The 60,948-nt window shown below is 38.6% G+C and overlaps 2 protein-coding genes and 1 pseudogene across 9 annotated transcripts in view; 2 read left to right on the top strand and 1 right to left on the bottom strand.

Moving 5' to 3' along the window:
* Positions 1-275: 275 nt before the first annotated feature.
* Positions 276-26,854, top strand: LOC111319682 (polycystin-1-like protein 2; annotated as a pseudogene). The gene is made up of 19 exons (XR_015995483.1): positions 276-402; positions 1,956-2,010; positions 3,724-6,710; positions 7,065-7,174; positions 7,661-7,716; positions 8,731-8,873; positions 11,522-12,251; positions 13,060-13,450; positions 14,109-14,306; positions 14,923-15,093; positions 15,580-15,705; positions 15,845-16,042; positions 16,338-16,589; positions 16,998-17,267; positions 17,828-18,277; positions 18,999-19,235; positions 20,009-21,427; positions 21,951-22,119; positions 23,452-26,854. The product of XR_015995483.1 is annotated as a polycystin-1-like protein 2 (transcript).
* A 22,834-nt stretch (positions 26,855-49,688) lies between these two features.
* On the bottom strand, positions 49,689-59,660 carry LOC148716747 (uncharacterized). 7 transcript variants are annotated; one of them, XM_088745287.1, is made up of 6 exons: positions 59,573-59,643; positions 54,928-54,969; positions 52,592-52,845; positions 51,955-52,099; positions 51,086-51,210; positions 49,689-50,643 (listed from the first exon to the last, which is right to left on the bottom strand). In XM_088745287.1, the coding sequence occupies exons 3-6, from the start codon at positions 52,841-52,843 to the stop codon at positions 50,422-50,424; spliced, it is 744 nt and encodes a 247-aa protein (XP_088601413.1). In that variant the 5' UTR covers positions 52,844-52,845; positions 54,928-54,969; positions 59,573-59,643; the 3' UTR covers positions 49,689-50,421. The 7 variants fall into 7 exon arrangements, with proteins under 7 accessions (XP_088601413.1, XP_088601415.1, XP_088601414.1 ...); XM_088745289.1 differs by lacking the exon at positions 59,573-59,643 and adding an exon at positions 58,549-58,571; XM_088745288.1 differs by lacking the exon at positions 59,573-59,643 and adding an exon at positions 55,850-55,966.
* A 732-nt stretch (positions 59,661-60,392) lies between these two features.
* The window catches only part of LOC148716746 (uncharacterized), a 1,737-nt gene continuing 1,181 nt past the window's right edge, over positions 60,393-60,948 (top strand). Inside the window, exons 1-3 of the mRNA XM_088745896.1 lie at positions 60,393-60,632; positions 60,708-60,838; positions 60,915-60,948. The exon at positions 60,915-60,948 is cut by the window's right edge and continues 1,181 nt beyond it. Coding sequence (XP_088602022.1) covers positions 60,430-60,632; positions 60,708-60,838; positions 60,915-60,948 — 368 coding nt within the window. The 5' untranslated portion in view covers positions 60,393-60,429. The remainder of the gene's footprint in view (positions 60,633-60,707; positions 60,839-60,914) is intronic.

Below are 60,948 nucleotides of genomic sequence, written 5' to 3'. Positions count from 1 at the left end.
TATGTTTGCCAGTGAGAAGACGAGGCTTTGGCCGAACCGGAATGATATTGCCAATATGCTTCTGAGCGCTTGCCATCCAAATATCGGTACTTGCCAATAAATATTGGCACTTGCCACTAAGAGGTGACACTTGCTATTAGAATACTAGAGCTAACCATTAAAATTTGGCCTTTAGATGCTTGCCATTCTTTGGATCCGCAGATATTTTCTCCATACCTAATTATTCTTTACTTTGGAATATTAATAAATGCATGTTTTGTATTTTCTCGTTGTTCTCGTTTCGTTCCAGATGTTTTACGAAGACGACGAAAGAAATTCTCGCTAAATATTAGCGTGTGTAAAGCCATGCGAAAGAGATATACTCTTTGAACTTTGAACATCCGAAGTCGACTCCACAGTGAAGTAAGTGAGAATAGGAATATTATTTTTACTGACTGGTGCCTCGTGTTGACTTGTGATATCATTTTCGAGTATCTAAAAATGAATATCGTTAAAGGTGCAAAGAAGGTAAAAGTCAGATGACGTGAAGGATATTTACACTTAGAAGTCGTATCTAAACGTTTTTTCAGCGGTTATTATTCAGCGGGGTTTGTAGATATTATTTTGCTTTTCTAGCTGTATCACCTCTGTATTAAGTGGGAAAAAAAACTGAGTAATTTTGGATCGTCTGATGGCCCAAATTTCAACATGCGTGGGTTTTGTATTTGCAATATTTAGCGTTTGCTAATTAGAACGTAACTAAGATGTTTAATTTCTTTGGGAGGAGACAAAATTTTGTGGGCAGTTATTCGTGTTACCGACACACTCGCAAACTAAACCAAGTACAGAAAATTCTGTCTGTTAGAACGGTTTAGGTTCACCATCGGTGTAAGCTGGTGACATATGTTGCTTTTACTATTGAGACTTTATGATTATATGCTGCTGCTTCCGGTAAAGGTGTTGAGCGGATCTTTTAAAAGTTATTTTTCAATATGCAAGTAGTAATCAATAGGAACGACAACAGATATGCTTCCAAACAAAATTGATATAAAAGTTGGCTAGTATTAATGTTGCAGAAAGAGATATCACCTTTGTTGCAACTTTCAGTCTCTAGGACATGTGCAATAACCCAGTAGACTACAACAAAACAAAACAAAACAAAAAAAAGCAAATGTTTTTTTAAATACTTGCTCTCAGGCGACTATATTGAAACCGAGAGCAACCTGAAGACTTATACGCCAACTTTCAGATCACATTCTTTTTTCTATTTCAGCTTCTGCGTGTGTATGTGTGTGTGTGTGTGTGTGTGTGTGTGTGTGTGTGTGAGAGAGAGTGAAGGAAAGTAATGTAAATCAGGTGGGCTACGTCGCCTACGAAAATCTGCTTGAACATTCCTGTTTTCGGTTGGCACTAGTTCAACTCCTCGGCTGCGCTCTGTAAATAGCCTACTGGTCTGCCTCCTGCCAGTGGAGATTTCTAAGCACTTAGTTAGGCTACATTGTGCCTGAAAAGCGCCTAAGGGGGGGCTTCAATTTACGTATTTATTTATTTATTTATTTATTTGAATAAAGGCTGATCGTTTCTAAAGAAACTGTTTGGGGCTGCGTCGGTGGGGGTAACGAAATTAACTTGGATATATCAACAAAGTTGAAATGGTAAATTGGCCACCGTAACGAATGCAAAAGCTGACGTTTCGAGCGTTAGCCCTTCGTTGGAGCGAATAGAGGAATTGTGGGTTGTGTGTGCTTTTAAAGGCAGAAAATTTAGCTACGTTATTGGTGGGAACATGTATACCACCAATAACGTAGCTCCATTTTCTGCCTTTAAAAGCACACACAACCCACAATTCCTCTATTCTCTCCGACGAAGGGCTAACGCTCGAGACGTCAGCTTTTGTATTCGTTAAGGTGGCCAATTTACTATTTCAACTTTGTTCATATATCCAAATTATTTATTTATTTATTTTTTGACTCAAGGCAGGAAATTCTCGGTCTAGTTTGTTGGTAGGATTCATTCGAGTGACGAGGAACGGTGAGTGTGACTTTGTTAACTCAGTACAGTGTCTGTCATAAAGTGATCTTTATTTGAGTTCATTTCGAGAAATCCCAATTACGTTTTGCAGATCTGATCATGAGTTCCTCTATGATAACCATTTGTGCAGTAATGTTTGTTTTTGGTTGGAAGAAGTAGAAATCGCCATTACATGATCAGAAGACAGAGTAAATTTTATATAGGAGCTTCTCTCTACACCGGCTTCCTTTTAAGTCCTACGAATTCAAAGAGGGACCACATAAAGAAACAGCAAGCAAAGTTGCGAGAAATAACTACCTCGCAAGCGAACGAAATTAATCATAAGTTACACTCATTAACGGCCATTTCAAAAATTGCTTTGTTATTCACGAACAAAACATATCTTTTATATTTAAATTTTCTGAGGAAGAGTTAAAGGTACGTAGGTAGATAAGCGCATATCAACAAGAATTTGGATACATCATGATAAGTTCGAGATCATGTGATAATTTTTTTGTGCGGCCACTCGATATTGTTTTAAATTTCATGGCTAATCCAGGCTCATAAACAGTTAATTTTAAATAACTGATCAGCATTTCCAGACGATTACCTATATACTGAAATCGATAATTGAGCAGTGTCCTTCCTTGCAATAGGGCCTTATCTTAACTTCAACTGTCAGTACGCTCGTATACATTTAGTGGTGCAGCTTAATAAGCATTTTTTTATGATTTACGTTACAACTAAGTCATTGAAGGTGACCGACAGTTCAAAAAATAGTCCTTTTAACTTTAATGGAGAAGTCAAAGCTGAGGGTTTAAATGCTTTTTCAACTTCCTTTCGTTTGTTGGCAATCATAACTTCGGCAGGAATAAAAATCAATTAACATTGCTGAGCATTAGACAAAGACCGTGGGACTTATGTCGTAAAACATAATTTCATAAACGATAAGCTTTCCACATCCAAGTTGAGAAGATTGACTGTGCTGCGTTTAGAATTGAAAGGAGTAGCATTTTTTTTAGTATCGTTTACATGGTAAAACAAGAGGAAATCCTAGTCTATCCTCATAAACGAGAAGTTTTCCACATCTAAGTTTAGAAGATTGGCTGTGCTGCGTTTAGAATTGAAAGGAGCAGAAATGTTTTTATTATCATTTACCTGGTGAAAGAAGATGAAATCCTAGTCTATCCTCACATTATTCTTTGGACTTCAGAGGACATTCTTTTGGTGACACATTAAAAACTTTTCTGACACGTGTTTAGACAAGTCAGGAAAGAATTACTTCCATAATTTCATTTAACCCCGGCAACTAGATTTCGAATGCAAGAACGCGTTGTAGGTCGCGCTAGCAATTGCTGACTGCTGACCAGACTTAAAAAAAAGTTGTGTGGGACCGAGTGGCTTACCTGCCCAATATCCGGAGACATTCTCCAGCACTACCGATACAGAGCCAGGGACAGTTGGCGAAAAGAAATATAAATACAACTTTAGCATCATCGCCAAATTTTATCCCTAAAAAGAAAACAGTGACTCCGAGCTTTTGCTAGAGCGATACCCTTTTATTTTAATTTCGCACACTTTTCCTTTATTTTCCCTTGATTACGTTTTACATTATCAATTTAATTCGCACATATTCTTTATTTAGCGAATTTGTGTATCGTTCTATCAAGATTTTATATTGAGAGCCCAAAATTCCTCCGAATTCTGACTATTACGTAACTTTTTTCGTAGCAGAATGGTCAACTGATGACAAGCGACTGATTTTTTGGGAGTGATGGCGTGCCTGATTCGCAGACTTTACGTTCTCACCACGATGTTCTTCTTTACAAGACCTCAGCTCATTTCAACAGAGATTACTGCGCAAGCAATGGTAAGTTTAAGGCCTCAATTAACTTCCACCGAGCATCCAACAGCTAATGTACATCAAGTGTATACAGCTCTGCTCTTTGACTCAACTGTATCAAAGGCACAGGACAAGGAGGAATCACTAACGGCGCAACCTCCAGAAGACTTAGCTTCACAGGTGGTAAAGCATCGGCAATATCAACCAACAACACTTTTGGACATTACAAATGATCCCACAAGCAACACAACGGAGGCTACGCACAATCAGATTTCATCACCAGAAAAGTTAAATGTTGCTTCTGAAAACAGTTCCATCGGAGAACAACAGCCAATAACAATACAGTCTCACAAGAGTTCTTCAGAGCAGCCTGTGCCTGTGATTTCTCAAACGAGTTTTTCTGGGTATACATCAGACGCTACGATTCAAGTAAACTTAGATCTTCACAAAAAGCAAGCAGTTCTGGCACCCTCGGATAGTCCCATTGGACAGTCAACAATAGAGCTCCCGCAGAGCCTCTCGCCAATCGTTATCCTTCGAATACCAGACCCAACAACAATAGTTGCTTTTGTTGTTAGCTCCCTTAAAGAACAGAAAGCTATACCTTCGAGCACTGCGGAAGTGAAGGCAACTTCTGTGCCTAACGTGTATTCAACTCCACAATATCAACCGACAAATTTAGTTTATCACAACAGTTATACTGAAAAACCATTAACATCAGCATTCAGATCGTTGACTCCTTCAAGTAGCACGTCAGCAGGTGATAAGGGAAATGAATTAGCTGCAATAATTACTACAACATCAAAAACCTTGACACCAATATACAGAACTAATGAGCAGCAGAAAACAACGGAAGCACCATCACAGATCCGAGTAGAGCTCTCACAGATCTTATGGTCCCAAATTATCCATCGAGTACCAGAAGCGTCAACAACTGTTGTTCCTATCGCTAGTTCAATCGCACAGTCGACAACGCCTTTACAGCAAAATAGTACTACAGAGAACCGGAAAATAACATCTGTTAGTTACCTTAATTCAGCCCCACAATCATTACCTTTATATCATCAAAACAGTTCGAGTGAACATTCATCAATATTTGAATTCCAACTGTATCCTACTTCACAGATTTCGTCTTTGATTACTCGAAACAGTTCCTCTAGTGAGTCATTATTGTCAGTGGACCAGGTAAAACTAACGCAGGAACAACAAAATACCTCATCTAATGAGCAGCCAATAACTAGTACAACTTATGAAGGTCCCTCCAACCAAATCTCATCTTTGAGGCTTCAAAATACGTTCATTGGTCAGGAAATAACATCATTGGATCAGCCAGCTACATCTCTAAGACATCAAAATAACATTTCTCCAGCAAAGTCCCCTGGACAATCAACTACCCTTACATCCTTCGAAGGTTCCCTTTCAGAGCTTCAAACTTCAATATCTCAAAACAGTTACCCTGATCGACCATTGTTATCAGTGGTTCAGCTACCTTCGACTCTTGGACAAAAAATTAGCACTTCTCCTGCTCAAAATAGTAACTCGTATAGTCAGCCAATAACTGGTACTCTACTTTTCGGTTCTTCTGTCAAACTTCCATTGTTCACACTTCAAAACAATTCGGTTAGTCAGCCATCATCTGCAGTTGATGAAATGTCTTCTGCACAGGATAGACACAATAACACTTTTATCTCCCAGAGTAACTACTTTGGGAAACCAGTGACAGTTAAATCCTACGCAAGTGCTCCTGCCGAGGTTCAATCTACGCTTTCTACAAACGGTTCCTCTATTCAACCATCTTTACCAGTGGATAAGCTACCTTTATCTTCACCAACACAAAATGTCACATTTCGGGCTCAAAATGGTTCCAATGGACAGCAAATAACTGTTTTATCTCAGTCTGGTTCCTTTACTCAACTTTATCAAAACAGCATTTTGGAACAGAAGGAAGCAGATAGACCTTCCTTGAAATCAACTCCAAAATTACAAGCACTGCCTTCACTGTCTCAAAATGGTTCTTCTGAAGAGTTAGCAACAACGTCAACTAAGCTGTATTCTACGACAAAGTTTACATCTTTGATTCCAAAATATAATTATACCGAGCAGCTACTATCCAATACTCACCAGAGCGAAGCAGCTTATCAGCAGCAACCTACAACGCTGACATATCATGGAAAACCAGCAACCGATTTACCTGATGCTGAGTCAAAGGTTCAAAATGCAAATTTGATACCTTACAAGAGCAACACTGGGCAGATTTCAACATCTGCTTCTCAGCAGCATCCTTCTCTTGAGCCTTCGTCTCTGAATTTTCGAAGCAATTCTACTGAACAACCATCATCACCTGTTGATCGAACAAAATCAGCTGTGAAACTGTTTTCTGAAGACAGTTCCTTTGGCCTAAAGACGACATCCACTGAATCTCAACCAAGCTCCTTCGTACAACCGACAACTTTTATTCCTCAAAACAGTTTCATACGCATTGACCAACTAGCATCAGTCCATCCTCAAGCAAATTCAACCGCAGAACAGAGATCCACAAGGATTCTAGGGCAGCAAAACAACAACTCTTCTGGACTTTTTGCAATACCTGTACCTATTGCAAATTCCACCATACAGAAAAACCTAACAGTGTTGTCGGAAAATAGACTCACGAAAGTACCGACTTACACAATTGAGGACGAAGCGACTCGGAACCCTTCTAATTTTCTGCCTGTAATCACTTCTTCTGAGCAGAAATTAAAAACGATAGAATTTCAAGTTCATTCGACTTTACAAGAAACAAGTTCAACCAGCTTTATCACCCAAAAAACAGCAGCTTCAAGTAAATTTCACTCGACTCAACAGTCAACAGCAATTACATCGCCACCGTTAGGAAACGGTAAGAAGTTCCTAAAACAGAGAGAGAAACAAGGTTTGATTATTGAACTAAGCAAGAAGACTTTTTAATGGCGTGAATGACGTTCGTTCCAGAAAAATTTAAAGGATTGTTAATGAAGGGTAGCGGAAGCGCTGGCCTGGGGAAAGAAAAAGTCTTGGCTGCCTCATGCCTCCGACACTCAAAGCTAACTACTGGCAAGAGTGATCCATTTAGTTTAGTCATGACCTTTTGCCCTTTTCCAAGCGTTTGAGTAGTTCTAAAAATGAATAAATTTCGTTAATAATTACTTAAATGCGCACGAGTACTTTAATGCTTTTCAGCATAGACATTTTAAAATGTTTTTATTTCTTTTAGTGACAACTTTGCGATTAGTCTTTTTGCTGAAAAAAGTCGGTTTTGACTTCGACCTTTTCAACAACAACTCCACAACATATAAACGCATCGAGGAAAGCGTTACATCTGAGGTAAGGCAAGATTAGTTTCTGGAAGAGCAGAAGACCAACTCAGTCAGGCTGCTCTATAAAGCTCACCAAATTAGCTCATCCGTATCCGACATTTAAAGTAAGAACATGGTTAACACTTGTTGTCGGGATACAGGGATCAGCTCTAAATAGCTGTAAATTTATAGTTTTAGTGGACCACGTATCATGTATTTAAGTGACTCTTGAAAGTATAAACTAGAATTGTACGGCCAGCCCCCTTGATTGAGATAATGTATTCTTTTGAATTTTGTACTGGAGAACGAGGCCAGAGGGGCTAATTTAAATTTAAAAAAAATAATATTAATCCGGCAGCCATTTATGACAGTGGTCTATGAAGTGTTAATTCTCATAATAAACGGAAAACGCCCTGAAAATATACGCGGTAAAAAAGGTAATCTTTCATCATGTACATACGATGGAGCCAAGACTTTACTTCTCTTATTATCTATGATCGTGATGTTTTGACAGATTTTATTCCATCTTGGGCCACGTGGTGTCACAAGTGTCAAGATCCTATCTATGAGGTAAGAATAGTTGTCTCTTTACATTTATACAGACCAGAAGGTTTTTTGGAATGGACGGTTTCGAATGTTTGACGTAATTATCATGTTTAGTGTTGGCTGATGGTCAACACCAAAATGAAAACAAAATAATAATAATAGGAAAATTGAAAATTGACTATCGATTATAGAAGTTTTGACTCAATTGTAGAATTATCAACTCAGTTAGCCCTTTACAAGTATTTTATAACTGCGAGAAAACACGGTGTAACTATTTCCTTTGCAATTGCAGTCTTTTTCGTTAAAAATATTATACAGTTTCAAAGGGAATAAGTGATGAAATCTGCTTTTTAGTGGACGGTTTGAGCTTCAGAGCAACAGCCGATGGTGTAGAGATTTAGCCTCGATGAAAGTAATCCTTAACTCTGAACACCTTAATATCAGTATGCATATTCTCCTAACTTTTAGCTATCAAAATTTTATCTGGCGCTGACATGGAAAATTTGTTTAACAATCAAGAGCATCTTCAGTTGGTGATCATTTCCTTTGTACTGGTGACGGCAATATTTGATTCAAGGGTTATGTTTTTAAGAGAAGTTAAAAACTTGGCACTCTTGGGGGTCTGTAATATTTCTAAACGTCCACGGAGGCCCGATCGCAAGCAACATAAAGTAGCTTTGCACTCTCAGTCTCGATCACCGCACACACTGGCTTTCTGAGTCACATAAACCAAGTTTCCGCTTTGCATAACTCCCTGAGATCCCGCAAACACAATAGGGTCAAAGGTTTAAAAGGACTGTTGCTGATGGATGACATTCAATTATGCTTCGAAAACTTGAGAAGGAGTTATCATTATCAGCTGAATGCCTTAGATCTTGTTCAAAGAAACTCATAAGTCAATTTGCCTTATCGTTGTTCGCCAAAAGCTCCAAGAAGCATTCACCAGTTTTGTTTGGTCAATTTCTATCTTTTTGTGAATCTAGAACGTCCTTTTTGTATCACACTATATGTTTTGATTCTGTTTTCTTGATCTAACAGACCTGGAAGCGTGGAAGTAACTACTGTTTTAACTCTTAACGAGGAATCTAACAGATCAAAGGTTAACGAGGAAATAAACAAGTTAAACAAGACCGGGAAATTGGGGAACAAAACTTGGACTGCTCTTTACTGGGGTGTGGAAGGTACGCTACTAACGCCTTCAAGTTAAACAATGTGTCAATGTCGATATGAATGTTGGTCAATGTTATGCTAGTGCAATTTGGCTTTATTTTCGTTGTCAAGGGGTTCCATTTTCGCTAGGAAGGTGAGGGGATTGTTAGGAATCTCTGGAAGGAATTCGATTCTCGGTTTTCTTAATTTCGAGTCTGTTTTGAACCAAAGCCATCCTCGGAGACCCACGGGCTGAGTCGATTTCAAGTTAGGGCGTGAAGAGCCCCTGGGGACATTGTCTTACAAGACTAGTTCCAAACGGTCGCAGTCGTTCTGCCATCTGATTGGTGCCAGAAAATCTTTGTGTTTTTCTGCCCAATCAGAGTGAAGTGTGCTTTAGAGTCCTTTCGTGTGTTTTAACACGGACATATACTAGTAGCTCAGTTGCTCGGTATGTTTGTTTCGACCGTGCGATCGAGATTTGCTTGAGGCGAAAAGTTTCAGTCTCGGCACACAATGTAAGAGAAATCGATCAGATTGTCAGCGAAAATCTTACCGGAAACTATACTGAATACTTTCGCAGGTATCACTAGAGAACGTGTTTTAAAGTTTGCGAGGTTTGAATACAACACGATGGTTGCAGTCATTGATATGTCGCTTTAAACGTCTAGATTTTTTGCATAATTTGCTGTGACTGAAACTTAGGGTCTGATCACATGAGCCGGGCTGGCCCTGTTAGCCGGGCTGATTTCTTTTGTTTTGGTGTTCGCCAACGAGTAAAAATAAAAGAAATCAGCCCGGCTAGCCGGGCCAGCTCGGCTCATTTAATCAGGCCCTTTGCCAATCCCGTGAAGTTATTTCGTCGCACGGGCCACGCAGGTATGTCGAGCAACTGGCGCTTTCGCCTACGTAGCTTTCTGCTTTCTGTGCGCGTCAAAATCTAATCTTAGTAGTAAAGTCGTTCACAATACGGCCAAGGTTGCAGAGAACGTTAAGTTCGTGGACGACATCCAGCAAGTGCTAAGAGAAAGCTTAGCTGTGTTTCCGGTTAGCTAATTAAAATCTGAACGAAAACTTATTAACGAGAACATCGTGGGAAGGGGAGATGTTTTCGGGCAGTTACCGAAGGGGTTTGGAAAGAGTTTAACCTTTCAACTGCTGTCTAGAGTGTTGAAATTCTTTAGCTAGGAAGGCCACGGATTCTCTTCTAGTCCCTTGGTCATTGTCATTTCACCTCTTCTGTCGATTGTTGAAGACCAAGTTAAATACTTTTGATCATTGAGAATCGATCCGATGCTGTTTTCAGTGGGAAAAACAAACCAAAGAGCAAGAAATATTGGGTGGAAGGGGCGGGTTTACTTTATTGCAAATGTCAGCTTAGTAGTACAGGGTCATCTACCCACATCTAATTAGCAAAAGTTTCCACGCCTAGCTTTTCTTTTTCTTCAAGCGAAGTTGAGATTAGATTTGGCACGCACAGAAAGTTGCGCGAGTACCAGTTGCTCGACATACCTGCGTGGCCCGTGCGACGAAATAACTTCACGGGATTGGCAAAGTTTTAGTCACAGCAAATTATGCAAAAAATCTAGAAAGATTTAATATTAAATCTCGTTTAACGTTTAAAGCGACATATCGATGACTGCAACCATCGTGTTGTATACAAACCTCGCAAACTTAAAAACACGTTCTCTTGTGATACCTGCGAAAGTATTCAGTATAATTTCCGGTAAGATTTTCGCTGACAATCTGATCGATTTCTCTTACACTGTGTGCCGAGACTGAGACTTTTCGCCTCAAGCAAATCTCCGTCGCACGGTCCAAACAAACATAGCGAGCAACTGAGCTTGTAGTAAATGTCCGTGTTAAAACACACGAAAGGACTGTAAAGTACACTTCACTCTGATTGGGCAGAAAAACACAAAGTTTTTCTGGCACCAATCAGATGGCAGAACGACTGCGACCGTTTAGAACTTGTCTTGTAAGACTATGTCCCCAGGGGCTCTTCACGCCCTAACATGAAATCGACCCACAGCCCCTGGGTCTTCGAGGATGAACCAAAGCATGCGATTTTACAAAACTCGCCTCTAAAACTCCATTCATTTTGGAGACCTGACACCAATTCCGAGTCAGATTTGGTGAAATTCACCCGTCAATTCAACACGCTCTTGTCTTTCCTTTAAGAACCAAACACAATTTCAGATCGAAGTAGTCATTATGGCCAAAATATTTGCACTATACCAGTTTTCAGTCAAAAAACGGCGCAAAATACCAGGGCTGGTTTGTTCTAAGATGGATTAAGATAACCCAGGGTTAGTGTGAAATTTGATTTTAGATCTGAAAGCTTCATAAGAAAATTCAGTGTAACTCCATTTGTCTAAAATTTGATGATCGATTCTTCTAAAAAGAATTGGGAAAATCATTCCAAAACTGCTTTTGAACAGAGAAATATAAAAACCGGGATTAAAATTTAACCCTGGGTTAGCACTAATCGGCCTTTGAACAATTGGGCCCAGACCCCTCTGAGTAGCTCATGTCAACATAGATTCTTCAGAGGAGTACTACCTTTTACCCGAAGATCTCGTTGTCAGGTGACTCTTGTTATTACAATATAAACCGACTGTAGCCTTGTAACGCGACATTAAATATTTAAGAAGTTTCGGCATGGTTTTTTCTTTCTCAGATAAATTTTGCAATCCTCCGGAGGTCAGTATAACAAATTTACCAGACAGAAGAATGCGAAAATCTGTTGTTTCCATCTTGCGTTCCAAAGACTTTATCATCCAGGCCACTGTCAGGAATTCTACTCAGGCACTACAGTTTGAGTGGTATCTATTCAAATTTAAGATAAAAGCTTCAGGAAACATCGAAATACAGAACAAAATTCCCTCGGTTTCAAGAACTACAGAATGGACCCTGCGAAAAAGAACACTTGATTACGGGGAGTACTACGTAGAGTTCAGAGCAGCCTATTCAAATCAACCATCTGTAAAAAGCAGTATTTTGGGATTTTTCAAAGTTAGCAAATCTAAACTTATAGCTGACATTGCAGGAGGGAACACAGTTACACGAGGAAAAGTTGCTCCCATTTTATTGGATGGTTCAGCCTCTAGAGACCCAGACGTCGAGCCTAGTAACCACACATCCATGAATTTTACGTGGTTGTGTAAGAAACGTCAAGAGCAGTTTCCCAATGTTTCGTTGGCTTCGCTACCAGTGATTAACAGTTCCCTGGTTCCTGGTCATGGTGGATGTTTTGGAACCGGTAATAAGACTGTGAGCCTGGAAACCAGTCATATGGATGTAGGTGAGTTGTATGACATCAAGCTTATCGTCACAAAGGATGACAGAGAGGACGACTTCACTCAAGAAATTAAGATTGTCAGTGGTAATCCACCACAAGTGACTATGCGGTAAGTAACAGCAAGAACCGATACCCGTATTTTCTCTTTTAAAATTTTTGGGCCGTTCGAAACGAATGTTTCCTATCTTTAAATGGAATGGTGCCGTTTAATGATGAGACCTCATTCCTCGAACCTATTGTCAAATTTTTAGCCACAGTCCTAAAAATAACTATAAGGAAATCAATCTCAGAGGAATTCATACAAGTAAACCACTCTCGGTTTTAGTGAACATAATAGCGGAGCTCGCAGCATGAGCAACGTGCGCACCGAAGCACTATCATAGTCAAAATTGGTAACCTATCAGACCGAAAAAAAATTGGTTTTCACGTGACCGTAGGACCTTCTGTCCGCACAAGATACTACTTTTAGCATGCGCGGAAATTTGAATTACAGGCACAAATCTTTGCATTAACTATGTAGAGGGGAGCCCCCTAGGGGAAAGGATAAGGTAATACGCATGTGAGCTTATGTGTGTGACTTAGAAATCGGGTGCAGCCTTTTGAAGTGCACATACTCAGTTAAATGTGGTATCCAGGTGCAATGTACTGCGGGCACAAAGTTAGACAAACACGAGGGCTTCACGTGAGCTAGCCAATGTAAGGCCCTCGTAAGCAGTGGTTTCGAAGGATTAATCATGCTGGTTGAGTTGACATTGAAAACATTATTTTTGAGCAGTTTGTTTATTGATATCATCCTACAAAGTAACGATATCAATAGAAAAGGCTGTGTTAACCGGAATAATACATCTTGACTAAAATTAACAAAAGGATCAACCGTGATACTACTTCCTTTCGCAACTCTCTCTATTTTATTACAGATGCCTAATTAACTGTCAAAAGAATGCAAGCGCCTCTACAAGAATCAGCATCGCAACGACATGCAAGGGACCAGCGTGTCAGACAGCAACCTACCACTGGCAGCTTGTCATTGTAGATTCCACTGGAAGTGAGCTGCAAGGAAATATCCTGACACGTAACATGACAGAGACTGACATGGATCTTTCTGGTATTATTATCAAAGCAAATCAACTGAAGGAATTCAACGTAAGTAAGTGGTTTTATCGTCTGAAAGTCTCAGTCTCGAAGGATGGAAATGCGTCCTATCAGTTTAGAGTGAACGCTCCGCCTAGACCAGGATATTGTAATGTGACCCCGACGAATGGACAGGCATTGAAGACGAAGTTTGCCTTTGTATGCACTGATTGGCTGGTAAGAGATATAATTTCTTGGTTCCTAGTAGACTTTTCTTGCACGACGACTAAAAGTGTAAAGAGCAAGACTTGCCAACTTTATCTAACAATCGTTTAACATGCGACTTCACATGTGTATTAAAGCCTAACTTCAACGAGAGTTTCTATCTGTATCTAATTGTTCTTTGTTGGTAAATATTTTCTTCCCGCAGTTTCCTTTATTTTCTTAAAAAGCAAATTGAAGAAGAATGATGGCATTAGCGAGACTTATGAAAGTTTTAGTGGAGAGAGTCTCTTTGTGAATAACCCATGTTGCGTAGTATTAAATGTAAGCATTACTTAAAAGCACTTTACCAATACTTCCACTTCTCTTTCAAATGGAGTGAGGAATTCTCAATCCTTATAAACGAAGAACTGAAATCAACACCCCAGGCTAAATGGGTATAAACTGAGAAGAAGTCCTGACACAGACGATCATTGGTCGTTGGATTAGGGTTAATATTATTATTATTATTATCATCGTTATTAACGTTATTAACGTTATTAACGTTATTAATGTTATTAATGTTGTTAATGTTATTGATGTTATTAATATTATTATTAATATTATTATTATTATTAAAATTACTAATAATAATACCTGAGTTAGGCTGGGTTACATGTCTTTTCTTTTTAAGGACCAACACAAACCTCTCACGTATCAGTTCTATTACAAAACGGACCGTGGATTGTACACTGTCGTGCAATATGGATCTACTGAGCGTGTTACTACAGAGCTTCCCTCTGGAAAGGAGAAAGATGGATATAATATTACATTTGAAATAATGATAACAGATAGTCTGTCGGCTTCCAGCAACTTTGATCTCCACATAAAGGTGATTCTTTGAATACTTGTAAGCTCTGTATGAAATTACAAAGTAGTGTTCCTATTTAGTAAATACAAAAATAGAAACCATACATTTTTCCCAAAAATGTCAGAGAGTCATTAGAAAAAGGTAACCATTGTCTGAGATCACGTACAAGGTAAAAAGAGTTAGAAGTAAGTTTTTTAGGAAAAGGAACTTTTTGTTCAATCGAATAAACCTTTTTTATTGAAAAACGTGGGAGTTTTAAAAATTCGAATTTATATCCACTCGAACGCTTTAAGGAGGGAAGGTGACAAGACATAATAAGGGTATTTCCCTTAAAAACGAAATAAGTAAGCGATGTAATTTTCCATTGAAAAAAAGTTATGAGGCAGCTTTTTTACAAGCCTTTTCAAACTGAATGAAATTTGAGAGTTTTGTATTTTGAGAATATTCTGTCCGATAACTTCTGATTTTTTTGCTCTGTTTTTGTCTGTTATTTTTTCTGCCAGCAAAACCTTACAGGTCAGTTTATGCGGCTCTATCGTGTACCATGTTTTATATTAGAACATCATGACATGACGTAATAATTTATCAAAGGGAGATTTAGTTGACAGGAAATCTACGTACATTATCATGCTCTTAGGTCGAACCGCCACCTGCTAATGAGAGTCTCAGTAGATTTGCAGTTGGAAATAGTAGTCAGTTTAACATTTGGGTCCAGTCAGGGAATGTTAGAGAAGCCACACAATTAGCAAATGCTGTGTTAGGAACAGTTGAGGAATCAAATTCTACGTCCCTTGAGGACAAGATAGAGGTATTTATGTCTGTTATCTTCTCAACCAAACTGTGACCGTGTATTCCTAACGTCTGGGTGAAGTAAGCCCTGAGAAGGACTGCTTTATGTAGCAATTACCGGAAGGTTCAAGTCATCGCTCGCTTGACTTTTATGATGAGGTCCGCTAAGAAAGGTTAAGCCTTATTTGAATTTTCGAAAATTTGGACATACTCAAACAAATAAAGGAGTATGATTAGATTAAATGAAAAGTTACAACTCTGCAGGTTTTGAAACATTTCTCTTCTCTTTTTCGAATTTTTTTCTTGCCAAAGAGGGACAGAGACTGTCGATTTGCTGGAGAAATGTCTTGACCTCACTTCATCTATAGCGCCATACTTTGTTTCCATGGAACTTTTCTCTCATTGGAAATGGAAATACTGAGGGGGGTGGGGGGTAGGCGTCTAAAGATCCTAGGGGAAGTTGGTATTATCTTTAGGCTAAAAGGTACGTCCGTATTTTCTACAGATCAAAAACTCCATAATGAAAGGTGTGTCAAGTATTCAAGTAAACAATTTACAATCCTTGACTCAAGTGACGTCTGTGATTGCACGAGTGACACTGGAACCGAGCGAAGTGACCTCTGATACGCAGGTATGTAAGTGCTCAAGGACCCAATTTCCAGTTAAATATTCAACTGACTTCACCAACAGGTGTCGCTATCTCTACCATATGACCTAAAAGAAGACGAGACTGCAAGACTTCTAAAAGCAATAATCGATCTATCTCTTAGGTTCTTGCTCTGCAAGCCTTGAGATCTATGACGTCACTGTTACGAGACAAGACCGAAGAGGATTACGATTCAGAGTCCGTCCTAATCGAACGAGGCGGGGAAAACTTGGTACTGAGTCTGGGTAACATTCTCAACTCTGCCTCTCGGAAGGCGCGTGTGATCGATAGAACAGCGCAGACATCGGAGATACAGTCCAAGGTGATACCTAGTGTCATTGTTTACTGACTGTTCTTTTATGAATTCATCCAATCGCTCATTGATTTGTTGTCTCCTTTCCTTATTTCGTTTGCGGCCTTTCTACTTTGTTCGTCCGTTCATGAATCATTTTAGTTATTTTGAAGGTCTCCATCCATTTGTCTATCCACGTATCCATCCATTTATCCATCTATCTTATCATTTCTTCTTTCATTTATTGCCTTTTTCATTCTCATTTCTTCTTTCTTTCCAATGTGCAATGTACTTTTTAATGTTTTTATTTCTTCGTTTTTAATAGAGTAAAAATGTTTCTAAAGACGCAGCGAAACTTATCGAGGATGTAAGCGTTGCCCTCCTATCAAAAATGTTCGCAGACCAGGAACCCAAACGCGTGCGGACACAGTCCTTGAGCATGGTGCTCAAAAGACTCAGTCCCAGATCACTAAAAACAGCAACAAATTTTACAGACGATGAACTGGGAGAGTTCAAATTTACCTTCAACGCCATAACCGATAAGAAAGCGAACGATACTGAGTACATTGACAGTGTGGTAAGCAAATTGAGTTATTCCCTGGGTTTTAAATGAAGTTAAGTTTGTATGGTTTATTTCTGAGGCTCTTAAAAAAAGTGGTACGTTTTCTCCTTCATTAAAGAAACTAACACACGAGAAAGTTCATCAGTCTTACCGAATATCGACTACCACTAGCAGTGCAGGAAGGTAAACATCGGAAGGTGGAAAGAGGGAGAGAAAAGGACAGGGGAGGGTTCAAGTGAGATATGGAGCGAATTAAAGGGCTAGAGGGTCAATGAAGCGAGTGAAGCAAAAAAATAGAAACCGCTACTTTTACAGAATATATCTTAAGGGTTCCTTAAATCACTTTTATGGCAGCATCCACGCAAAATGCTGTTATAAAACACAAAGTTTATTTATTTATTTTTTTTTTACTTTTTCTATCAGATGACTCGGAGTACATTCAATCCCTTTACTTGGGACAGCAGTGCTGCCCATGTTGATTCTCACGTCCTTAGCTTGACCATCAAAAACCACGAAGGACAAACTTTATCGGTGAAAGATAGTAATGAATATGTCGAGATGAAGATTCCACGTGAAGACAATTTTCCGCCTGAGGAAAGTGGCTTGTTCTTTGCTAAGCCCAGTAGTGAAGGAAAGATGCAATACCATGTATTAGGCTTGCCGCATATGAACGGTAGCGCTGTAAGACTTCGAGTAAGTATCATGACTTTACAGTCAACAGAAAACTGATTTTGGACGAGAGAATACGAGGACATGTTCCTCTGAAGGGAGGGTGCGATGAGATTTTGGCAGAAAGTCGAGGCGAACAATAAATAGTTTTTGGTTGGAATGAAATGATCGTGAAAGCTTTAATGTTTCTTTTAAGGTACTGTAAGGATAAGGATGAAAATTAGGATTTACTCGCTATAACATACATTCGATAAGTTTCATGAGCCCGAATCCATGTGATCACAACCGAAATCCGAAGAAAAAAGAATAGAGAAAGAGGCCAATTGGATGACAAGCAAAGTGCCAGAAGTTCAGGATAGTGCGGGCGAGCAAGAGGGTGTAGCTTTAGTTTTTTTACGTCATTTGTTAAGGGGACAATGTTACTCTTTTTTACCTCTTCAATCCATAGTGAAGCAAAACCGTTACATTGCAGCTGTGGACCTCTTTCGACGCTCAATTGAAAATCTCTTGAGACTAGACTGATTTCTCGTCTAGTCAGTTGAATGAATTGAAGTTCTTGAACATCAGTACTACTATTATTTCAGATCAAACCAACTACAGATAACGCCACCTTCAACGTGTTCGTACGATATGGCCAGCGACCAACTGTCAGAGAGCATGATGTGTCAGAGAAAATTCCGCAGTCCTCATGCTTGAAGACTTCTCAAGGTTCTTTCAGAAATTGCAGCAATAAAGCTTACGACATCCTTTTGTTACCTGAGAAGGTGAACAAACCAGGACAATACTATATTGGCATACAGTACGAGAAGGATGAAAGAGAACCCCAGAGTCGACGTAAGAAGCGTTCATGTTCTGGAAGAGGCCGCCAAAAGAGATCATGTGTGGAGGTTAAGGAACCACCCAGGCCCGAAAATATCACGGTGAAGCCTGTTTATGACCCAAAGACAGACGTCAATTATTCTATGAGTCTGCTGAATGAGACTTGTCTGTTTTGGAACAGTACAGAAGAGCGCTGGTTATCAAGAGGATGCAAAGTAAGTCTGTCTACTGTTGCTAAAACCTAAGTACTGATAAGTCATCATTTTTTCAACCCCTGGTTGTGTTTTCATTTTACTGATATAGTCTTCGCGCCTTTTTCAAATTGCAACCTTATTACAATAAATAGTACCAGAATCTTGTAAGCCATGATGCCGACAGCTCTTGATTAAAAACCCTCTCCTTTAACACCTCCAAACTGACTAAACCTCAAAATATTGCCTCACAAGCTGAATAGTAGAAAGGTAAATGGGGCAGGTGGAAAATTCTTTCGACGGCTTTTAAAAGAAAAGTTTTAAATGCTTATTTTAACGACTACTTTTAGATCACCCTGAATGATACTTACCCCCTAACATCCGTAAAAAAACCTAGAAGCTTCTTTGGGTAAATCGCTTCAAGACATTCCATACGAGGTCATTTTTTTGTTATCATTATAGTGCCAAATTTTCCCCGAACGGTAGATGCTGATATAAAAACTCCTGTTCAAAAATATAAACTGGGAAAAACCTGGGCTAAAATATGTCATTTCAAATTGTTTTTGCCTCACAAATTCTTTAAGGCGGGATTTCGTTTTAATTGAAGAGCTCCACTTATCCCTGTCTTTTGGATATGAAAATAATCCTTTATCCAATATTCGTTAATGCAGGATTTCGTTTTAATTAAGGAGCTCTAGTTACTCCTGTCTTTTTATTATGAAAATAATCCTTTGACCTTTTGCAGGTCGGACGAGGGTCAGATGTTTCATCCTTACACTGTTTGTGTAACCATCTGACGTCATTTGGTGGGGGTGTCATAGTAATGCCAAATAGGCTAGATTTTGATATCATCTTCTTTGAACTAACGCACCTCCACAAGACTGGAAATGTTGCCGTCCTTGCCACAATAATTTCAGTGCTGCTACTTTACGTCTTAGTGGTAGTATTTGCAAGGAAATATGATAGACAAGATAAGGCCAAGGTAAAGTTTGGACGGATCTTATATGCTCTTTGAAATTCAGGGACAGATTTTTCAGTAAAGAAAAAGATACAGCTAGTTGTCAAATCAACAAAAGCAATCCTGAAAATTCCAAGCGTAGCAGTAATCAAGAAAGAATAAGAGTAGTTTTGAAATATATTGAAAAAGGTAAGACTGAAGAATGAAAGATAAGACGCGTCTATTGTACGAAGCATTCATTTTCTTAGCTCGGATCAGTCAGTTTGTTACCATAATTAATTGCCAAAACTTTAAGAAGAACATGATCTCGAAGATTTGGTGCGCATGTGGGGATAACGCAAAGACATTTCCTATACTCGTTTCTAAGCACGTTGTTATTGGTGTTCGATCGCAGACAGATACTAAGCAGTATTGGAAAGTTAGGTCCAGAAGCGACACTATCATCAATAAAACGTGTAAAGGAACAAATATTAAAGGAAGTGAGTGATGGAACACTGCGACTTCATTATCTCAAACACTATTGCTGACAGTCCATAAGGCGTTTACGCCCTTTTAATGAGCAATCTCATTCGCAATTCGATTTCGTATTTTTATCCTCAATAAACCATCATCCCCATTGGGTGATTGTTTCTTTCTTTACGTCTTTATATCCCTATCAAACGACGATAGCCTTCTAATGTAAACTTTACAAAGCTTCTTCACTTTCTGCGGATAATTACGTTATTGACATGAGTTGAGTATATTGTTGATTCTAACCATTCTAAGTAACCCGGTCTTATCATTTGTTTGATTCTCAGAGTGGTCCAGTTCTCCATTTACCTTCGTCTGATGGAGCAAATGACTTTGAGTACCAACTGACGTTAGCGACTGGAGTGTGGAAGAATTCTGGGACTGATGCTCGAATCGTTATCACCATTCACGGAAACGAGGCGCAGAGTGAGCCTTTAACATTACACAAGAACATGAGAGACTCAAGAACCTTGCTGGCGCGTGGGAACGAAGATACATTTGGAATTCACCTACCAATGTCACTGGGTGATCTGGAATTTATCCGCATATGGCATGATAATTCAGGAAAATATCCTTCATGGTTTCTTAGCCATGCGATTGTCATGGATCGTCAGACAGGTAGAAAATGGACATTTTTTTGCAACGATTGGTTTGCATTGGAAAAAGGGGACGGTAAAATTGACAGGATTCTAACCCCTCTCGGTTCGCAGGAGATGCAAACGTTTAGTTATGCTTTGAGATCGCAAGGTTCCAGGGGTTTTTCCGATGAACACGTTTGGCTTTCGGTTGTTGCTAAGCCGCCAAGCAGTAGATTCACACGTGTCCAAAGAGCCACTAGCTGCCTTTGTATACTGTTGTCTGCGATGTTAGCAAATGCCCTGTTCTACAGAGCAGAGAAAGAGCCAGATTCTGCCCTGCAAATTGGTCCATTAAAATTTAGCTGGAGGCAAGTGATGGTGGGAATTGAGAGCGCTTTGATAGTAACTCCAATAAACTGGATGATCATGACATTTTTCAAGAGGAGTGCCAAGAAAACTCCAAACAAAGTCCACGTAGAAAAACCGAAGAACAGACCCGCTCCTTTTTGTAGCAAGTCGTCTACTAACAGTTTAGGCGATATTAATGACGTTGATGTCACCCTAAATGACAAAAGGTCTTACTTCGGAAATAATTTCCAAAGTAAAACTACTATCCAGGAGAAATTCACGCTCCCTCACTTCTTCATCTACATTGCTTGGGTTTTAGTCCTTGCTACTGTATCTGTGTCTTCCGTCTTTACATTCTTGTTCAGCTTGCAATGGGGAAAGGATATTTCGAACCAGTGGCTTTCTTCAATGTTTGTATCTTTTACCCAAGACCTTTTCGTCCTACAGCCCGTGAAGATATTGATTATCATAGTGTTAACTGCTTCTCTGTTTCGCAATAATGATGACACTAAAACCGTTAGCCACATCACTGAAGAAAAACTGCATTGCGAAACAATAAGCGTCGACAACAATGTTCAAGTGGAAATGCCGAAAGAGGATGAACTTATACGTGCAAGAGAGTACAGGACTAAAGAGATAGAAATGTTTTCCTTTTTGAGAGAGCTCCTGGGGTATCTTCTGTTCTTCTTTTTACTTATTATTGTGTGTTACGGTAGACGAAGTTACCACGGATATCTCATGACTATGGATCTGAAAAATACCCTTGGCGAATTTTCTTTGGTAAGTAACCCAGTCTACATTTTAGGGTAACCGAACAACTTTGTTAACTGTAAATTTCCTTGTTTGAGAGTAATAATGATCGGCAAGCGAGAATGACATAGTGGTGAGATCAATCGCATTGAATTGACTCTGGCCTGGTTTCGCTACCGATAGATGACACCCTATGTAGATTGATCTTTTTTTAAGTTTTTGTCATTGTTCCGAGGATTCCACCAAGCGCATTTGAATATAGTCTCGCTCGATATGATACAATCATATTTTATCTTAATGCGAGATCTAATTAATGAAAATCCTCTTTAAGAAAGTCAAGGTTTATTTTGGACTGACATAGATATTACTTGGCGTACAATCACACATACAACCACCCACAATCAATTTAAATTTATTGCGTTTATAATTATGCGAGATGATCCCTAACCCCAGTTATCTTGGCTCTTCCCACGAACCCCATCCTCTCCTTCCTTGTATGTTTTCCAATCGGTTCATTGCCACTGTACATTTGAGAAAGTCTCTTCCTGTCTAGGCTGAAGATCCACGGTATTTTTGGAAATGGCTCAAAGTCAACTTTGTGGAGGGCGTCTACGTCAGCGACTGGTACAACAACGACAAAATCAAACAGCAAGATTACAATGATAACAAGATGTCTATTCTCTTGGGAATGCCTCGCTTGAGACAACTACGAATACAGAAAGGTAAGTATAACACTAAAAATGAACAAGGTGTAGTCAGGAGATTTCATGAGTTCTTTGAAAATTGGTTGCCTCTGACTGTTGTTATTTCTGAAACAGACGTTTCGGCTAATGCTTAAGCCTTCATCAGTGATATGAAAAAACGAAAGATCGTTATCATGCGCTATTTGTATAGGTAATCGCATGGAGCCGAGTAAAATTAGGGATTAATATCACTTGTGTTTTCGGAAGTTGCTGAAATTGCCCGAGTCGCGCAGCGACGAGGGCAATTTCTGCAACTTCCGAAAACACAAGTGATATTAATCCTTAATTTTACGAGGAACCATGTGATTACTTGTTTATTATATAAGGGGTAAAATGCTTTCTTACTGATCTCGCGCAAAACGGGACGCCATTGTTACAAAACAAACAGAAATTTCTTTACCTTGGCAGCCGTTGCTAAGCGATTTTCAGCCAATATCTTTCAAGTAGATTTGCTCGGGGCAATTACAAAAATTAAGAAAAAATTCCCTATGTCTTGACCAATCACATTCAGTAATTTTTCCCGTTATATGATAAAAAGTTAAAATGTGACGCGAAGCTTGCGCGCGTAACTATGTATTTGATGCTCGCGCGAGGTCTTTATAGGCTTCTGGAAGTACGATGTGATCGTTCCCAGCATTCTCATCCAAAGTAGAATGCCAGGCTTCAAAGAGAAGTCGCTCGTGATAATTTGATTCGAAACTAACGACCCTGACGTTTGTAAAGTCCATGTTATGGCTGCACACAGTGTAATTTTAAGTACTATGGCCAAACAGAGAGGTCATTAAAGACCAGAATTGCGGAGCACAAAAAGGCAGTTGCAGGTTTTGACTTTAACTCCAAAGTCGCAAGCCATGTCCACCTTTACAACCATAACATGGACTTTACAAACGTCAGGGTCGTTAGTTTCGAATCAAATTATCACTAGCGACTTTTTCTTGAAGCCTGGCATTCTACTTTGGAACTGAATGCTGGGAACGGTCACATCGTACTTCCAGAAGCCTATAAAGACCTCGTGCGAACATCAAATACATAGTTACACGCGCAAGCTTCGTGTCACGTTTTAACTTTAAATAGCGTATGATAACGATCTTTCTTCTTTTCATATCACTGATGAAGGCTTAAGCATTAGCCGAAACGTCTGTTTCAGAATTAACAACAGTCAGAGGCAGCCAATTTTCAAAGGACTCAAGTTTAACACTATTTAAGAACTTTTAATCATATTAAAGCAGAATTTGTAAAAAATTTATGCGAAGTAATTGAAGTTGTGATGATTATTTTCAAAACAGTTACATTTACATTTTTTTCCATTAGATTCTTGCATTGTTCCAAGGATAGTACGAGGCATGATAAACAGGGGCTGCTACGATCTCTATAACTTCAATGAGGAAGAGAAAAATCCTGTAAACCTTCCAGGCTGGAGAACATTCAGCGGCTCTGTTGAATGGGCAAATTTTTCCGACCTATGCCCGGCACCATGGCGATATAAGCCAAGCGAGAAACTCCACAACTCACCTACCTGGGGTCACTTCGATGTTTACGACGGCGGTGGATATGTTGCAGATCTAGGCTACAATAGAAGCACAGCCCAAGCAGTCATCTCTGAACTGTTGGAATATGGTTGGATCGATCAGCAGACCCGTGCAGTCGTACTTGAGTTCACCATTTATAGTCCTTATACGGGTTACCTAATAAATTCGGCATACCATTATGAAATATTGCCTACCGGGTATGGTCATCCTTTTCCAAAGATAGACACTCTTCAGCTGACGAGTACTGAAACGGGCTTTTACGACTTTTACCTGATTTGCCATTTCTTGTTTATCATGATGGCGTTCGTCTTTTTACTAAAAGAAATATACAAGCTATATCGAACTAAGTGGACCTATTTTAGAGATGTGTGGAATTGGGTGGAAATTCTACAAATAATTAGTTCGGTTCTGGTCGTGGTATTCTACATATTAAAGTCCAACCTGATTCTTAAACTCGCTGCTATGGTGAAGAAAAACCCTTTCGCCTTCGTAAGTCTTGGAGAAGCCGTTATCTGGAGCCATGCAGAGACCACTGCTTTAGCCATTGCAGTTTTTCTAACAACCTTGAAACTTCTACACATAATTCGCTTTAATCCGCACGTCTCCATAATGATATCCTCATTTCGCGTTTCTAAAAGTTTCCTGTTGTCCTATTCTGTGATATTTTTCATTATTTTCGTATCATACGCTCAGATGGGGAAGCTGGCTTTCGGCGACCACATTCAAGGTTATTCATCTGTTTACAGTACACTGTTTTCAGAAGTCACCATGAGCCTCGGTGGCCAAATGAACTTTCATGAGTTAATGAGGGTACATCGCCTTTTGGGTCCTCTGTACGGTACATCCTTTCTTATATTGATGTCTTTCATTTTTATGAACTTTTTCGTAGCAATTTTGAACGATTCTTTCAAAGATGTGAAAAGTAACACTGATAAACAATCCAAAGAATTTGAGATGGCTGATTTTATAATTGAGAGAGTAAGCGAGCTTTTAGGAATTAATAAGCGAGGCCAAGACTCTTGTCAAAATGACTCAATGAAAGAAGATGACACAGCCTCTACCTATTCCCGGGACCACTCCAATTTTCCTCTACAACGAGGTCAAGACGCTGGTCAAAATGACACAATGAGAGAAGATGAAACCGCTTCTACCAATACCCAGGACCACTCAAATTTTCCTCTACAAAAAGCTTCGAAGGGAAGCGACTCAAAATCTGACGAAAGCTTGAGCACTAAAGCAAGGAAGACACTCATTCCAAAATATCCATCAGTACATTCGGCAGCAAAGTTGGAATTGGAGAAGACAGTTAGTCCAAAATCCTCAAAAAGAACGCTCGAAACACTCAAAAAGGATTCTTCAAGTGAGTTTGATTTGGATTCTCCATTAGAACAGCTGTTTAACAGGATTGATGTGTTGGTAAGTAATTTCGCAACGAAAGATGAACGACAAGATGAAAAACTGCTTCATATGATCAATCAACTGTCCCTCAGGAAGAATCAGGAAACTTCATGCCAAGGAACTTTGTCTATACCACATCAGATCGAAGAGCCTTCCCCGGTAACAATCACTTCACAAGTAAATATTGAAAAGAACAGGAGTTATTTGCCAAAAAATTTTTCGGAGGATGAAATTATGAAGTTTATTAGACGCAGACCAACTCGTGAGCTACCAATTCACTTAAAAGTTAGAAGTTTTTACCAGTAGATCCAAAATAATAAAATTGGTGGTAAATAGGAAAACTAAGTATGGCGACCAATTTTTCCGTGTTAATCCTGGATACATACTCAGCTTACGGCCATTACAAGAAAATCTCCATTAGCAATGTCCTTAGCCATATTAGATAAATGTTTTAAGATTCGACCACTAGTTTCTCAACATTGATTCCGTGTGCGCAAGTCCAGAGATCATTATAGTGCCATTGGTCGCCATTATCAACATCATTATCATCGTTATCAATGATGACTACTATCATTTTCATAATCGTCATCTCTACTATTATCATTTTTGTAATAGTACTATAATAATAATAATGATAATAATCGTATTAATGATATTAAAAAGTTTTTTTGGGCACATTTAGAAAACTCAATGCGCTTACATTACCATATAGAAATACAGCAACCAATCCGTTGATACCTATAAAATGTTTCTCAATACAATAATGAAAAAAACAACTGGTAATAATCAAAGATTAGTTAAGTGCGTTCGATAGTAACAACGATTGCAAATATGACGGCGTGTGCACGAAAGGGAAGCTTTTCGTGGCAACCGTTGCAAAGGGTTATACTCGATACTCGTTCCTCCCAGCGAGTGGGAATTGTTTAAAATTTGTTGAAGCGTTTCTTTTTTTTCGAAGATATTTCCACAGCTCACATATAGGTACGGAAAGAATTGCTCATCAGTCTCTTTTAAAGTACCTGGTAGGTATTTCAAGGTCAGTAGACTCATCCCATTTTGTTTGCGAAGCCTTTTGAGATGCAAATGTTCTCACACGAGCACCATCGCGAATCGGGAAAGAATTGCTCATCAATACTTTTTAAAATACTTGGGAGGCATTTCAAGGTCATTAGACTCAACCCATTTTGTTTGCAAAGCCTTTTGTTATGCAAATGTTTGTATACGGGCGCCATCGCGAATCGGGAAGTTTTATATTAGGAGTTCCGCGACTAGAATCGCTTAGAATCGCTAGCATGTTCTGTATATTCTGTATCTTCCAAGGATATGCTTGTAATATACTTAGGCGTAAAAGAAATACGGGTATAGCGACGATTCAAGACATAGTTATGTTATAAATGTTAGCTTTCCTGTCCCACGTGTAGGCCTACGAAAAGGAAATCGTCAATTGTAATGACTATCACATTGTCTAATAAACCTTTAAACTTCTGTAAACTGTGACTTATGCTGTTTCCTTTTTAGTGTTTTTATATTGAACAGCGTTTTACCAATTTCTTTTTCTTCGTAATCCCAGTGAAGTATGCCGCCTGATAATTGTTGTGTACCGATGTGTTGTAATTAAGACAGGATATCCTGTAGGTAGATTGTAGGAAGGTCACCTCCCACTGTCTTTCAATAAAGGATCCGTCAAAACTGAAAGTAACTTCTGCCACATGTACTGATGTGTTGTAATTAAGACAGGATATCCTGTAGGTAGATTGTCTTTCAATAAAGGATCCATCAAAACTGAAGGTGACTTCTGTTACATTCTAAAACTATTGTGGTTTTGGTAAAGAAACTCTGAGTTTTATACAGTTTGTAGCCAAATATATACAATATATTAAGTTTATAGACCTGGCTTATCGGAATTCGGAGAGATGTTTCGCAGGACTTTCAAATCACCGAGCGAACAAAAATATGCTCACTTCACTTTAAGAACGTGTCCACCTGAAAACCATGCAGACGAGTCTACACGAACCCCATCTGAATTCGCTCAGATTTGGCTCATTTGTTGCCCAAAATGAGCCCACAATCTAGACCAAACGATTTATCCAGATACTAATCTTTTTAGGGAGCTATACTAGTTTTAAGTTTTTCTCCAAAAATGCGCAAAAATCCGTGCCAAAAATGTAGTGAATTTATGATGCTGGTGTTTCTCCAAAATCTCAAGCCAACAAAAAATATTTCGTTAAGTGAAAGTAGAAACCTGGATCTTTATGTACACACATAAAAAAAATATATGATTGTCTGATTTTATATTTGTGAGCCATCAATCAAACTTGAAAGTTTTCACCATTTTGCGAAATAACGGAAAATACCCCTAAAATAGCGGGAAAAAGCAAACAAGCGTCCATGTTTTAATTCATTTCAATGGTTTTTCCAGCTTGGACAATTGATGATCTAAGCAATTACGAAATTAAAGTGTGTGATGTTTACAGTTTAGGTGAAGAATAGGGACTTTAAGCAAACCGAGAACGTGGAAAAACAATAGATATAACTGGCAGAACTATAGCCCAGCACGTGCATTTTAAAACTTTGTACATTTCTTAGCTGTCATTTCAAAACAACAACGTGAAATCACCCAAATTTGCGTTGTCTGCGGAGCGAAACTGCGGCGGCAAATTGTTTTAATTTACGTTTGGAACTCAACGCTACTTTTATGCGTTATGTTGAGTTTGAGGTCTGGCGCTCTATGAGACGGTAAACACATGCAGCCATTTTCGAAATTCTAACTAAAAGTATAAACTAATTTTTTAATCGAAGTCTTCCGTGGCGTTACCGTCCTGACTGCTTAAAGTCCCTATTCACAGCAGGGACTCACATAAAAACATAAAATGTTATCTGTCAGAGATCTCAACGCCCACTTCTACACTTTTTTCCCATTTAAGATCAAAACACCTTCAAGCAGATAATAAAAAAAAGTTGAAAACTCCAACAGTAATATACCACTAGACTAGCGGCAATGACAACAAACATTAAATAAAAGGAAACTGAATTCAAAACTTCAGATACTGGTAACGACTTTGATACTGGTAACGATACTTTGCCCGGCTCGGCAAAGGTTATTCGACTTCGAGAGTCTGTGTATGATTTATGGAGGGCAAGGAAAACAACACTGGGTTTCGGTAACACTACAGACAGCGCTTTTGCAGATACTGGTAACGACTTTGAAATGATCCGTTAAATTGCGAGAAGTCAACTTTTCCTCGCAATTGAATTACACATCGCATTAAATCGATTCAAATATTTTACCACACGAACATTTACGACCATGCATTTACGACATCATTTGAAAAGTTCATGCCGCCGAAGAAGCGGTCTAGAGGAAGGCCGGGTCTGCCCGGCTCGGCAAAGGTTATTCGACTTCGAGAGTCTGTGTATGATTTATGGAGGGCAAGGAAAACAACACTGGGTTTCGGTAACACTACAGACAGCGCTTAACCCAGATACTGGTAACGACTTTGAAATGATCCGTTAAATTGCGAGAAGTCAACTTTTCCTCGCAATTGAATTACACATCGCATTAAATCGATTCAAATATTTTACCACACGAACATTTACGACCATGCAAAAGTCACATTGAGAACCCTTCCACTGTAAAGAATAAAAAGCACAGGAAATAATTTCTACCTCACGCTAATGTTTATTCTTACATGTACAAACACATGCAACAGTTTGTCGTCTTTTCCATTTCTTACTGTGATTAAAAAAGCGCCCATTTCACAATTCTCAACGCCTGAAAATCTATCATCTTATTGTAAAATTTGACAGAGGTATTAACAACGGTACTTTGGTGAAGTTTTCGGCTGTGTACAAAATCAAAAATATTTTTTAATCGACGTCTTCCGTGGCGTTGCCGTCCTGATTGCTTAAAGGACCATTTTCAACCAAGATGCCTTGCGCGCCCAAATCATTTTTCATATATGAAAAATACGCTGTTTCCCTCGAAGTTGCGGAATCGCTTTGATATCTTCTTCCATCTTACTAATTAGGGCTTTCACAGTTCCATCTTGAATCATGTGCGAACAACAAACTATCGTAGTATCTATATCAGTAAATAGTTTTTACTTCTTACATGTATGACGGTGAAAAACATCATTTGAAAAGTTCATGCCGCCGAAGAAGCGGTCTAGAGGAAGGCCGGGTCTGCCCGGCTCGGCAAAGGTTATTCGACTTCGAGAGTCTGTGTATGATTTATGGAGGGCAAGGAAAACAACACTGGGTTTCGGTAACACTACAGACAGCGCTTTTGCAGAAATGTTATTGCATTGTTCCTACGATGGAACTAGAGACTCCGGGGAGATTTTTTCGAGGTGAGAATAATTATTTGACTGATTTTTACTTGAGATCCTGAGATATGTATGTAAGCGATCTCATTTGTACAAGTCATTATTCTAAAATTGAGATGCGTAAAGTAAATCAGTTTTGGCCAATATTGGTTATATGTTTATATTTTATCTAGTGTTGAAGCCGAACAACTTCCTTCAACATCCATTAAGCTTTGTTCAAGTTTTATACACAGACTCGATTTATGATTTTTCAGTCTCAAATATTTAGCTGCAAATTTGTTTACTGTGTTCTTCACCAAATCTTTGTTTTTCTTTTTAATAGTGTTTGTGAATGACTATCAGAGTTCGCCATTTAACAATAGCGCGATCCCAAAACAAAAACAAACGACTACAAAGGATCTCGGATGAAAATGGGCCTTTAAAGTCCCTAATTTGCCCTTGAAGTACGGCAATCCGGCATGCCTGGGAGGGTCCCGTGACACGTCCCGGAATGTCTTAATACAGATTCCACTTGTTCATAGGTCTCCATAGCGCGAGGAAAACTTCGAGAAGATCTTTAGGAGTATTTTGAAAAACCGTTTTCATATTTCATTCCAGTTTTATCTCATCTAAGAATCATATAGGAAGCCCGGGCGCTTTTTATTTAATTTATTTATTTTTTACTGCACTGCAACTTCTAGGCCCTTTTAAGTAAGAAAAGTACTTCTTTGTTTGCAGTAAAAGCAAAGTAATGATCAAGTAATTTGGATATATTAACAAAGTTGAAATGGTAAGTTGGCCACCTTAACGATTACAAAAGCTGACGTTTCGAGCGTTAGCCCTTCGTCGTTCCGAAAATATTTTGAATTTGCATTTTCGATATACTTGATCATTAAAGGCTGCTAGTTTCGAAAAAAACTGTTTGGGGCTGCGTCAGTGGGAGTAACGAAATAATTTGGATATATCAACAAAATTGAAATGGTAAATTGGCCACCGTAACGATTGTTTTCCGACGGCATTATTTTGGTAACGCGCTGAGAGGATTGCTAGACACGCTCAGATACCGAAATTTCCCACGCTTTCCATGCATAACCATACCAGCAGACATTTCGTAAAGATGGGCGATTTTAAATGTGTGTTCTTTTCAGCAATATTTTAAGAAAGAACGTAACCTTTCTGCTCGAAACAAGAGCGTCAGATCTATTTTATTGTGAAGAATTGTTCTTGCAGCACAAAAGAGTACTTGTATGGTTTGGATATATCAACAAAGCTGAAATGGCAAATTGGCCACCGTAACGATTACAAAAGCGGCTGACGTTTCGAGCGTTAGCCCTTCGTCGGAGCGATATATTGTTATTGTTGATACATCCAAATTACTTCGTTACCCCCACCGACGCAGCCCCAAACAGTTTCTTTAGAAACTATCAGCCTTTATTTACTTGTATGGTTGTTTAGCCTCCCGGGATGGAGTAGAGAAAGACGGTAAATTATGTTTCGCCCGCCGGCTTTGGATTATTTAACGAGTGCGGAGAAGATCTCACAATTTGTCCCCAGCACAAGAACGAATTTGGCTTGGGATGGGGGCCAAGTAAAGTTCGTAAATATCCTGAGCATCAGAGCAAACAGAAACCGTACAGAGGGATATTCAGGGAGATGTCGAGAAAAATATACTTACCCTTCGGTGTGCTTTGCAAGACTGGACAAGGTATGTCGAGATATCCTCCCACCCGCAGTAGGAGGATATGACGCCCCCCAGTGAGACTGGACTTGTGATGGGACCACCCTGCTAAGGACATTTTTGTTGCGTTAGTATTGTGAGATATAGGAACATGTGGTTTTCGCTTGAAGTTAGCAGTCTTTCTGTTGGATTTAAAGAGGTGATTTAAACCGTTGTCGAAAGTTGAAGTTATTTAGTAGTCTGAACAAAACAAGGCAACTCATTGTAATGCTGTGTCGGAATACCGGCTACTTTTTAAAATGAACACAGCATAAGATAAAATATAAGTTTTGTCATGCCTCCGAGTTAAATTAGTATTATTAGTTTAGTTTTCTAGGGATATGTAGGAAATAATTATCTGATTATCTAGTGAGACTGTGCACTGCTCCGAGGGGACAACTAGTGATACACAGGTAAAATACTTAGCTCTTATTAACCGAGCGGGAGGTCTGTATGGGAGAATCTTGACCGGGATCGCCAGTACAGACCGAACGCAGTGAGGTCTGTACCAGCGACCGAGGTCAAGATTCTCCCATACAGACCGACCTAGCACGGTTAATGAGATGTTTATTATATGACTAAACTGTACATATTTTGAAAGATCATCAACTCTAGTATTGTAGTTCGTAATCTCACGAAATTCTAAACAAAGGCACATACTCAAAATTATCGTTGTTTTTCGCCTACTGTTCCACACAACACGTGAGAGCCATAAGCTATTGACTTCTCTTGAATACTGGGATTGATCTAACCTTTATGAAATCACGGTGTTTGGACTATGACAAGTTGTACAACAACTTGGAACTATACAATGAATATATGAAGTTCATATATTTTGAGCTGCGGTTGTAGATACGTATGATGCACGATCCTCGCAGTAGAGAGCGCTATTTATGCAATAGCGAAAATCAGACCTGAATGAAATCAGGCCTGTACGGGATTCGAACCACTGACCTCTGCGATACTAGTGCAGCGCTCTACCAATTGAGCTAACAAGCCAACTGGGAGCAGGCCGTTAAGTTGATTCGTAATAAACCCGTAATGATAAATCGTAACTTGGAACTATGATAGCTTTTTCTAGCGCAGTTATTTTGATAGACGAGTCGAGTGAATCATGACCTATTTTCAACCTGTTCGGTATCGCCAAATCGATTCCAGGACTGAAAACGGAACGTTTTCGTTTTTTCGGAAACAAATTGTTTTTTTAGAGGAAAAACTACTCAACAATTGTATACTTTCTAAAGGCTACTGATTTGCAGAAGAACGGCGGATTTTAGTTTTTTTAACTTTGCTATGCAATGTTTGATTTTTTTACGGATTTGCTCTAAAATTGCTTATTTAAGCAATTCGCTGTAGTCCATGTATAAAGTAATTTTCGGTTGAGTGTGGCAAGTAACTGGATTGCTTTAGTTTTGCATTACTCCGCGCTGTGATTAATTACCAGCGTTGATTTTGGTTGTAAATCACCCAAACGAAAAGTGCTCTTATTTAACATAGAGTAATTGAGAAAGACAAGCTTCCCGTCATAGCACCCAGTTATTTTAGTGTTGGAGAATAAGACATTTCAGTTGGAAGAATAACTCAATTTAGAAGGAGCCTTGGGAAAAACATATGAATGAAACAAAAAGACAATTAAATTGTGTGGAATAAAAAAAGAAGGTTAAATGCGAATGAAATGGAATGATTCGATGTATAGTGATTATACTCGATATACTTACTAGTTTAGGAATTAACTAACAAAGGAAAGAGGTATTATCAGATGGAACATGTCAGAACTTACTTCGTCAGTGATGGCTTGTCCTATTCCATTCCCGGTCACTGCTACCGCATTTTTTCCACCATCTTTGAATACCAGGGCAAAGAATTTTGTCGAACTTATTGTTGCATCGATGGTCTCCACAAAAGCTAAATTTGAAACATGAGTTTGGGGAAGTATATGAACTTCAGAAAACAACAAAGGACAGAGAGTAGACGTAGTAATAGATGATCATTATTTCAGTTCCAGCGCTAAGGGTCCAGGAAACCACTGATTTTAAGAGTTCCTCAACCAACCAGCTAGAAAGTCAAACGAATTGCTACAATCGCAAAATTTTCACTGCTTTTTTTTATAATTTTATTAATGTTCCTTGGGCCCTAAGAGACCAGTGATATCTATGAACTTTAAAACAAATGATAGTAAACTATTAGCTCCAAAATAAAAAAATGGCTTGGGTCACAGAATTTTGGTAAAGTTTTGGGATGGAGAGCCTCCCCTTGGCAAGTATAAGGGAGAAATGAAAATACAATTCGCATTTTGATCACTGTTGACGTTTGGGAAGTAATATATTCTCGCCACTTTTCTTTGAAAAAAGCTTCTTGTTTTCACCCGCCACTAAATTGAAGGTCAGTTGTTGAAGGTTAAAGTGACAGAAGTGACATTTAAAACGCAATAGCTAATATCAAGCTTAACATTCCTACCTCTCTTGCCCCTTCAGTGTTTTTGCGTGAACGTGTAGCTCAAATATTTGAACAATAGTTCAAGGGAGTACCATCACATACAGGGATGTGGGGAGAATTCTCAAAGAGACATGTATTATATATAACATTGCTGAGATTTAAGTGTCCCGGGGACTTCTGGGCAGGCAATGAAACCCGCGTTATTCTTTAACATAACAGTATTATGTACGTATTGTCGGGATTGGTGGTAAAAGATCCATTGCAAGTCACATTGTTGTTGCTTGAATCCCTTCTCATAAGACCGTCATTCTTTTTGCTGACTGGGCTCCACAGTCGATAAATGGTATTTGGCTGGACTGGATGAAACTTGATAGGACACATAAACAAAAACCACACAGAAATTGATAAGTGAAATTTTATGTAAACGACAACTTCACTGATCAATCCTTTCATTTGATGCGTTTGGCATTTGCGATGTTTATTTCTGGGTATCTGTTCGCAATGGATTACATTCACTTGTGCATCGGAAACGAAAACTGTAACATTCCTTTCAGTTGACATTCCTGATCCGAAGATTGTCGAAACTCGAAACGCGGTATTATGTGTGTGACACGCGCTCTAAAGACTTATCACTACTCAAAAATAAGCCACCTTAATTGCCTTTTTAACCTGTCTTATAATAAGAGCTAGAAATCTCATGCCGTCTTTAAGAAATTTCGTGACTCGGGAGATCCACGTAGTCATGACATCTTTCATCGTATTTCTGAAACTTGACATCACTTAGCTCCACTTTGCCCGGTAACAGATCGGAGAAGGCTTCAAGGAAAAGAGGGAAGAATCCTTGAATATCTTTTCCTTTTTGACTGGAAATGATTTGCTCCGTTTCTTTGTAGGTCACAAGGATACTATTAATCAGATCGGCCATCTCTAGAACGTAAAGAAACAGAAGGATATATCAGTGCCTTCGTTTGTCATAGATCAGATCAAATATCATACTTTTATCAAGTGAAACTGAAAAGTTCCTATCGTGAGTACAATGCCGAAAATCATACTTCTTGTTCTAAAAAGTTGCTTTTATCAGAAAACACGCTGACAGTGTAAGTATAACATAAACGGACATTTCCTAGAAGACTTAGTGCAATAGACGAATGCCAAAACTAATTAGAAAATAATCCCCGGGGTCTTAGCTTGAATTGTTTTGTCCATGATGCCTGCAAGTCACATATCTTTTTCCACTTCGGTTTACAAGACCACGGCGAATTTAATGGAGTGTTGGAAGGCTAAAATAAGAAAAAAATCACCAAAACTGAGCGAGAATGTTCAAGATTTAGTGTCCTCTAGAGTAGCTCAAAATTCCTAATAACCTTTCCGTTTATCACATTTGATTTTATTCCTCTTTTTTAAGGCAACGCGGAATTACGTTTTTTAGGACACGATACAGTATATTACCTTAACGAAGCCATAAAATGCGGTCCACTTTTACAGTGTTTTCGCCGTGCGTCTAGTCGACAGTGTGAAGAGGCAAAACTTAGATAGAAGACTGTAAACTTAAGCCCCGGCCAAAAGAGAAATGTTGCGCCTCGCAACAAGACGCAACATTGTTGGGTCACCCAACATTTTCTCATTTTGCCACCCTGTTGCGAGTTGTTGCGAGTTGTTGGCACTTGTTAGATAAAGTTTGACGACGGTCAAACTTTCTTCGCAACAAGAGCCAATATTTCCTTTGTTCGTGTCCACAATGCGTGAAATTTTCTCGTTTGGCCAGGTCAACGCAATATGTTGCGCCAACGCATGCGTATCGCACACTCAAAAATCATATCCGCAATGCGGATTCACGAGAATGTTGCATGTTGTTGGATATCGTTTGGCCACCCTCTTCCATGATAAGATGTTGGGCGACCCAACAATGTTGCGTCTTGTTGCGTGGCGCATCAATTCTCGTTTGGCCGGGGCTTTAACTCTGAAACTCGGCTCATCTTTTGGATAGTTCTTATGCTCACTTATATATTTTGCGAAAGCCGAACTGAAGTTGCGCCTGATATGAAATTGTTGTTTATTTGCAGGTGGGTAATCCGTGGCAACTTAGTTTTGTTTTTAAAGAGCCTATGCACCGAGGCTACAAATGAGACGGGTTTTGAATGACTGAAGGGGTGATCTACGGACGCTGCTTTAACAGGTTGGTAAAGCTGAAAACAAAACATGGGCACTCCTGTAAGTAGCACGGCCATCCCATCCCCACTCTCTGTTACTGAATTTTGTATCAGGTTGGCCAAAACAGTTCTACCTATAAACCAGGGACACACTGCTGTAACGCGTGTAGGATTGAAGCCCCCAAAAGTACAAAAACTGGCCAAAATAGAGGAAGAATAGACCGAGGTATTTTTTAAGTACAAATTATCCATTTTAATTATATTAAATCTAGTTTTCACTTTTCATCCTTGTTATTGTTTTTCTGAGGACCAATTATTGTACTTTCCCAACGAGCATTTGTTTCCTATCACATTTATGAATAATGATTTGTAGCATGTCTTTTTTACGCTACTTTTCTCTCACCAACTATTTTATTTTCTTTCTTTCTTTTTGCTTTTTCTTTTCTATCTTTTCTAACTTTCTGCCACCTGCAACATAATACAATAGGTACTTGTGTTCCCTACGCAAACCGGTAACCGTCAATCTATAGAAACGACTTTTGGCTTGAAGGAGTTCACGAAACTTTTGGCAGTTTACGAAACATTGTCATTAGCTAACACCTCAGTAGAAGTGAAAACAAAAGTCAAGAATCCAGGTATCACCAGGGATAAAACCTTGTCTTTCACTGAAAATATTAATGAAATGTGCAAGAAAGCTGGTTATGCCATAAGATCAATTGGTTGTATTCGAAAGTATCTTCTTTCTGATGGATTGAAAATGTTGGCTAATTTCCTTTGAGATTTCCAGGCTCGACTATTGCAACATTCTCTAATATGATATCCCAAAATACCAGAGATAAGCTACAAAGAATTCAGAACACCGCAGCTCGAATGATAAAAGGAGCCCGCAGCTCTGATCACATCATACTATTATTAAAGAGGCTGCACTGGCTACCTGTGGAAGCAAGGATTCATTTCAAGATTCTTCTTATCACATATAAGATCTTAAACAGACAACCTGCAAACTGCTGGATATTGGAACCTCTGATCAAGGATTATCATCCACCGAGAACTCTACGATCGTCATCCCGTTCACTATTATGCACTCCAGCCATAAAATCCAAAACATATGAAGGACGCACGTTCTCCACAGCAGCACCTCAGCTATGGAACACCATCCCAGAACATATGGAAAATGCGGACAGTGTTGCTACATTTAAAACAAAACTTAAAACATTTCTTTTTAAGAAATATTTCAGTTAATTCATCATCCTTGACGTTTTAGGACTGCTAAAGCTTTATTACTGCTAAAGCTTTATTACTTAATTACAGTATTTCATGTATAATGTCATATAGGTTAGAATCTTGATGATGCAATGTAATGGCTATTTAATAGGATTTCATAATGTAAAGCGCACTGGGGTCAGAAATGCACTTAATGAGAATCTATTTTATTATTATTATTTTTTATTAAGGAAGAGAGGAGGTTGTTTACCTGACAAATACCTGGTTTCTTCTATGTCTCAGCTTGACTTGTAACTGTGGGAGCTTTGATAAGTTAGTAATTATAAGCGACAAGGTTAGTGCAATTTAGTAACACTGCATTGCATAAGAATGCTTAGTAGCTCTTGAACACGGAACATATATATATCTTATTAACCAAGCGCGAGGGCCGTACTGGGAGAATATCGGCCCGAGGTCTTGACAGTACGGACCAAGCGCAGCGAGGTCTGTACAAAATAGACCGAGGGCCGATATTCTTCAAGTACGGTCCCGAGCAAGCTTGGTTAAGAAGAGATTTATTATACGACTGAAGTTCAAAGGGTCACAAGTGCGTTATCATTCGGGACCATTCGGGACAGTGCCCGTTCCAATACTAAGAGAATATTCGACCGGCAATAGAGCATTTTGATTGGTTGATTTTAGTTATTGGCCCTCTGACTTCCCGCGTCGTGTAATAATGATAGTTACTTGCTTGGATAAAGTTTGTTTCCGTCCTTGCTTGACTGCTATAGAAGACTCTTACATGCGGTAGTAAATTTTTTCCACATGGACTGATGGCCTTATTTTGAAATAAATATAATTACATCTGAGACGACAAAGCGAGCCGCAATTTCACTTTAGCGCGTGACACGCAAAAGAAATGCAATATTCCGAACAGCCTTAGTGCTGTTGAAGTCCTAAATGTAATAAAATCCTAAGCGTAATAACATTTTATCCTAAATGCAATCAGCCTCCAGTGCAATAGTTTAACTACGCTTGTGCATCCACATTGAGATGTTTAAGTGACAACTGTTGCAGCAGAGAATCCTCTGACCAAAATTCATGGCGTATTGAGGGCTCGCTTGTTGATTTTAATCAGCGTCTTTTTTTGCAAGAGACGTAGGCCAAGAGGCATTGCCTACAAACCTTCATACTGATGTGCTTTCGGCATCAAATTGGCAGATCTCAAAACAATAGAACGCTGACCAATCCGACCACTTTGACCTAACAGGCTTGGACAAGAGATTTTATATTTTCGGCAAGGAATTTTTCACGGAAAAAACTGCGTTTTCTTTTCAGTTATCACGGATAACGAAAAATAGTTTCACGTACCACGACTGGCATATCGTTCACAGTTTACGGCTTTTAACGTTTTACAATCACGAGTCACGAAATTAAAAACAAACGATCACGTTTCACGGTAAACCCTCTTGTTGGGGCAAAATTTCCCTTTGTTTCCGTTTTTTTCTCACCTACTTATCATTGTGTGCTTGTTTTTGCTCTTCGGTATTTTGTTCATTACGCTTCTTTGCTACGTACCGCATGTATTTTTAGTCAGATAGTTTTGCAGTCTCGCCCCCTTCACGCTATCAGAGTTTTTTGTGCCTATCTGTAAACGCTGTTCCAATCCCGGCTATCCTCAGCATTTGGAATTTACCTTTTTTTCTGACATTTGTAAAACATTTCCTGAGGTATAATGTCGTTACTTCGAATTAGCTCTTGCCTGTTAACCCCTAACGGCCCCTGGATTCTCCATATCTATGCTGAGGGGCTCTTGAGTCTTACATTTAGAATAGAGTCGAGACACGCGAGACGAAATTGTTTGTCTGTCCATTTACCCATGCAGATTTAAAACACAAAAACCTGCGACTAGTTTTTGAAGAATCATAGCATGAAAACTAAAAATTCTTAGCTCAAGCTTGGGATCCTAAAAAAAAATTATGAAAAGAAAAATCCGAATTTGTGGAAGCATCGTAGCAGTTATAAACGGAGGATGTAGTTAATTTAATTTTACCTCCGGTGTTGTTTACCCGTTCCGCAGCCTGGAGACAATCATGATCAGAATTTACATAAACTTCAACATAATCAATATTCGGGGATAAAACTCGTTTATTGACGGCAGATAAAGGCACATCACTTGCATTTTCTTCTCAATATATGGGACATTTTATTTTAATTTCTCCTTAGCGTCTTCCAAAATATGCCACAGACTGTGGTGGACATTATGTTGGAAGAAATCGAAAGTGATAACGCAGGAATATTGGCAGCGGAAGGCTTTTGAAAATTCCCAGAGTATACTTTCCTTAGTCTTAAAACTCATTAAATGGTCTTCAACGCAACCCTATGCCTCTATTTTAAGTTAGACTTTAAAAAAAATAAATAAACCCCGTTCTGGCTTGCTGGTATGTCGGCTGATAATGTCCTTGACTGAGAGATTGTCCTCAAAATTTCATATTTTCCCTCGAAGCTTCGCTACTCGGCCAAATATTCATTTTTCGGACAATCTTTCAGTCGCGGACATTATCAGCCGGCATACCAGCCGCCCGAAGGGGTTTACTTACTAAATATCCAACGTGCGCTCGTGGAATAATTGCTACTTATCATTATCCTGATAGCCATTATCATCATCATAATTATCATCCCTATTATCATCGTTGTCACTGATGATTACTATCCACCGATGATTACTATCATCTTGATCATTGTCATCGCTACTATTAGCATTTTTATAGTAATTATGACTATATAAAGAGATTATGAAAGATTTATCGACGCATGTATTAATGAATAGAAATAAAATCATACTTCTATCGTTTTGAAAGGGACCTGCTTTGTCTATCTTTGCAAAGATTTGAAACCATTTTTTTATTATAATGACGAACATTCGATGAATAACTGTTCCAGACGAGAGAAGAGATGTAACTCATTAGTACTGAGTATCAGCGCTTGCAGATTTATTTACTCTTATGCCAAACAAGATCGACTTTGTATGAAACTTTTTGGTTCCTTAGCTGTCAAACGCCATTAATTTTGAATGGTATAGCAACTCCTTTCGAAACATTACCTTACAAGTTTCGATAAAGTGATGTCTATGGAAAAAACTCAGTTTCCCAGTATCTGTCTTTCCAATTTTCCAAGACCTTGTTGTTAATACCAGTTGGTTTTAGTGATCACTCTGCGATTTTTGCTGTCCGTAAACTACATCGTTTGAAACCGCCTCTCCCAAAAGAAGTTGATACCCGGAATTTCAAGCGTTCCAATCACGATGCTTTCATTGAAAATCTAAACAAAATTTCATGGTCATTAATAAATTCCTTTGTAGACGTTGAGGACTCATGGGACTCATTTAAACAGCTTTATGATGAATTCGCTGATTCTCATGCCCCAAGAATCCGCCTGCGAGTCAGGGAACAAAAGATAATTATTTCAATCAACAGCTCTAGGGGACAAGAGGAAATTCACGTGAGACTTGGAAAAACCTAAATCAACTAAGGACCCGTATCCGGGGATTTTTGTATCCGAAAATTTTTTTTATGCGGATACTAAAATACCTGCGTCCACACGTAGCGTATACGAATCGTATACGACCGTCCACACGTATCCGATTCGTATCCGGACATCTCAAAGGATTGGTCAACAGAGCATGCGCATAACAAAGAAAGCTGAGCACGCGATAATTTTGGCGCCAAATTCGCGGCTTTCTTGTTTGTTTACTTGAGGTTTCAACACGTGTGAGCTTGAAGAACGAAAAAAGTTCCTGTTAAAAAACACTATAAAAAATGTCTCAAGAAAAAAACAGAAAAAAACCAAAGACAGCTCATTTGTTTGGACGGACGATGAAGTATTGCTGCTTCTTAAAGTGACATTGGATTACAAAACAGCAAAGACTATGGAAAATATCGATCGGGAGTCGTGCCAAACCAAATATTCTGTCATTTTAGATCTCTTCAATGACCAATATCCTTCACAAGAAAATGCTTCTTCAATTGGGAAAGATTACCCACATAAGAAAGGGGAACTAACTAAGCCAATTTTGACTTCCAAGCTGAAACATATTCGTCAAAAGTTCCGTCAGGCTGTTGACAGTGGTAGAAGAAGTGGTCATGGCCGCGATGTTCTGTTATACTTCGATCAATGCGAGTTAGTCTGGGGTGGTTCTCCTGCCACAGAAACCATACCGTCAGGTGTAGAATCTACAGATATTGATGATACCAATACTACTCCTGAACATTGTACAATACTACTCCTGAACATTGTACAATTAGATACTGTTACCCCCTATTAGCTCCTAATAGTCTAACTCAGGACATGCGACAAACTAATCACAGGTAAACTCGGTGAGTGCACACTTCATTTCACACCCTGTAATCTGTAGTTTTTGGGAATAACTCCCCCGCATGATTTACAAAAGCCTTGTTCAAAGGACTCACACTTAAAAGAACAGTATGGACTGAATGTTTTTGGTATAATTTTGCCTTTTGGTAGCCTATTACACCCTAATAGTTGCTATTAAACAATGACTAGTGGTAATTGTTTCACAGACGGATGAAATCACTCTAGCAGTACACTGATGCAACTATTATTGGCTATTAACCCATTAAGGCTCTATATTATTGCTTATAGTTCTACTAATGAAATTGTTGAAATTTAATTTTTAACGGAGCTGATAATTTCCGGTAAAATATGAACATATTTACACTCCGCGAGATTTCTTTAGCTTTGATTGCAAAGAATAGAATAACAAAGGCTCAAGCCTATAAGCCTAGTGAAAAGGATTATCATGAAGTTCATAGAACACCCTAAAATTCTCTGATTGTCTTGCTTCAGAGCACTTGTTATAGATTATAATTCAAAATGTATCACATTCTGGAGTTTACGTCATCTCACTTGCATTTTGTTATTTCAAATGTTTATTTTTTTGAATAGAGAAGCCCACATTCCCAAATTAAATAAACCATCCTATTTCAAATTACTCATATGGGTGATTTTCAAAATAATTTGTTTCCCCTGATATACACTAAAATAATAAATGTTCAAATCCCTCATCTTCAAGAGTAAAAGTACTGTGTAAGAATGCGCCTTATCTTCTTCCCTCCAACTTCATTGCAGTCAGTTCAGTAATTGTTAGGGTTTACAGCTGGCTGGAAACTTCTATCGTAATCGATGGCTGAAGCAACCTTTTCTTCTCCAACCCTCTCATTATTTACCTCACAGAAATTATGAAGAAGAAAACAGGCATAGATGATATTTGGCAGCTCAGTTATGTTGATGTCCATGGCTCGTCTAAGTGCACCAAAATCGCGCTTTTAATCGGCCAAATTTACATTCAATCACTATACCTGACTGGCATAGTGTCATACCAAAGTACTGCTCTTGAACTGTGGAGCCACCATTTGAGTATTCCTTCATAGTATAAGGCATCAGGGGGTATGCAGGGTCTCCAAGCAGCAAAACTGGAATTGGTTCTTCATCAGGAAGCACCTGTCGTCTACATGGTGGGATGGTCTCATTTTTAAGAAACAAATTGAGCTTTGAATTGGAAAAGACTCTGGCATCATGGACACTTCCTGGTCACTTCATTACAACATCCATAAAACAATAGTTATAATCACATGCAGCTTAAACATTTAAAGTGCAATGGCTTTTTCTGTTGATATAATCTGTCGAGTTGGTTTTGGGCTGTTTAATTTGTATATGAGTCCCGTCTATGGCGCCTAAACACTGGGAAAAACTATGTGCTCTATGGAACTTCTTCACCAGGTTTGTCACTTCTTCTTCTGTGAAAGGAAGTTTTATATACTTCTTTCCAAGATGTACAGTGATGGCCTTACATACTTTACCTACAATCTTAGATACAACTTGTCTTGAAATACCAAAAGCATTGTTTGTCATTCGTAACCTTCCCTCATCACTCAAGTAATACAGCGTGACTGCAACTTGTTTTATGACATCCACTGGAGTCCTCATTATTGTTTGTTTTCCTTCGATATATGGCCTCAGTTCGTCGGCTAATTTGTAGAGAGAACCACGGCTGATTCGAAATTTCTCTCTCCACTCTTCCTCAATCATTATTCCACCCACGAAGTTGTCCCACCAAGCACTAGTTCTTCCTGGTCGGACCCAGAATCTTCGTGGCCGTGTTAGTTGTCTTCCCGCTCTTGTGAGAAGTCTTTGGCGTCTGATTCCTGAATCAGATATGGCTAGAAGCCGTATAATGCTTATACGTCTTCTCAAGTAGTTAAAGTTTAGATTGAACATTGCAACAGGTAGTTCGAGACACGCTATTAGGCTTGAAAGCAGTCCTAGTAGCATTGAACCCACAACGTTTCTGCTCGCCGCCATTTTGAAAAATCTCGCGCGGAAAAAGACTGGTTCTGATACTGTAACGTCAGCGTATACAAAAATATACGGATACGAGCGTCCACACGTATCCGGATACACAGCTTATACAGAAATTTCCACTCTGGAGAGCGTATACAGAAATCTGCGGATACGAGCGTATACGGCGGACACGTGTGGACACTAGGTGTATCCGCATAAAAAAATTTGCGGATACAAAAATCTCCGGATACGTGTGGACGGGGCCTAAGCGGCGTTACTGCTCGTACGGCTAATAAAGCGAAAGGCAGGTGTAACATTTTTAATCGCTTCTTTGTCTTTTGTGCGAAAGATTTAAGGTCGACCCGTCAAACATCCATGAAAATTTAAACTATGGAAGATCGTTGTATCGAAGGTTTCTAGGGCGCTTAAAGAATCAAGAAGTTTTACAAAAGCCAGTTCTGAATTATGTATGAGTTAAAAAGAACGGGGATAAACTCGCCTTGCAATGAGTCAGTAACAAACATGACAACCGGGCTGGTACATTTTTCTTTTTCTTTGCCATTAAGAGCATTGAAGCTAAGAGACATCGTTTTATTCAACCAGAGCTTTGTTTAGTTAACTTTTTGCTCTGCTTTCAGTATCCAGTTTGCTCTGTCCCCACTGAAGAAGAGTTTTAAGTACATCAGTGTTATTTTGCTTTTGTCTATGGCATTTCCTTTAGCTCCTGCTATACAAGTAACAAATCGCAAAAGCAAGCTACAAGATAAAGTATTCTAAGAAAACCTGACTTAAATTTGATTCATTTAATTCTGTTACCCAGTTCTAATCTGGCATGAAACCCTTAGAATTCTGAAACGAATTGTACTTCTATTTTATTGGTTCTGACCAATGGCTAACGGTCGAAACGTCAGCTTTAGGAACTTTTAGTGGTCGCTACTCAATTTACATTATCAACTCAGTTGATCAAACCAAATTATCTTCTAAAACCTCCCCACCAACGCAGTACCACAGTTTCTCCAGAAACTTACCCCCTCCCTTGTTCTATTATCGTTTTTCTTCTTTTTAAATGCATGCCATACATTACATATCATTATATTCAGATAAAGTTTGAAAATGGTTCTAGACTTGCGTAAACTACGAAAGGTTTAGATTCAGAAACTTTACCAAAAAGATATGACAGAGTCAAATACAAAGGCGAGTGGAAGAGCTGTGATAACTTTCATACCAAAGATGGCTATTGAACATGATGCAACTGTCCGTTTGTCGCTTGTACGGGATCACAGGAATAAACCACGCTGGGCGGTGTTATTTGTAGATTTTTGCACAATAGTGTGAACGTCAAAGATATGGACAGAGATGATTGTATTTGCAAATAGGGAGTTTAAGCAAATCACTACGGCTGGCGCTGCTACGGCTATCGTGGTTGACGAGGCTTGGGGAGAGTACGTCGCCGTAGCCCGCCAAAATTCAACTTTAAGCAACGCGAACTACAAACCTAGTACGGCTGAGAAGTTAAGCGTCTTCGCGGTAGTTTTTGCACGTCTAAAAACTCAAAATGACTTCGTTCAAAGGGACGAGGGATTCCAACGTTTGTAAAAAAAAATTGTAAGCGATCCTGTGCACAGTGAATGAGTGAATTCAAACATTTAAGCTTACGTGTTGTAAAATTGCCAGTTTGGAGCTTATAAACACCAAAGCAAAGTTTCTACACGGTCCCTCGTACCCCTCGTCATTCCTCGGCTTCAGCTATTTGAATTTCAAGTAGTCTTTGAGGTTTTAAAGGAAAAGTTAGACTTTCTACCAACGCATTTCTCCTTGCGTTCGCTGCGTTCTCCATGTGCACACTGCTTCGATCCTTCGACAAACCCGGCTGCAAAAATAAAGGCAGATTCACTCGGTAAGGGGCAGCAAGCTTGATAAATATTCCCGATAAGCTATTTTTAAAGATGTTAAGTGTATTTCAATAGTTAAAATTGCTCAGGAGAGTGAATACAGCGAAGAAAGAAGCGAGATAAGTTCACGTACCACAGACTACGCCGAAACCTTCCCACTCGCGAAGAAGGATTTCCCACTACGGCTGGATGGGTACCACTGACATGCGCATTGACTCGTTTCTGGACAACTTTACTTCCGGTAGCCGTAGCAGCGCCAGCCGTAGTGATTTGCTTAAACTCCCTAATATCTTGGATGAAGAGGACTAAGTTTAACTATCAGCGAATCCACTGTGAATTTCTTAACAGATAAAAATAAGATAATGTTGTCAGTCTTGAGAAATATCCTACGTCGATCTAAAACAACTACCCATAACACCACCCAAAATTATTAGAGTTGTTCTTCTTTTTCCCCATCATTTGATCTAAAATAAAGACTTCAAAAAAAGTCGGTCATTTCCTCATCGAAGAAAGAATTAAAAATGATTACAAATAAAAAGATAGTAAAGAAAAAATTACGCTTTTCTGTTGCGGTAAATCCATGGCTATCTAATTAAAGCAATAGAGCACAAGGTCACGTGGTCACTCTTGCCGTTCACGTTTCACGTGCTAAATCTCTATATTACACCAGTTCAATACAAAGTGCTTGGTAATCCACACATATTGCTGTGATCTCTATGGACTAGAGAAGAATCTCCTATGATTTGATAAAAAAAAGAAGAAGAAGAAGCGCTGTGCAACAGCTCTCCATTAAGGAAAACATCACCATTGTAAATGCTTAAGTTGGCATGTGAAAATGACAATATAAGCCTTTTGTCAAAGACCCAGCTTGGGAAACATGAAGTATAGAAACTCTTTTCTTTCATGTTAAACATTTTTTTTGCTGTTAAAAAGACTACGCTACAAAGATGTAACATTCAGTAGGACAAAAATTTATGCTATTTCAAAAATGAATAATAACTACGTACACAGCCAAGCAATTCAAAATTGTTTGCATGTACTTGACTGACACTTCACTAAAATGTTTAAGACAATTGGTATCTTATAGTTAAAAAATGATCAGTAATGCTACAGACACAACTCGCAGGTCCTCTGACTCACGGCGGCCCAATGTCCATTCCTGGTGAAAATTTAACATTTTTATTCGGGTAACAACTTTTAAAATGACTCGACTTACAATCGTTTCGAAGCAAATTCGTTTGGGTACAAATTCAAAATAATACAAACTGAGGTCGATTAGATACAGGTAGAAAGTCGTATGGAGCATCTTTAATCAGTGAGGGCAGTAACGTTACCCAAGGCAGCCCATCTCCTGGATTGAACCAAGAGAATATAGACTGCAGTTTATAATTAAACTTGGTCAAATTAACTTGCTGAGACTTAATCTAGCCCTTTCAAACAAAAATTGGACAAAAATAGTCGATCGCTGATATCACGCTTACATACACATCTTTATTTTGTCTTTCTTGAGTTATACGGCCGATATGTTCGCTCCTTTAATTTGAATTCCATCGGAGATGCAATCTCTTCTCGTAGCAACGGTATATCTCGAAACAATTGCCCCCGTGACTTCTTTTTAACTCCTTTTATCGAACACGGGTAGACCTCATTAGTTTGTATCGAACATGATTGAAGTTGTATCGAAAAGCCTTTATACCTTTAGCAAATCGACTTTGTTGATATATCAATTCGACCTCATTTAGTGTCGAATTGAATGTATAGAACAATTTTGAATCGAATTCGAAAGGTCACTGAATTGTGGGATCGACACGGTGCAAACATTGCAGCCCGCTATGGCTGCCTGCGATGAAGAAAGGCAGTTTCAACGTCCAAAAAAAAAAATTTCGGAGACAGATTATCGCTTTTCGCCGCTGTTTAATCAGAAATTGATTCGAATAATGTTGATTTAAATGTAGTGAAAGTTTTGTTTGAATAACTATGAAACCTGTGGCAAAATTGACCGATTAACTTTTCTCCATTCGTAAGGTTTATTGTGAAACTGACATCGCGTAAAGGTCATGAAAAATAGAAATATTGGCCATGAATCGCAAAGAAATAACTCATCGAAGCGTTTTCACTCCTAGCGCTGTCGTGGCTCAGTAATTTATAAAAAAGAGCGCTAAAACAGCTACCTCGAGACAGCACGAGATTGATGATAGTGTGTTAAAGCATCAAATATCGTGTGATTCATGAAAGTGTTTAAACACCTACGTTGGTTATTTGTTTTTTTTATAGTGTGGAGATGTTCTGTATCGACTGTCCGTTTGTTGTGAGCCCGCGTAGTATGCAGCGGTAATGTTACCATGTGCTCTTATCAATATAATCTTGCTGTTGACCCGCCATCTTGTGTGTGTGTATACTCTTCTGCAACCCCAAAAACATAACAGTTTTGTTCTATGAGAACGAACCAGCGTTGATAATCGGCTCCAAACTTGACCTTTTCTTCTGCGATGAAGAATAAGTACAAAAGGGTCGCTGAAGGAGCGATGCACAACTGAATACATGTCTACAGTTTCTGTCGGAGTTCACTTGATCTTGCTTTTCCTGACAAGATCCTCCAAGGAGCTCGTGGAGAAAAATAGCCGCCAAAAAACCTTTGGATTTTTTTTTTTTTTTTTTAACAAGCTATCACTTGACCCAGGGGTGTCCTCTTGTTTTTCATCGCTTATTCCATCGTTCCAAAGAGCAACAGCTCGGTTAAAAGCGTTTCCATCGCCGCTGACGACTTCTCTCTCCATCTGGTCGTCCACATACGTATCTAACTTAAATAAAATTTATTATTTGCAAAAGCGAGCTGTGCGGGCTATCACCAACTCAGACTATCGAGACCACTCTCCCCCTTTATTCTACAAACTAGGAATTTTAGATATTTTCCAAGTCAATACGTTTGAAATCGCTAAATTTATGTTTTATTTCAAAAATAACTTATTGCCCCCATTGCTTCTCGATCTTTTTGTGAGGAATAGCCAAATTCACAACTATGGTACCAGAACAGCCAGTAATTATCGAGCGCATTTGTGCCGTACAAAAGTAAAGCAGTTTACAATTCTATACCAAGGTCCTAAAATTTGGAACTCTCTCCCTATTTCAGTCACTCGTTCGTCAAACTTTCTCAACTTCAAAGCGAAATTGCAAGAGTTTTTACTTAAATAACCACTGAGTTGGCCAAGCCGCACATTCGCAGCACTTTTTCTTTACTTAATTTATTATTGTAAGTGAGGTGGCTCTCCCATAAGCCTTGTGGCTTCTTGGGTCTCCTCGCCTTGTAACTGTTATCGCTGTAATTAACTATTTTTTAATTGTTAAAATAAGGTAAATAAAGGTGATGATAACGATGAAAGGAGGTATATGTTTCATCGACTCGTTTCAGACGTCGTACTTTGTTTATCCAATACGTCAACAAGAATGAAAACAGGCTCTACATATCTAGATACGTCTGAAGAAACTAAAGAAGTTATTTCCTAGCGATTTAAGCTAAATTTTGTGATATGTCAAGACCATTACGAGATGACGATTGCATGTTTTCATAAGTTTATCGCTATATTTTACAACAAATTTGGTGGTTATTCCAAAAAAAACTAACACTTACCTTGTATCAACATAACATTAATCCATTTGTGATAAAACAGCGGCGAAAAAGCGTTGATGTCTCTCCAATATGGTCTTTTAGACGTCGCAACAACCCTTTGCCATAAATTTCCTTCGAGCAAATAGAATGTTTACCCCATGGTGATCCTAAAAATCTCTAATCAACCGCAAGGACCTGATTACTGGCAACTCACTCATTATTCAATTGAGTGATAAGAATTTTAAATCAAATGTATAGATCGATTTCTATAGCGCATTTCCATGTAAATGCTCTAATGCGCTTTACAACACTGTGCGGGGGACTTTTCCAGACTGCCGGAGGCAGTTTACAATTAATAAAGGAGAAATTTTACAGATGCCCCCTCCCTCCATTCCCAGTAAACAGGCCAGGCCACATCACAGTAATCTCGTGATGTGGGTTCTTTAACGTACCCTGCCGAAATTAACTAATTGATAGGTGTAGGAGACGGGACCTCCGGCTTTACGTCCTATCCGAGAAGACGAAGCAATGTGAGTGAAGCGTCTTGCTTAAGGACACAACATCAAGCCCCAGCCAGGACTTGAACCCGGGCCATCTGACCCAGGGTCCAGCGCACTGACCACTGGACTACTCACGCCTCAAGGTTGTATCTTAATTCTGTCAACGTGCGCTGGGCGATCTGCTTATTGTACTGCTGAAAGGTTAGGAGGGTGACCAATCAACAGCCCGAAATTGGTAAGAAACACAAAAGCGCTCATGTTCGTGTAGATCCCTCACTGAATTTTAGAACCTCTGCATTCAGGAAGAAAAGTGAAATTATCTCGACCTTGAACAGCCGAATTATCTTTTCCCTTTCACTCCTTGCATAGGATAGGAATTTTAGTTTTACGGAGAAAGTATTTGACTTAGTAATTTTAACCCATTAAATAGAAAAAGACCACACATAATCGTCTAAATTTTTGGAGGTTTATTATAATAGGTAGACTACAAAGGTCATTGCAGTTCAAGTCTAGATTTTAAAATCGGCTCAAATGCAGTAATATGAGTCTGTAAGCTGTTCGGTTCGGACGTGAGCCACCGACTCGAAGAATTCTAAGAGTTAAAAGTCATCTAGGGAAATTTTCCTCTTTCACAGGGGAAATCATTTTTATAATAAACAAATAGATAATAATATCACCTGGTCTTCCTTGCTGCAACAAGATGACGGGGTACAACATCAAAGAATCAACTACAAATTCCATTAATCTCAGGAATAAATTTGAAGACTCGCGTTATTGGGGTTTAAAGGAGATTACAGGTACTGATTACCGTTTAAAAAACTTACAAATAGTAAATATTTTTCCAATTCCTCTTTTTGTGTCTATGAAGATTAAAACATAGTCGTTTTTCTAAAGAGCAAGACATTACACCAGCCAGGTTTCACGGAAGCCTTAGCAACCAGGGGATACTGATACGATATTTTCTGATCTTAATTATGACGAACTACCACATCAAAAAAAAAAAAAAAAAAAACCATCAACAAATTATTTCTACACTGCAAAAAATTACTGGAAAAGCCTCCGACTATTAGAGGTTAATGCTCTGATTACTTTTAGAAGAACTTACGATAATTCAACATTTTCCCACGTAATTCTTTCTTTTTTGTATTCAAGTAGGTTGAAATGCTCAACAGATCTTTGGCTGTCTCAGACAGATTTATCTGGTTTATTAAGAATGAAAAGAGCTTGAGGATTCGGATACTCCGGGTTCCAATTTTCAACCAGAGTTAGATATCCACTAGCATCACATCCCAGATAGTAGTCGCTGTTACGTTGTTTGAACATCGTATAGCTCCAGAAGTAATCAGGCTCAAAGATGGAGTTGTCTGGAGTCTGCTCCGCCAGTGGTATTTCCTGAATTGAAAATTGCTGTGAATTTAAAGATTTAATCTCTATGGTTGAATTACGCTCTTTTCCCTTGCTGCTTTACATAGCTATAACCTTGGATACTAATGAAACTGTTTCGTCCATGTACTTAGCAATTTCTAATTGAGTGTCGAAAGTAACACGGGATTACTTTAGTTTTGCTTTACTCCGCGCTGTGCTTAACAGCATTGATTTTCGTTTTACGTCATCCGATCGAAAAGTGCTCTTATTTACCTTAGAGTAAAAAGGCAGGCTTTCCGTATAGTACCCAGTTATTTTGAGGAGAAGCCTTAGAAAAAATTTATGAATGATTAAAAAAAATGGAATAAATTGCTTAAATGGGAATAAATAAGAATGACTCGATATATACTGATTACTAGATAGAAAGGTTTGGGAATAGACAAGCAAAGGAGAGAGGAATCAGATAGATTTTATCATTACTTACTACGGCTGTGATGGGGTTTCCTTTTCCATTTCCAGTCAGTGCTAACGTTTTGTTTGCGTCATCTTTGAATAACAAGCCAAAGAATGTTGTCGTAACTCTTGTTTCATCGATGGTCTCCATAAGAGCTAAATTTGAAACATAAGTTTGAGGAACTATATGAATTTCAGGAAACAACAAAGGACGGAGAGTTGACGTAGTAATAGATAATCATCATTTTAGTTCCTACGCTGAGGGTCCATGAAACCGGTAATTTAAAAAGAGTTCCTCAATCAACCAGCTGAAAAGTCATACCAGTTGCTAAACCTGCAAAATTTTCAGTTCAATATCTTTATCAATGTTCTCTGGGCTCCTCGAGACCAGTTATGTCTATGAACTTTCAAAGAAATCATAGTAAACTATTAGCCCCAAAATAGAAATGGCCAAGGTCGCAAAATTTTGGTAGAGGTTTAGGATGGGGAGCCTCCCTTGACAAATATAAGGAAGAAATGAAAATACACTCCTCATTTTGATCACTTTTAGCGTTTGAGAAATAACATTCTCGCCACTTTACTTTGAAAAAATCCTTTGTTTCCACCTGCTACTAAATCGACGGTCATTTCTTGAAGGTTAAAGTGAGTAAAGTGACATTCGAAACGCAGCATCTAATATTAAGGCGGTTAATATTCACATCTCTCTTCCCTCCTTCAGTGTTTCTGCGTGAATATGTAGCTTAACGACTTGAACAGTTGTTCAAGGTGGCATCATCACACACAGGGATGTGGGGAGAGTTGTTAAAGAGACATGTACTAACAATGTTGCGATTGGAGTGTCTCAGGGACCTCTGGCAGACATTGGAGCCCGCGTTAAATAAGACAGAATTATGTACTTACTGTCACGGCCCGAGGAAAAACTCCCGCTGCAAGTCACAATGTCGTTGCGTGAGTTTCTCACCACAAGACCGTCATTTACTTTGCTGACTGGGCTCCACAGTCGATAAATGGTATTTGGCTGGACTGGATGAAACTTGGTAGGAGACTAAAGCATAAACAAAAACCACACAGAAATTGATGAGTAAAATTAAATTTTTATGCAAACAGCGTCAGCTACACTGATCAGGCATTTCATTTTATGCGTTTGGCGTTTACGATGTTTATTTCTGGGTATCTGCTCACTATAGCTTACATTCACTGGTGCGTGATCTCATCGGAAACGAAAAAGAAATGTGTGTGCACAAGTTTAACTCGCTAGAACAAAACGATAGGAATACGATCGTACTGTGAGAACATGAAATAAAAGTCGGTGATTCCTCGGATACTCAACACATACTGCTTCAACGCTACTACACTGCAACATTCCTTTCAGTTGACATTCCTAATCCGAAGATTGTCAAATTTGAATTTTTTCAGTCGTTGATTACTCGAAACGAGCTACTACGCGTATGACAAGCGCTCTAGAGACTTCTTACTAGTAAAAAATATGCCACTTTAAGCTCGCTACTTAATAGGAATTGCCTTTTTTAAGCGGTACCTGTCCTACAAGTTTAGCTCGAAGTTCCATGCCATTTTTAAGAATTTCATCACTCTGGAGATCGACATAGGTTTTGAGTCTTTCATCGTATTTCTGGAACCTGAAATCACTTAGCTCCACTTCGCGCGGTAACACATCGGAGAAGGCTTTAAGGAAAAGAGGGAAAAATCCTTGAATATCTTCTCCTTTTGGACTGGAAATGCCTCGCCTCGTTTTCTTGTAGGTCACAAAGATATTAATCAGGTCGGCCATCTCTAGAATGTGGAAAATTCAGAAGGATATATCAGTGTATTTTGACTGTATTTCGGGTACAGGGTGTGTTCATATGTTATAAATTAGATCAAATATCAGACACTTTTATTGGATGAAATTCGAAGTTTCCCTTGAAAGTCATTAAAAGTGCTGATGCTGTTGTTCTTTTATGCAAATGACTGAATTATTGAAACCGCTTAATGAGATTTTCCTCTACAACGATTCTTCTACCTCTTAACCCTCTTCTTATAAGGTTACATATTCTATTACAACGCCAAAGACATAAATTACAAAATAGCGGAACCAAAAAGATTATCGTATTTTTCTTATGAACTGACCTCGTAAAAATACGATACCTCTCACTTCTGAGTAAAACATTATAACTTATTGAATAGTTTAAAGTGCACCTACACCCAAAAAACTTTTTTCGCTTAACGAAGTAAGCTTATTTTTTTGAGTATTTCTGCGCAAAAATTTTTCTATTTGCTCAAATCTTCAATTTTCTATGCCCAGTCAAAATACGGAAAATCGGCCGCCATCTTGCCCCACGACCGAGTTTAAAGAGAAATGGCTCTAGTGGGTAATGTGACGTCAAATCGAGAACACGAAAGTCTGCTTTTCACACATTTTCACTTGTTTGGGAAGGTTGTAGTCGATAATTGTCCGAAAATATGCCGACTAAGTGTGTTGTAGAAGGATGTAGCAACGTGCGAAATTTGCAAGAGGGTATCGCGCTTCATACAATCTTCATACAACACATATAGTCGGCATATTTCGGACAATATCGACGACAATCTTCCCAAACAAGTGAAAATGTGTGAGATGCAGACTTTCGCGTTCTCGATTTGACGTCACATTACCCGCTAGAGCCATTCCTCTTTAAACTCGGTCGTGGGGCAAGATGGCGGCCGATTTTCCGTATTTTGACTGGGCATAGAAAGTTAAAGATTTGAGCAAATTAAAAACTTTTTGCGCAGAAATACTCCAAAAAATGAGCTTATTTCGTTAAGCGAAAAAAAAATTTTGGGTTTAGGTGCACTTTAAGCTGCTTGTTCAGATAAGTTTATTATCCAACTTTGCTTCGCATCGCGAAAGCGACGAATTGGATTGAAGTTACGAAAAATGGCGAACAATTTCAACTGCTTTCTGACGACGAAAAGTCGGAATGGCTGGCCAATATCGATTAGATAAATCGAACGAAGAAAAGTAGTTAGACGACAATGAAATTTAATATTTATGGAAGAAAGTAGAAACAGCAACACGACCAAAACAATGAGAACTGTCCTTTGCATACTTCTGTCACGCACTCCCCCCAAATAAATATCCGCGAAATTCACCCGCACGAAAAAATAACAAATTGGCGTGTTGGATAATAAATCTGTTACAAAATATTTTGTTTTATACTGTCACTGAGTATATTTGCTCGTTGCCTTTATTTTGAATGGCTCTACGGGCTCGTCAAAATACGGCACAACTCGTAAAAATACTCACTGATACTACGCAACAAAACGTCTAATAAGATACGTATAGACTGTTTCCGTGTCGCGTGACGCGGCCTTTAAATCTTGAACTGCTGAGAATTCAAAATCGCCCTTTATTTCAGTCAGTTAAAAACGTGAAATTATATCAAATGGTATTCCAGGTTTTTCGACTGATTTGTTCTCTATCTATAAATCAGTACACGCGTTGAACCTCACAATTTATCTGAATGACTATATCTTGAAAATTGTGAGAGGAAAGAAGTTTACAGCGAGGCCGACGGCTACAAAGAGGGTCGGATACCTGTTGCCCCGACGTTTGAACTGGAAAAAAAAAACAGCATTTTCGGGAAAAGGTAAACAAGTATATACGAGGGTGAAACGAGTACACATAATCATGATTTGTAGTAATTCAGTCTTTAGCACAATCTAACCCTCAAACTTTTGCCCCGGCTTTTGATGTTTGGTACCCTAGCTCTTACAGAAAAGCAAAGGTTTTCTAAGGTTTTATCTTCAAAAGCAATTCCCCGGAAAGTTTAAAAGGATTCTTAATGCTGTGGAAAAGCCCCTCAAAGGTTAAAGACCGTTTAGGCAATATCTGCTCACCTTTGCTATGCACAAAACTTCTAGGCTATGGCAAGTACACCTCTGCAGGAAGACAAAACTTGTTTATGGTAGGAAAAATTACACAAGGATTTATAACTGCAACTACTTAAACATGTCTTGACACAGCAGCGAAGCTGTCATCGTTTGCATCGCGCTCGTGAGAAGCATCATAATCGTGCCAATAACAGGAATAAAAGAGCCCGTGAAAACGCTGTCTAAAAGATGGAAAGTTCGATTAACTTTAAGGAATTTTGCGTGTGTATTGGATTGCTTTTACTATCGCCGAATGTAATTTTACTATCGCCGAATGTAATTATTTGTTTCAGTTGTTTGATGGAAAACCTGTAAACTAGCTTCTAGCTAAGTGTTTCTCCACGTTAAACTGTCTATTTATTTTATATCTTATTTTATTTTTTTTTAACACACGCAAACTTATTCTTGTTCAGGCGTGCGCGACACTAAATCCTTTGGGCAAATTTCCACCATTTGAATATCACAAATAGGATTTTCTTCCTTCACAAGTCATACTGGAAATTATACTTCTTGTTCTAACAAGTTGCCTTTTACGAAAACCACGCTGACAATGTAGATATAACATAAACTAACACTTCCTAAAAGACTTGGACGCAATGGACGAATGCCAAAACTAATCAGTAAAATAATCCCCGGGGTATCAGCTTGAATTGTTTTGTGCATGATGCGTGCATGTCCAGTTATTTGGGTGTATTCTTTTTTCACTTCGGTTTACAAAACCGGCGCTTTAATCAATTGAGCTAACGGGGAGGTGGGGGGGGGGGGGGGGGGTTTCAAATAAATAAATAATTAAATAATAAGGATATCTAATATTATATATAAAAGATTGTAAAGTATAACAAAGGTATATGCGAAATAGAAAAGTATAATGCTGAGAACAAATCTTAACAATTGATTTCCTAGAGGCGATGAAGTTATCAGCATTTCTGGTATCCAAGTCGATGGTGTTCCAGTCCTTTCCACAGCGTGAGACAGTTTTGTTCAATAAGTTGTGTGAAATAAGGCGATTTCGCTTAACCAAAGACCAACCTATTGACATGATAATGAAGCTATCAACACCTGCTCCAAGATATCAACCCAAAACACTCAACAAGAACATTAAATTCGCTCCATCATTCAAGAATATCAAACAGATGGTTCAAGCTTAAGAAGATAACATTATTAATCCACCTCCAGAGTTTCGAGATGATTATAAGCCTGTTCCTCTTCCAAGAACAAAAACGCCTATCAAAATGCCTGTTCCACCACCAAGAACAAGAATCAATGAGACAAACTAGGCTTTGAAAGGATTCACTGAAACATCTGAAATAAACATCAACAATCATAAAGATCCATTCATTCAGATGTAGAGTACAAGATTGGCTATTCAAAAATATGTTAACCGAAATGAAAGGCCTCAAATTCACAGAGACATTAAAGATCACCTTCGAGAAGCCGAGTAATGATGAAGTTATAACGGAAACCGCATATTTTAACAGTTCACCTCAGACAATAATAAATGAAACGGAAACAGCAGATTCTGTACAATCAACCAAACAACATATATTAAATAAAATTGCACAATGGATATCAGAGGAATCTGGGGCTATTCAATCTATTGATAATCACTACCTGAATACTGTCCTATATAATCCAACGAGGGGGTCTTCCTATATTCAACTTCCATCAGAACAGAGGCATAATAAAAAAAGGATTGATAAATATGAAAAATACGGATAATGAATGCTTTCGTTGGTGTCATATTAGACATTTGAATCCACAAGGGAAGTATCCCAGGAGGATGAAAAAAGTTGACAAAGCTTTCATTGAAAAATTGGATTCCTCAGGAATTGAATTTCCAGTACGTAACTACAAATCAATAAGATAGAAAAGCAAAATAAAATTAATATCAATGTATTCGGCTATGAAGATAAACAAAGATATCCAATATATGTCAGCAAAGAGAGAAATGAAGATCAGATGAATCTTTTATTAATAACAGAAGAGAAAAACTCACATTATGTACTGATAAAATATTTTGATAGATCAATATACAACCAAACTAAACAAAAGGGAGAAAGCACTTTTGCATGTATTGTTTGCAGTGTTTCAGTTCTGAAAAGGTATTAACTAATCATAAAGCTGATTGTCTCATAATAAATGGAGCTCAAGCTATAAAGATGCCGACTAAAGACAACAACATATCGAAATTCAATAATTATCACAAGCAACTGCCTATTCCGTTTGTAATCTATGCCGATTTTGAAGCAATGACAGAAAAAGTATAAGGCTGCCAACAAGCCGATGATAAATATTTCACTGAAGCTTATCAAAGACATACTGACTGTAGATATGGCTAGAAGGTCGTTTGTTGTTATAATGACAAGTACACAAAAGCTATGCAAATCTATAGAGGCCCGAAAGCTTTTTACAAATTCATGGAACAGATGCTTGAAGAGGTAAAATGCTGTAAGAAGGTTATTAAATTCAAATTTAACAAACCACTAAAAGTGACAAAAGAAGATGAAGAACAATTCCAAAAAGCTGATAAATGTCATATTTGCGGACAGGAACGTACTGAAAAAGATATTCAGATCAGAGATCATTGTCACGTATTCAGAAAATACAGAGGTTTGGCTTATCAAGATTGCAATATTAACTTTCAGATCAGTGATAAAATACCTGTAATCTTTCACAATTTGAGAGGGTATGATTCCCACTTTATTATGCAAGAAATTGGAGAGATTGTCCATAATAACAAATACACAAATAAAAAAGGAGAAGAGTGTCAAATGAACATCAATGCAATCCCAAATAATATGGAGAAGTATATGGCTTTCATACTTGGGAATCATCTTACTTTTGTTCGGATAGCTTTCTATTCATGAGTTCAAGTCCTGATAAACTAGTCAATAATCTTCCAAAAGAAGTTTTCAAATAGACATCACAACAGTTTAAGAACAAAAAATTCAATCTTAGGACTCGAAAAGGCGTTTATTCTTACGATTACATTGACAGCTTTGCCTAAATTCGGTTCTGTCCTCGTGTACCGGTTCACAAGAGCCGTTACAAAAGACCGAACAATACACAACAGCTAACCAATGACTCCTAAATAAAGAAAGAACAATGGTAATTCCCTTGTGAACCGGTACACCAGGACAGAACCCTAAATTCAATGAGACAGAATTGCCAACCAAAGATGAATTTTACAGCATACTGTATAATGAACATATTTTAGATGATGAATACGTACATGCTCAAAATGTATGGAATGCTTTCAAGTTAAAAACAATAGGTGATTAACATGATTAATACCTCAAGGCTGACATATTGTTGTTAGCTGATGTCTTTGAGAATTTTAGAAAAACTTGTCTTCAATATTATAAAATCGACCCTTGCCATTATTTCACAAGCCCTGGACTATCTTGGGATGCTATGTTGAAAATGACTGATATCAAACTTGAATTGATGACTGATATTGACATGTTCCAATTCATTGAAAAAGGCTTGAGAAGAGGTACTGCTTATATTGCTCATCGGTATGGAAAAGCGAATGACAAATACATGAAAACATATGATGAGGAGGCGCCCTCAAAGTATGTCATGTACCTTGATGCTAATAATCTGTACGGTTGGGCTATATCGGAATACCTTCCAACTTGTGGATTCCGATGGTCGACAAAAAGCAGATCGATAAAACGAACCTTGGAGTTTATACTGAAGAAAGTAAAAAGGGATTAATATTAGAAGTGGACCTTGAATACCCAGAAGAATTACATGATTTGCACAACGACTATCCACTCGGACCAGAGAAGGTCAAAGTCACACCAGACATGTTATCAACATATTGCAGAAAAATAGCTGATAAATTTAACATATCAACAGGTATTGTATCAAAACTTATCCCAACATCATCGAATAAAGAGAAATACGTTCTTCATTACCGAAATCTACTATTATATCTTAACCTTGGAAAGAAATTGAAAAAATTTCATAGAGTACTTGAATTTAATCAGTCACCGTGGTTAAAACAAGACATTGGCCGTTTTCACACTAGAGGACGGACAAATCGTCTGGACGGACAAATCGTCTCAGACGAACAAATCGTCTGATGTGAAAACGGGAAGAACAAACTTTTCGACGAGCAAATCGTCTGATATTTGGCAGTCTGGAAAGACGATTTTTTGAAGACCATTTGTCCGTCGAGAAGAACAAGTCGACGACAGTACGACTTAAATTCATATCAGACCGTGAAATGTTCGATTTTCTTTCCACGAGGAAATAGGACTAGCAATAGAGCGAGGTTTTATGGGAAGTTTCGACGTGGCGGCATTTTGCTTTCTCTTTTGTGTTGTGACTGTTTTAAAAAGCGCATAAGATATTTCAGGTCCTTCTGGCTAACAAAGGAAATCGATCAGAAAGCGACAACATGTAGCGATCTTTCTTGTCCTGTCAAGAAAGATGCAGTTTGCCTTGCGAAAGTGATGACGCAGGAATATTGGCAGCTGAAGGCTTTTGAAATTCCCCGCAGTATATATACCTTCCTTGGTCATGTAACTCACTAAATGGTCTTCAAAGCGACCCTTTGCCTCTATTTTAAGTTAGATAGTGGTTAGTCTTCTTATATACCTACCTTGAAATTCAAGTTTTTTGACGATACACAAATGATGGGGCTGATTAGCGTAATGATTAATACATCGGAAATGCGCAATAACTTTTATTCTAATTCTGCATGCGTGGTTTAGTTGGACAGCGGTTTCCTATACTAGTGTACGCGAAAGCGAGGCATCGGGTCAAGCTTTCTCGAATATTACACGAGTTGTGAAGTCAATTTCAGAATGAACGTTGAAAATTTTGAATTATTTCCAAAATCAGTGTTTATATCTGCCGAAGGGTAAGTGAAAATATGAAGCGGTAGGTGTCCTCGTGACATTGCGAAAGGAGGGCTGAAGGAATGGCTGTGTTAAAACTCGTGATATTCCTCTTATTCTCTTCTTGCGCATACCCATAATGCCTTGCGCCTTGGGGGGTAACCTGGATGAAAAAAATGGCGTCTTGTGCTTCGAAAAGTAAGCCTTGCCTGAAATATCCAAAAACATACAAAGAAGTCTCTGGTTCAACAAAACCAAAACTAAAAGAGCTCTGTAGAGCTTTAACAATTGATTTTGAGAAGTCAATTGGAAAAAAAGCACTCGTAAATGTCGTTTGCAATGCTTTGAACATATCGACTTCTGGCTCTGTCAAGAGTAAACATGACACAGTCACTACGAAAAAAACTGATATTCCATCGCTTGCATGCCTACAAAAGCTGAAAGACTGGCAGAAAAGCTTAAAAGGAGTCCCTCTGATGATGGAGGAGTGGATTGTAAAAGAATTCTTGATAGGATCTGGCTACAAAAAGCAAGCTGTTCGGAAATATAAGACGCTTCGGTCGTGGGAACACAAGTAAGGAATTCACTCTGTAAAGTAAGTCAATCCTTCTTAATTTTAATGTTTCATTTCGTTAAATTTATATTCTCGCTTTCGTATTATTTCAGAGTCCATTTATTGCCAGAATATCAGAAATATTGGGCCCTTAGGGCGAGTTGTAACCCGTCGTTTTCGACAGACAGTGAAGAGAGCAAGTTGATGTACTTGGTCCTAGAACGGTCAACTAGCAAGCCAGTTTTCTCGCACTGTACTTGTACAGTTGGGTAAGTTAACGATTTTGTATTACTATCCTCTGAATTCAATACATAGCTCACGAATTTTGTATTTTTTATTCTTAGATTAAGAGGAGACTGTAGTCATATTGGAGCTCTCATGTTCATGTTGTGTGATGTTGTGGCAGAGGGACAGCAACAGCTTCCTCCTGATCCTACATGCACTGATTTACCTTGCTCTTGGTCTAACCCTAAAGGTAAACATATTTATTATATGATGGTAAAGTATTACAGCAGTCGATACCTTACATGTATGTTTTTTATCTCTTTTAGGAGCCAAGGCTGAGCAAATCCTCATAGAGGATAT

The sequence above is a fragment of the Stylophora pistillata genome, chromosome 14 (genome assembly GCF_964205215.1).
Source record: "Stylophora pistillata chromosome 14, jaStyPist1.2, whole genome shotgun sequence".
NCBI lineage: Eukaryota > Metazoa > Cnidaria > Anthozoa > Scleractinia > Pocilloporidae > Stylophora > Stylophora pistillata.
The sequence above is the reverse complement of the archived record's forward strand: the minus strand, read 5'-3'. Positions and strand labels throughout refer to the sequence as shown.

Bases quoted from the DNA above. Each gene is read 5' to 3' on its own strand.
- LOC148716747 (XM_088745290.1), bottom strand. From the start codon at position 52,843: ATGGCCGACCTGATTAATATCTTTGTGACCTACAAGAAAACGAGGCGA. The intron at 52,100-52,591 runs GTACCGCTTAAA...TTTATGCTTTAG, and splicing joins GAGCTAAACTTGTAGGACAG to TCTCCTACCAAGTTTCATCC. The intron at 50,644-51,085 runs GTAAGTAATGAT...TTAAATTCACAG, and splicing joins GAAACCCCATCACAGCCGTA to CAATTTTCAATTCAGGAAAT.